This window comes from Ipomoea nil, unplaced genomic scaffold, assembly GCF_001879475.1.
Source record: "Ipomoea nil cultivar Tokyo-kokei standard unplaced genomic scaffold, Asagao_1.1 scaffold0317, whole genome shotgun sequence".
NCBI lineage: Eukaryota > Viridiplantae > Streptophyta > Magnoliopsida > Solanales > Convolvulaceae > Ipomoea > Ipomoea nil.
Genome location: NW_017616745.1, coordinates 4,638,838 through 4,709,093, shown reverse-complemented (window position 1 = coordinate 4,709,093; position 70,256 = coordinate 4,638,838). Strand labels below are relative to the sequence as shown.

Sequence of the window (70,256 nt, the reverse complement as noted above, 5' to 3'; positions counted from 1 at the left end):
CAACAACAACAATAATAATAATAATAATAATAATAATAATAATAATAATAATAATAATAATAATAATAATAATAATAATAATCCAAACAAAACTATATACAAAATAAAATTAAAATTAACAAAAAAAAAAAAGAATAAAACAAAGGGGAGCCACAGGCTCCCTTTGTAAATAATGTGGGTTCATTTTCATCCCAAATTGAAAATGTTTGAAAAGATGAGCTCTTGAGCTCCTCTATATAAGAAGTACAAACATAATTGTTTGCCCATCGATGAGACGAGTATTGAGAAGTCAAAAGGTTCTTATTTAAGAAATCTTAGTTTTGTCTTCTTATTTTAGTTTTATTTATTTATTATTTATTATTTATTAGTGGGGGTTAGGAAAGATTAATCCAAAATGTATGTGTTGTTTTAGTTTTTAGCAGTTTGGAGCAAATTACTTAGTTATTAAATAATATTTTTGGTGTTTTGATTAAAGATAAATTGTTAAAATGGCAAATTTGTCAATAATAATAATAATAATAATAATAATAATAATAATAATAATAATAATAATAATAATAATAATAATAATAATAATAATAATCCAAACAAAACGATATACAAAATAAAATTAAAATTTAAAAAAAAAATAAGAAGAGGACAAAAGGGAGTCATGGGCTCCCTTTGTAAATGATGTGGGATCATTTTGATCTCACATTGAAAATGTTTGGAAAGAGAAGCAATGCTCCTCTTACAAACATAATTGCTTGCCCATCAATGTAGGAGAGTAACCTGGAGGGTGTGGTTGAGTGTAAGGAACTCATCCATCGTTAACCAAAGGTCAATGGTTCATCCTTAGATTTGGGAATGGAGCAGCCTTAAATCTCTAAGTCAGCTGTCCCACCCAAAAGAGGTGCTTACAATTTAGCGAGGGGATTAGTCACTGTGTCCGACGGTAGAAACCCTGAGTTTACCAAAAAAAAAAAAAATCAATGTGGGCAAGTATTGAGAAGTCCAAAGTATCTTCTTCTAATCATTGCATTTTAATTAAAAATGGAATAGAAATTAAAAATTGGAGGAAAATATTCCAATAATAATATTCTACATTATCAATAGTAAATGCATATTTTAAACAATAGTAAAGGTAAATTAAAAATGGAACGAAAATATTTCAATAATAATATCTACATCATCAATTAAAAATGGAACGAAAGTTAGGTAAAAATATCACTACATTTGATATTCTAATTGACTAATTGACTGAAAATAAAAAAGAATAATTGGCTGAAAATGAATCTGATATTACGAATTGACTAAAAAGATAAAAGGATAACTAATTGAGTGAGATTTTACCATTATATATTTTCACCCAAGTAACCCGTCCTGATGGAGAAGATGTTAGCTCTAGACGAAGATGAACAAGATTGTGTTGTCACTACCAATGTCGTCTACAAAGAGGTTTCAATAATGTGTAAATATAATTGGTGATATTAATTTTTTTTAAATGAAAAAATTGCTATATATTTAGATAAAAAGATATATCTTCCATACAAATGAATAAGGATAGCAATTCATTTGCCTAATGCACTATATCTTCCACACAAATGAATAAGGATAGCAATTCATTTCTAGACATTAGCTATTAATTTGAGCAATTATTTGCACAAATTCAAGCAATGATAACATCAAAATATATAAACGATTCAAATTATATCTTTAATTGCACTATATAATAATTGATGTTCTAATTTAAATAATTATATATCGATTTATATTTTCTTAATATATTACAACAAATCCATTCCGTGCATCGCACGGGTGCAAATACTAGTAATAATAATAATAATAATAATAATAATAATAATAATAATCCAAACAAAACTATATACAAAATAAAATTACAATTTTTAAAAAAATAAGAAGAAGACAAATGTGGCTCCCCTTAGTAAATGATATGGAATCATTTTGATCCCACATTGAAAATGTTTGGAAATGGCAGCTCTTGATCTCCTCTATATAAGAGGAGCAATGCTCCTTTTACAACCATACAATTGTCTGCCCATCAATGTGGGCAAGTATTGAGAAGTCCAAAGGCTTTTTATAGTACTATTGACTCGACAAATTATGCAGTGAAACTGTGTCCACCTTGCAAGGTAGACATGGTTCAAAAATAGTTCATAATTATGAATATAATAATCAATATATAGTTCAAAAATTATGAACATATAGTTCTACAATTATGAACATAGTGTTGTGAACATACTTATGAACACATAGTTATCTAATTATGAATATAGTGATTCAATAATTGTGAATATGAAGTTGAACACATAGAACTGTGTCATAGTTATTGAATTATTATGAAGCTAAATCAACTGTGTTCAGTATTATAAAGCTTACATAATTGTGAATATGAACACATAGAACTGTGTCATAGTTATTGAATTATTATGAAGCTAAATCGAACTGTGTTCAGTATTATAAAGCTTATTATGTGTTGTATTACTGAGTTATTATATAATTTTTTGGAGTTTTGATTAAAGTTAAAACGATGAATTTATTAAAATTTTGACGAATTTATCAATAATTAAATAAAAATAAAAATAATAATAATATAACATAATAATAATAATAATAATAATAATAATAATAATAATAGTAATCCAAACAAAACGATATACAAAATAAAATTAAAACTAAAATAAATAAGAAGAAGACAAAAGGGTGCCACGGATTCCCCTTTGTAAATGATGTTGGATCATTTGATCCCACATTGAAAATGTTTAGAAAAGTAGCTCTTGAGCTCCTCTATATAAGAGGATCAATGCTCCTTTTACAAATATAATTGCTTGCCCATCAATGTGGGCAAGTATTGAGAAGTCCAAAGATTGCAATGCTCCTTTTACAAACATAATTGTTTGCCCATCAATATGGGCAAGTATTGAGAAGTCCAAAGATTTTTTTTTTTGTACTATTCACCCGATAAATTATGCTGTGGAATTTTGTCTACCTTGCAAGATAGACATGATTCCAAAATTGTTTATAATTATGAATATATAGTTCAACAATTATGAACATATAGTTTTATAATTATGAACATAGGTGTTGTGAGCATAATTATGAACATATAGTTATGTAATTATGAATATAGAGATTCAATAATTGGGAATATGTTCACATATAGTTCAGTAATTATGAATATATAGTTCAAAAATTTGTTAAAGTTTTGGTGAATTTATCAATAATAATAATAATAATAACAATAATAATAATAATAATAATAATAATAATAATAATAATAATAATAATAATAATAATAATAATAATAATCCAAATAAAACAATATACAAAATAAAATTAAAATTAAAAAAATAAGAAGAAGACAAAAGGGAGTCACGGGTTCCCCTTTGTAAATGATGTTGGTGATCCCACATTGCAAATGTTTGCAAAGATGAGTTCTTGAGCTCCTCTATATTAGAGGAGCAATGCTCCTTTTACAAATGAGAAGTTCAAAGGCTCTTAATTTTTTTTAGTACTATTGATTCGGCAAATTGTGTTGTGGAACCGTGTCCATCATGCAAGATAAACACGGTTCCAAAATTGTTCATAATTATGAATATATAGTTTCACTATTGTGAACATTGTGTTGTGAACATAATTTTGAACATATAGTTTAGTAATTATGAACATAGAGTTCTGTAATTGTAAATATAGAGTTAAATAATTATGAATATGAAGTTAAAGATTATGAATATATAACTTTATAATAATGAACATATAGTTCAGTAATTATAAACATAGAACTGTGTCCACCTTGCAAGGTGGACACGGTTCCATAGCATAACTATTCGATTGACCCTGTTACATGTATACTTTCTCAACCTATTGAAGACCAACGTGTCAAAATGCTTTTATTTAAGAAACCTTATCCTGATGGCTTCTTATTTTAGTTTTTTTTTTTTTAATTTTTTTAATTTATTAGGGGGTTTAAGAAAGATTAACCCTAAACGTATATGAGTTGTTTTAGTTTTTAGAAGTTTGGAGCAAATTGCTAAGTTATTCAATAATAGTTTTGATGTTTTGATTAAATATAAAATGTTAAATAGATAAATTTTCTTAAAATTTTGACGAATTTGTCAAATAATCAAATTAGAATAACAACAACAACAATAATAATAATAATAATAATATCAACAACAACAACAACAACAACAACAACAACAACAAGAATAATAATAATAATAATAATAATAATAATAATAATAATAATAATAATAATAATAATAATAATTCAAACAAAACTATATACAAAATAAAATTAAAATTAAAAAAAAAAAAAGAGTCACGAGCTCCCTTTGTAAATGATCTGGGATCATTTTGATCGCACATTATAAATGTTTGAAAAGAGAGAGTAATGATTCTCTTACAAACATAATTGTCTGCCCATCAATGTAGACAAATATTGAGAAGTCAAAATGTTCTTATTTAAGAAGTATTAACTTTGTCTTCTTATTTTAGTTTTTATTTATTTATTATTATTTATTATTAGTGGTGGGTTATGAAAGATTAACCCAAAATGTATGTGTTGTATTAGTTTTTAGCCGTTTGGAGAAAATTACTAAGTTATTATATTATTTTTTTGGTGTTTTGATTAAAGTTAAAATGTTAAAATGTTAAAATGACAAATTTGTTAAAAATTTGACGAATTTATCAATAATTAAATAATAATAATAATAATAATAATAATAATAATAATAATAATAATAATAATCCAAACAAAACGATATACAAAATAAAATTAAAATTTTGTAAAAAAAAAAAAACAAAAAAAAAATCAAAACAAAATGAAGTCATGGGCTCCCCTTTGTAAATGATGTTGAATCATTTTGATCCCACATTGAAAATGTTTAGAAAAGGAGCTCTTGAGTTCCTCTATATAAGAGGAGCAAATGTTCCTCTTACAAATATAATTGTTTGCTCATCAATGTGGGCAAGTATTGAGAAGTCCAAAGATTTTTTTTTTTTTTTGTTTTTTTTTTTTTTTTTGTTTTTTTTTTTTTTTTTTTTTTTTTTTTTTTTTTTTGAGTATTATTGACCTGTCAAATTATGCTGTGGAATTGTGTCCACCTAGCAAGGTGGACACGGTTTTAAAATTGTTCATAATTTTGAATATATAGTTTAGATATTATGAATATATAGTTCTATAATTATGAACAGTGTTGTGAACATAATTATAAACATATAGTTATGTAATTATGAATATAGAGATTCAGTAATTGTAAATATGAAGTTCAAAAATTATGAATATATTGTTTTATAACTATGAACATATAATTCAGTAATTATGAACATAGAGTTTTGCAATTGTAAAAAAAAATAGAGTTCAATAATTATGGATATGAAGTTCAAAGATTATGAATATTTAGCTTTATAATTATGATGATCATATAGTTTTGTAATTATGAACATAGAACTGTGTCCACCTTGCAAGGTGGACATGGCTTATTATGTGTTGTATTAGTTTTTAGCCATTTGCAGCAAATTACTGAGTTACTATATAATTTTTTCGGGGGTTTTGATTAAAGTTAAAATAATAATAATAATAATAATAATAATAATAATAATAATAATAATATAATAATAATAATAATAATAGTAATCCAAATAAAACGATATACAAAATAAAATTAAAACTAAAATAAATAAGAAGAAGACAAAAGGGTGCCACAGACTCCCCTTTGTAAATGATGTTGGATCAAATTTATTAATATTTAAATAAAAATAAAAATAAAAATAATATAATGTAATAATAATAATAGTAATCCAAACAAAATGATATACAAAATAAAATTAAAACTAAAATAAATAAGAAGAAGACAAAAGGGTGCCACAGACTCCCCTTTGTAAATGATGTTGGATCATTTGATCCCATATTGAAAATGTTTAGAAAAGTAGCTCTTGAGCTCCTCTATATAAGAGGAGCAATGCTCCTTTTACAAACATAATTGCTTGCCCATCAATGTGGGCAAGTATTGAGAAGTCAAAAGATTTTTTTTTTTTTTAGTACTATTCACCCGATAAAATATGCTGTAGAATTGTGTCTACCTTGCAAGGTAGACAGGATTCCAAAATTGTTCATAATTATGAATATATAGTTCAACAATTATGAACATAGGTGTTGTGAGCATAATTATGAACATATAATTATGTAATTATGAACATATAAATTCAATAATTGTGAATATGTTCACATATAGTTCAGTAATTATGAATATATATAGTTCAAAAATTTGTTAAAGTTTTGGTTAATTTATCAATAATCAAATTACAATAATAATAATAATAATAATCCAAACAAAACAATATACAAAATAAAATTAAAATTAAAAAAAATAAGAAGAAGACAAAAGGGAGTCACGCGTTCGCCTTTGTAAATGATGTGGTGATCCCGCATTGAAAATGTTTGGAAAGATGAGCTGTGGTGATCCCACATTGAAAATGTTTGGAAAGATGAGCTCCAGCTCCTCTATATAAGAGGAGCAATGCTCCTTTTACAAATGAGAAGCTCCTCTATATAAGAGGAGCAATGCTCCTTTTACAAATGAGAAGTTCAATGGCTCTTAATTTTTTTTTAGTACTATTGACCCGACAAATTGTGTTGTGGAACTGTGTCCATCTTGCAAGATAAACACGGTTCTAAAATTGTTCATAATTATGAATATATAGTTCCACTATTATGAACATAGTGTTGTGAACATAATTTTGAACATATAGTTTAGTAATTATGAACATAGAGTTCTGTAATTGTAAATATAGAGTTCAATAATTATGAATATGAAGTTCAAGATTATGAATATATAACTTTATAATAATGAACATATAGTTCAATAATTATAAACATAGAACTGTGTCCACCTTGCAAGGTGGACACGGTTCCATAGCATAACTATTCGATTGACCCTGTTACATGTATACTTTCTCAACCTATTGAAGACCAACGTGTCAAAATGCTTTTATTTAAGAAACCTTATCCTAATGGGTTCTTATTTTAGTTTTTTTTTTTTTTAATTTTTTTAATTTATTAGGGGGTTTAAGAAAGATTAACCCAAAACGTATATGAGTTGTTTTAGTTTTTAGAAGTTTGGAGCAAAATACTAAGTTATTCAATAATAGTTTTGGTGTTTTGATTAAATATAAACTTTTAAATAGACGAATTTTCTTAAAATTTTGATGAATTTGTCAAATAATCAAATTAGAATAACAACAACAACAACAATAATAATAATAATATCAACAACAACAATAATAATAACAACAACAACAATAATGACGATAATAATAATAATAATAATAATAATAATAATAATAATAATAATAATAATAATAATAATTCAAACAAAACTATATACAAAATAAAATTAAAATTAAAAAAAAAATAGTCACGAGCTCCCTTTGTAAATGATCTGGGATCATTTTGATCGCACATTATAAATGTTTGAAAAGAGAGAGTAATGATCCTCTAACAAACATAATTGATTGCCCATCAATGTGGACAAATATTGAGAAGTCAAAATGTTCTTATTTAAGAAGTATTAACTTTGTCTTTTTATTTTAGTTTTTATTTGTTTATTATTATTTATTTATTATTTATTATTAGTGGTGGGTTATGAAACATTAACTCAAAATGTATGTGTTGTATTAGTTTTTAGCAGTTTGGACAAAATTACTAAGTTATTATATAGAGTAATTTTTTTGATATTTTAATTAAAGTTAAAATGTTAAAATGACGAATTTTTTAAAATTTTGGTGAATTTATCAATAATCAAATAATAATAATAATAATAATAATAATAATAATAATCCAAACAAAACGATATACAAAATAAAATTAAATTAAAAAAAAAAACAAAACAAAACAAAATGGAGTCATGGGCTCCGCTTTGTAAATGATGTTGGATCATTTTGATCCCACATTGAAAATGTTTAGAAAAGGAGCTCTTGAGTTCCTTTATTTAAGAGGAGCAAATGTTTTTCTTACAAATATAATTGTTTGGCCATCAATGTGAGCAAGTATTGAGAAGTCCAAAGACTTTTTTTTTTTTTTTTTGTTTTTTGAGTATTATTGACCGGTCAAATTATGTTGTGGAATTGTGTCCACCTAGCAAGGTGGATACAGTTTTAAAATTGTTCATAATTTTGAATATATAGTTTAAATTATGAATATATAGTTCTATAATTATGAACAGTGTTGTGAACATAATTATGAACATATAGTTATGTAATTATGAATATAGAGATTCAATAATTGTGAATATGAAGTTCAAAAATTATGAATATATAGTTTTATAATTATGAACATATAATTCAGTAATTATGAACATAGAGTTTTGTAATTGTGAAAAAAAATAGAGTTCAATAATTATGGATATGAAGTTCAAAGATTATGAATATTTAGCTTTATAATTATGAGCATATAGTTCTGTAATTATGAACATAGAATTGTGTCCACCTTACAAGGTGGCCATGGTTCCACAACATAATTATTCGATTGACCATGTTACATGTAATATCTGTTCATATAAATTTTCTCAACTTATTGAAGCCCAACGAGTAAAAAGACTCTTATTTAAGAAACATTTTTTAGTGGTTTCTTATTTTAATTTTTTTTTAAAAATACTTTTTTAATTTATTAGGGGGTTTAGGAAAGAATAAAACCCAAAAGGTATATGTGTTGTTTTAGTTTTTAGCAATTCGTAGCAAATTGCTAAGTTATTAAAAAATATTTTTGGTGTTTTAATAAAATATAAAATGTTAAACATGCGAATTTCTTAAAAATGGAACGAAAATATTTCAATAATAATATCTACATCATCAATTAAAAATGAAATGAAAATTATGTAAAAATATCACTGCATTTGATATTCTAATTAACTAATTGACTGAAAATATAAAATGATAACTAATTGAAATTCTACCATTATATATTTTCAACCAAGTAAGAGCATCTACATCAGTAGATAATATGGGGAGATTGCAGCATTAATTCACCCACTTCAAGTTTATAGCTGATGTAGGGGAGAATTAATTTGGGGAGAATTCATCTGCAAAAACAAAAATAATGTCAGAAAGAGAGAAAATGAAGAAACAAGCTGATGTGCGCGTTTTGCGCACAGCAGCAGCCCACACGAGCGCGTTAAGCGCGCCGATCCTTCTTTTTTATTTTTATTTTTTATTTTTTTGATTTTTGTTTTTTAATTTTGGTTTTTTTTTTCCCTCCCCTTCCCACATTCTCTTTCCTAATCACTCTTACATTATCCCCCATTCTCGCCAACCATTGTGGATGCTCTAACACGTCCTGTTCGATTAAAGATGTTAGCTCTAAACGAAGATGAACAAGATTGTGTTGTCACTACCAATGTCGTCTAGAAAGAGGTTTCAATAATGTGTAAATATAACCGGTGATATTAAGTTTTTATTTTAAATGAAAAATTGTTATATATCTAGACAAATATATATATATATTCCATACAAATGAATAAGGGTAGCAATTCATTTCTATAACTGAGCTGTTAGAGAAATAACACATTTGCCTAATTTATGAAAATACTAAACAATGATAAATAAAATCTTTAAAGTTATAGCGCCGCATGTGTACATCTATTTATTAGTTATTAATTTGAGCAATTATTTGCATAAATTTAAGAAATGATATCATCAAAATATATAAACGATCTAAACCATATATTTAATTGCACTATATAATATTTGATGTTCCAATTTAAATAATTATATATAAATTCATATATTCTTAACAAAACCATTCCGTGCATCGCACGGGTGCAAATACTAGTAATCTTTTAATAAAAATATAAAATTGCCTCTCTTTTTTTCCTCAATCAAATTAACCAGTTTTTAGATTTGAAAGGTTTAGAGTTGGAAATTCAGGTGTTTTTGTTTCTTTTTTTGGATATTCCGGGATGGATTTGAGGGGGGAAAGATTGATACTTTGTGAAAGAATTGAAAAATGCCGTCATTGGAGGAGTTGTTCCCGTCGACGCTGGGGAAGTTCAAGGAGAGGCACACAATGAACTGGCTGGTCCATCGGTGCTGCGTGTCGACGAGTATGATGTTTCTCTGGGCGTTGTTCTTGATTACTTTGACGTCGTCGTATCTGAGTTTTCAGTCGTTCATGGATTCCGGGACCCGGTATTTCTCCTCTACATGGGGCGGGCTCCATTGGGAGAAATAGGTACGGGCCTCCGCTCAGATCCGGCGCCACAACGAGATGTCGGTGTTAGTAACCGGCGCTGTCGGATTCGTCGGGACCCACGTGTCCCTGCTTCCCTGGCCCTGAAAAAGCGCGGCGATGGGGTTGTGGGGCTAGACAACTTCAACGACTACTACGACCCGTCGCTGAAGAAATCGCGGCGTGAATTGCTCGGCATTCAGGGGATCTTCGTGGTGGAGGCCAGGGTGACGTCAACAACGGCCGTTTGTTGGCCAAGCTTTTTGGTATGGTGGCGTTCACGCACGTGATGCACTTGGCCGGCGCAAGCCAGGGTGAGATATGCGATGGAGAATCCCCACTCGTATGTTCATAGCAATATCGCCGCCCACGTGACGCTCCTCGAGGCCTGCAAGGCTCCATTTTCCTTGGGACGAGCGTTTTTCGGCGAAGCTTGGTCAAAGGATGAAGAAGATGGCGTGAAAAGATCAAATTGCTCATGGTTAATCGACTAAAAATAATTGATTTCAAAGACTAAATCAATGAATAAGCGATTGAGGGGCTACATTGACAGTTGGTTAATAATTGAGGGACCAAATCGTTAATTAACCCTAATTGAAATATTAAGTATATATTGTTCTAAATAATCAAAAAAAGATTAATTAAACGAAAAAAAATTTAACCTAAATTTGTTTTTTAAAGAAATGAAAGAAAATGATTTTCAAGATTCCCGATTGAGTTAATTCCAGCAATGGTCCTCCGACTATGTTGATTTTCCACAATTGGTCCCTGACTTTTAATTTAGACAATTTAGACACTTGACTTTTGAAATCTTTCCAATGTTGGTCCTTTCGTTAGATGAAAGTTAAGTAAATGTTAGTTTGAGGGGTAAAGCAGTCATTTCACCAACTTATATATAATCCATCGTCTTTCAATTCTCAGCTTGCGAACTTCAACCAAGATTTAAGGAACATGTTGGACCGCCAACTAAGCGAAGCCACTGATGGCTGTCCATTTCTCAAGTTTGCACTAAAATACAAGTGCACCAGATTTCAACACCATATATACACTAGTGCAGTGCACACCTAATTTGTCTGCTCAAGGCTGTAGCGATTGAATGTCTGCTGCTCATTGTGTTGACAAGGAAGGTAGTGGCCATAGTGTTAACTCGTAGCTGCGCTGCAATTTTGTAGTATTAACAAAAAGGCAGAAACTATCAGTGGTAAGATGATTGTTGATTTCCCTTCCCTGGTAAGATGGTGTCATTTTTTGTTTACATGTTTGAGTTTGATTGACACCCATGTGACTTTTTACGCTGGTGATCCACATGCATTTGCATCAACTGTCAGTGGATTATTGGGAAAGGAAACCTTTGAATTAAAGCTTTATGCTCATCTTTGTGTATTTAGTGTAACATGGCTCAATTACCCATGCTTCACTTTACCATGACTTGCCCCCTAAAGTACCTATGTTGCATATGCGCAGCTTCTCCTGGATCCTCCCAAATAAACAAAAGGCAGAAACAGAAGGCCAAGAGGATATGAAGAGGAAGATGATAATATACTGCATCTTTGATCTTTCTGTTCTGTTACATAATCTAGCTTTTCAAAAAAAAAAAAAAAAAAAAAGCTATGGAAGAAACAAGTTCTCTCTGCACGTCCTTCATATTCAACTAACTTCTCAGCATTTTCATCTGCTCGAAAAACCAATTCCACTGCACAATCGAATAAACCTGGCAGCATTCCGTTTCATATCCGGTCGAAACCATGGCGCCGGCCATCATCTTCATTCTCCTCACCACATCCTCTGGGTATTCCTCATCGTCTCATCGTCTTCTAAGAACGCTATCGCCAGATGCAAGACGGTGCTGGTTCGGTTCAGCGAGGGTGTGAGGTCTAGAAACTTCGCGAATCCATCCCTCAGCTTCGCCAACCTCTTAACTGCTTCCATCAAACGCGGAACATCATCTTCCATAGCCGTCCTGTTCCGACACTCTCCCGCGGAGGTGACCTTGGACTCAATTATGTCGGTCAACGACGTCGGGATTTCCGGCGGACTGAATTTGTTTGCAACGCCGGAAAGAATGGCAGCGAACCGATCAATGTCTTAAATAACAGATCAAAATTTTCATCACCAGCGATTGTATGCCTCGCTGCAGTTGTCATCGTCGTTGCCACTTTCTCCCATGGCATATAATTTTCTGGTAGAGAATGAATGAGGTATTATATCGCCTGCAACTACTACGCCTACTCGTAGTTTTCAACCCCACAAGGAGGACATTTGGGGATTTTAATTTGCTGATGTATGTGGCGAAGGGAGGAAGACGATACATGGATTATACTCTAAGCATGCTAAATGACTACTTTACCCCTCAAATTAACGTCTACTTAACTTTCATTTGACAGAAGGACCAACATTGGAAAGGTTTTAAAAGTTAAGTGTCTAAATTGTCCAAATTAAAAGTCAGAGACCAATTGTGGAAAGTTAACATAGTCGGAGGACCATTGTTGGAATTAACTCTATTTGACTACTATTAGTTTTTCGACTTAGTTTAACAATCAATATGAGCGTTTGATTAATTAACTTTTTGTAACAACTTATTGCTTCAAAATACTAAAATTCAAAAACCTACTCAAAGTACCTTTTTCGATCAGCTTTTTGAGAAAGTCATTTTCCATGTAATCAGCTCTCAGCTAACAACTAATTTACTGAAAACTTTTCTACAATCAACTAATGCTATCAATTCAACTACTCAAACTCACTAACCAAATCATCTAACAACTAATAATAACTATTTACCAAACACACCTTTTATGTAATTGCTAGTTGATTATTATTCATGATTTCTTTATAAAGTTTGTATTTGTTTTTGTTAATGAGAATGAGAGTCTTTTAATTAAGGGATACTTTGATGTGTTTTCATTCTGTTGTCTTGATTGTGACTTTGACCTCCACCCAAAATGTGCTTTGGATGAGAAAAATGCAGAGCCCACAGAAGAGGAAAGTCAGGATGAGGATGATGAGAAAATTAAACAATGGAGGATGGGGATGATGAGAAAATTTCGAAGCTCTCCCGTTTGAAATTTTTGTATGCCTCTATTAGTCCTCAGCTCTCTTCTTCAATTCCTCACTCAAGTCATGAATTCTTCTGCAAGGAACTGCTGCCAGCCATGGCATTTTCTCAAATGAAATTAAAGTAGCTGTGAAATGATATGATGCTTCCCCTTCATCTTTGTCAGATGAGATGAAAGAAAAGTAGCTTAGGTAAGAGAAATTAAGTCGTTTAACTAAGTATAAGTTTTTCATACTTAACCATAATTAACTTCGTTACAGGATCAACACAAATTACACACATACATGCATAAACAAACACAAGAAAATATATACTAAAATCTTTGAAACAAAAACAGTCGCAATCAACTAACCAAACATATGACACATCAAAATCTGAACAACAGATGCATCTACTTGACAAAAAAATATGATCATTCAGTGTATTATGTGAATGTAGATTATTCAAAACAAGAGGTAAAGTACCAACTAATTAATTGTATATTACCAACTAATGTAGCCTTATTGGGGTAGGAATCGGAATCGCCATTGACGCCACCACCGAGGATCTCACCTTCACCATCAGAAACTCCATCATCATCTTTGCTACGCCATCACCATCGCCGCTGCTCGCCGGAATAACATCATCATCAACCTCGCCGGTCAAGCGTATCCAACGATCTTCCAAAATTTGTCGTCTTCACTCCGGCCACCACGAGTAGACTCAGCCACCGTTGGTCTCCTTGTTGTTGCTGTTGTTCATCTCACGCCAACCACCTGCTGCTCATCACGCTGCCACTGGATCTCCTTGCTGCTGCCGTTGTTCACAGTCGCAACTATCACAGCTGCCACCGCCGGAGAAGACCTCCACTTCCGCTACTACCACCACCCCCACAGCCGCAACTGCCACAGCTTCCATCTTCGCCATGCTCCCACCTCCGTCACCTCCACTATCGATTCCCTGAAGCTGACGTCGCGGTGGACGGAATCCATCCATGTCGCTGACCCAATTTTTTTTTTTTTTTTTCGCCTTCATTTGGTCGTTGCACTGTATGGCCTTAGCCATGTCGTCAAAAGGAGGCAAATTATATTATGCACAGCGCGTCTTTTTTTTTTTAAATGAAAATTAACAGTGTTTATTTCCGGAGTTTCGCACCCTTTTGCAAAAAGTAACTCTGTTATTCAGTGTCATTTTGTATACACTGCAGTTTCAGTTGAACACAACTACAGTTTCATTTCGATATAACTATAGTTTCATTCGATATTTATAAACTCAAATATGTGAAAATGTTATTTAATTTTATTTTATATACACTATAGTTTTATTAAAACACAACTACATGATCATTTTGATATAATTGCAGCTTCATTGTACAATATACACTCAAATATGTGAAATGTTATTCAGTTTCAGTTTATATACACTGCAGTTTCATTTCACTATAACTACAGTATCATTTTGATATAACTGCAGTATCGATTTGGATATACTATAGTGTCAGTTGGTGTTTAATACACCAAACAAACGGACTCCGTTAACTCTAACGGCGGGCCGTTTCTTTACTTAAAGAAACGGCGCCGTATATGGGCCGCGGTGCATAATCGATTATGCACCGCGGTCTATAATATAACAACTGTCAAAAGGAGGTAGGATGAATTGACCCAATTGCCCCCTCTCAGACGAACATCTAACAAAAATATAAACGGAGGATCAAAATTATTCTCGTCAATAAATCTGTCCAAGATGTAGCAAATGTTTTTATAGAGGACTAAAATTGTTCAAGCAAAAATGAAATTCACTATATTTACTCCGTAATATATTTGTTTTTCATATACACATTTCGGAGACAAATAATCTAACAAATAAACGAAATAGTTATAAATATATTTATGTCTAATTGTACTATTTCTGTGCTGTATTTAGATTTATTTTGAGTAACAATATATTTCTTGCACACAAAAAGATAAAATCATTCGCCTCAAAAACTTTCACACTTAGTTCGATAAGATTGGAATGGTAACAATATATTTCTTCACAAGTCAATAATTTTAAGCCCTAATCATTTTACTGCACATAATTTAAGATTAGTCTATATACTTTTACTTACCTTGATAGTCTAAGTAAAATAAATTTCTAATAGTGTTTTCAATTTAGGGAAAAATTGAAAATTTTAAAAATATAATCAAGTCATTTTATTCTACCATATCTAGGGATCCTCAATTGAGATATTTCTCTTGCCAAGTCAACATCTCCAACTTAACTAGCTAAAAATTGCAAATTATATGTTGTTGTGTATGGACATTTGCATACATAAAAATAAAATACAATAAAAAAAAAAGTAAAAAATAAATGAAAGAGATAGATTTTTGTCCAACGGACATCGTGCGTTGCACGTGCAGTTTCAACCCTCCAAAATGTCCTCCTGAGAATTCACGTCTACCGGCCGACCAATTCAGGGTTCCCTGTAAGTTTTTATCTTGCTCATGAATAAAAATTCGATCTCGATTTTCATCTTCTTAGATTAAAATTTATACTTGATTGAATTGCATTGGCCTCGAGTAATCATTCTGTCGTGTTTAATCTTGCTTAACCGTTTGTTTGATTTGTAATTGGTTCCTTTTTGGTTTTTTTAATTTTCGTTTCCGGCGTTAGGGTTTATCTTGATTGTGGTAGATTCGCAGTTGTTCAGTGCAGCATTCCCTTGATGGCAATCAAACCCTTTGTTGGGGCCGCCATGGCTGCAACTTCAGAAGGTAAACCCCTCTCTTTGCTCACTGTTAGTAGAAATTTCACAATGTTCAGTTTTTCATTATTGATTTTATGTTTTCAAATTGGAGAAATGCAGAAGTAAATTTGCTTAAGAGTGGCTTAGATGCATAGGCAATGGGGTGAGGAAGGTGACACTTTTTATTTACTTACATAGAGAGGCTGCTCCATAGTTTTGTTTTCAATTGTGTTTTTATTCCGGTAAGTTGTAAAGCATGAAGATGGGCAAGTGGCTTTCTATATCTGAGAAGGAGGGGATAAAGAATAGTTGAATACCACTTTCTTGATCTATCAATGTCCAGGAAGTCCTGATATTCGCGGAGTTTTCTTATATATAATCCATTGCTTTTAGTCATCGTTATTGGTGTTGATAAATGACAGGATAACAAGGGATATATTCCTAATCTGTGTGTTCTGGCGTGTGGTTTATACCGTTTGTGCCAACTTGTCAAACATTAGAAAACCTCCCGAGTTGTCGAAAAGCCAAAGTGTCTGTGATGGGTGCTTAGAGCCAAATTGTATGGCAGGCATTCTTCTGTTAGCGTAGCGCCATAGCCTTGCTTTTGACCGAAAATACTATACACAAGAGGATATGTCTCTTTTGTGCCTTTCAACTTCACGAAATTTTGTTCTCTGGGAATAACTTTACACTCCACTTCTATCGTGGCATTGAATATAATCCTTCTTTGCACACGCCCCCCCTCCCTCCCGCACAGTTTCTTCCACATATAACGAGTAACATTTCTGAATTAAGTTTCATATAACTCATCATTTGCCACCACTTGGAAAAGGTGGTAGCAAAACTGAGGTCAAAGATGCAGCAACCTTCCATTTTCTCGAGGATGGAACTCCTATACTTCCATTAACAAGCTAGACAGTGTGGATTCGGACATAGATACAGAGAGGATTAGTATGGTCGGGATTCTAGCTTCCTCAGCGGATTGCATCCACACGATCAAATAGAAACCAATTGTATATATATTGTTTGTCGTATTTCTATGGTTTTGTTGTGTTTCATGTCGAATGTAGATTGTAGCTGTACAATGTATTCTAGTCTCTACTGTGATGTAGATATCTGCTGCTTCAACTTCTTTCATGTCTCTTAAACAAGAAATCTGTAAGGTTCCCCAGAACACATTTTTGTGGAAAATGACCATTGATGCTCATCTTTCAGCGGTTTAGCAACCGTTCTGATTCCCGATTTGACATGCAACCAATCATAATATGTCACGTTAAATAAGATTTTTTTTCGTTTACAGTTTTTTTTTTTGGGTTCTTGGAATATGCATATTTTAAGGGACCAATATGCAAAGAATACTCATTTGTCCAAACTTTAAAAAGAGTGACGCCATGGTTTCCACCAAGCGTTCAAGAAATTCCATCACACTATGGAAGGTTGGAAATGGCCAATGGGTTGGACAAATCGCATCATAATCTTTCCATTTTTAATTTCAAAAGTGATTTTTCTTTTCTGTCCACTTTGATAAGCTCAATGTGCAGTTAAAACTTCATGAAAAGCATACCATATTGGGTTAGACATCTTTAAGCCCGTACCATATTCAGACTAATTTTCGTTCATATTGGGTCAAGCCTAATTATGAGACAAAGTATTGATCAAATTGATTTTTCTATAAAAAGAGGTTTGAACTATCAACTTCTCTTAAGGATAAGAGTGCACGACCACTCACGTCAACCAAGCTGATTAAAAGCATAACATTAACATATTATATTCACTATTAACTTGCCACCGAAGACTCAATGCGTTTTGGGGAATGGCCTACTTGATGTTAACTACTAACTAGCCTTTAAAAATTACTAACTCAAACGATACACACAATTGACATTATCAATCCACTACCAACCTTTAGGGATTAACTCAAAAGATATTTGACATCTAGTCCTCTAGCCATATTTTGACTAGAGGGTTAATACAATTACATGATTAAGGGTCAAAGTTTATTAACGCAATTTGAGCTGAATTCGAATTAATCTACAGAGTGATATAAAAAAAATATTGATAAAAAAGTTAGCAGATTCTTTGTTAAGTCACTGTGATTTATATTATTTTAAATATTCTGTCTAGCCAGGGGTATAGAGAGCCCTTGGGATTAGGGTCAAAGTTTATCAGCACAACTCAAGCTGAATTCAAATTAATCTACAGAGTGATATTAAAAAACATTGATAAAAGTGATATTAAAAAAATATTGATAAAAAGGTTGACAGATTCTTTGTTGAGTCACCGTAATTATTCAAATATTCTGTCTAGCCAAGAGTATGGAAAACCCTTTAAGATTAGGGATTCAATCTTTAAAATACTGATATTATACTATTTGACAATAATCCTATACCAATTAATGATTTTATATATCATATTAAAATGTATGAGATTTCTTAAGATTTGATGCAAAAAACAGGAAGATAAATGTTATTTATGACCATAGGGATTTGATGACATAAAGGAAGGGGTGGCGTCTACGTGTCCAACTACCCATCAAAAGACACCAAACATCCCCCCGCCACGGAGTCGCTCCGACCTTCCACCGCTCTTTTTCTTGATTTAGTCTCTCCTTTTCGTTCACATTATTATTTTTGGGAACTCTTTTTCTCTCGTCAAAAAAACCCGCTCACCAAAAATCTCCGGTGAACTTTACTCGCCGTTGTCGAACTTCAACCGTCGCCGACTGCAATGGCGGCTCCGGAGGAGGACTGCTCCAACTGGCTCCTCGATCTGGGATTTGAAGACATTTCTGTGCCCGGCGCCCACTTCCCTTCTCTTCAACCGGGATTTCAATGGCCTCCTAATGCTTTCTCCGTTCCCGCCGCTCCTAGGTCTCTCCATCCTTATTTTTCCTCACCAATTTTAGTAATTCTTCTAAAATCTCACTGGAATTCGCTTCCAGGATTTTAGGTTTACGTAATCAGATGGTGTTGTTGTGAGGGATGGGAACCACACGTCTCACTATTTCTTTACGATAAGTGGAGTTTTTTTCTGGTTTGAAATGTCAATTTTTTTCCAAAGTTTGCATCTTTTTCTCTGGGAGATGATGGGTCAGGTGGGGGCTTCTTCTGAATTGGGTGTTTAATGTGGCCATAGCTATACAATACAACAAAATTTCAGATTTTTCTGTCATTTTTTGAGCGTTTTTCTGGAATAGGCTTCAGTGTTTGTACTTCTTAATTACTCTGTTTCCATTAATGTTAATGTTTATACTGTAAGAGACTATTTCTGCTGTATAGAAAGGGTAGTTATGTGAGGAGAAGTATTATAGGTGAATTTTTGACTCAGTTGGGTTATGGTGTTGTTGTTGATAAAGCTTTTGAGGTTTAAGGTTCATTGGTTTACTTTGTTCACACTGTTTCTGTTGCTATCTAAAGAGTTTTATATTGAGTTGTTGAATGTGTTTCTTTTGGTCTTTCTGGTCCTGATATCTGAATGAATGGCAATGGTTCTATGAAAACTTGGCTATTTAAAGTGCATCCACTACAGTGCTGTAAAGCCTGGATAATGAGTGATATATTTGTGCCTGTTTTCCCATTATGGGAATGAAAACGTATTGCATAGATGATGAATGTCATCACATAGATAAGACTTAGAGTCTCTGTCAATTGAAAGTTTATTTTGTATTAGACTTGAAGAAGTTATCCATCTTGCTTTGTTCATCCATATCTGAAGACGCTTTCTTTTGATGTTCCCACTTGACTCTTTATCTGGAAAAACACTAGAATGCATCCACTTTTCCCCTTTGCCCTTTTTTACCGAACTTTTCCTTTCATTTTCTTCGTCAGGGAATGTTAGAATTTTATAAAGAAAGTTAACCTTGCATTATAATGATGATATTATGATATTGATTTGCCATGTTACAGTACTGGGCTTGATGTATCAGATGGCAATTCTGACCTTTTGAAGGAATGCAACTCCAAAAAGAGGTGATTATATGTTTTCTGGAATTTGTTTACCATTAGTATCTACTCTACTGTATCCAACTATCCAAAATGGTACTATGTAATATTGAAATCTAGATATTATCTTCTTCCCTTTCCTTTTATGTTTGTATATCTGTTTTTCATACTTTTATATATTTCAGGGCGAGATCAGAAGCTTGCAATGCACCTGATTCCAAAGCACACAGGGAGAAGATGCGCAGGGATAGGCTGAATGACCGGTATTCCTCTCTCCCTTTGTCTCTCAGAGTGTGCATTCTCGCTCATATATTACTGTACTTATTAAATAAGCACATCACTGTGGGTCATTTTTCATGTTTATAAATGGATATGTTATGGATGATCTATTATATGTTAAGATTCCAAGAATTGAGTTCTGTCCTGGATCCTGGCAAGCCACCAAAAATGGACAAATCAGCCATATTGAGCGATGCTGTTCGAATGGTAGTTCAGCTGAGGGATGAAGCTCAGAAGCTGAAAAAGTCGTTTGACGATTTACAGGAGAAGGTTAATGAACTAAAGGTGCTGCTTTTTCTTCATTTCTTACCCTGAAAAAATCTCCCGTTTTAGGATTCTAAGTTCTCTCTCCATGCTGCACATTTCGGTTCTTTGGTTTTGTAACGGATAGTCTTTGCTTTCTGCAGGCTGAGAAAAACGAACTTAGGGATGAGAAACAAAAGTTAAAAACTGAGAAGGACAAACTCGAGCAGCAACTAAAATCCTTAAACTCTCAACCCAGTTTCCTACCTCACCCTCCTGCAATTCCCGCTCCATTTGCAGCTCCTCACCAAGTCGTTGGCAGCAAGCTGGTGCCATTCGTCGGCTATCCCGGAATTCCCATGTGGCAATTCGCACCTGCTGCCGCTGTTGATACATCAGAAGACCACGCCCTCCGCCCCCCAGTTGCTTAATTTTGTGGCGGCCTAGAACTCCTAAACCGAGGAAATGAAATGACTGAATTTTTACTGAACAATCTTGCTGATGCTTCCTATAAACTATGGCGGGTAGATGAAGTAAATGACAGGTGATAACCATCACAAGGAAGGCAACATCTTCCATTTTTTATAAACAAGAAACTTGTAGAGAGTGGTCAAGGAGTAAGCTCAATGATTCTGTTGTTTCAATATATGAGCACATCAAATAAGTACTCTGTATCTATATAAACCTTACTCTTGGTTGTTAGACTTTTATAACCCCTCTATCTTTTGTTTATGTTTGGATTATCACCATGGTTAGTGGTTAATGGTTAATTTGCTATAGTTGTATGATTAGTGATCGTATTAACAATTAATACCATTTATTTCAAGCTCTAATGTACTGTACATGCCCATTGATGCCAAGAACAGTATGCAATTTTGTTGCGTGACAAGGAAAACTTGCAACCACTACTTGAAGATGTGTATTGGTTACATTTTGCGTTGTAATTCTAGTAAGGTAAACCAACTTAAGTTGTTCATAACTGATCAGTTTATTAAACCAAAAAGACCAAATCACTCCCATTAAGAGTCGAATTTAGAATTGTGGTTATTAAGCAACAACTTGATTATTTCGAACCATGTCTTGGCTAGTTGTAAAAATGATGTCTTGCCAATTAAACCCCATTTTGTAGGTTGAAATGATAAGTTGAAAACTTGTAACTCAAAAAGTTAAAAATAAACATCCATGAAAACACATTAATAAATATGATTTCATCATTCTTTGCACCAACCATGTGGCTGTAGTTTAGTGGTGAGAATTCCACGTTGTGGCCGTGGAGACCTGGGCTCGAATACCAGCAGCCACAAATTGGGATTATTTTTGCATTGTAGGCTTTTCCTATAAGCTATGAATTTTTAATCAACTATGCCGGGTAGATGAAGTAATTGACAGGTGATAACCATCACAAGGCAATATCTTCCATTTTTTTTTTATAAACAAGATATTAAACTTGTAAAGTTGTCAAGGAAGAACGCCCAATGATCATGTTTCAATAGATGAGCACATTAAATAAGCATTTGTATAGTATATGTATTATGTATAAACCTTGCTCTTGATTGTTAGACTTCTATAACCAGTCTGTCTTTTGTTTATGCTTGGATTATCACTATTGTTATTGGTTTACTAGAGTTGTATGATTACAAATTGGGATTATTTTTGCATTGTAGGCTTTTCCTATAAGCTATGAATTTTTAATCAACTATGCCGGGTAGATGAAGTAATTGACAGGTGATAACCATCACAAGGCAATATCTTCCATTTTTTTTTTATAAACAAGATATTAAACTTGTAAAGTTGTCAAGGAAGAACGCCCAATGATCATGTTTCAATAGATGAGCACATTAAATAAGCATTTGTATAGTATATGTATTATGTATAAACCTTGCTCTTGATTGTTAGACTTCTATAACCAGTCTGTCTTTTGTTTATGCTTGGATTATCACTATTGTTATTGGTTTACTAGAGTTGTATGATTAGTCATTGTATTAACAATTAATATCATTTGATTTAAGTTCCCGTGTTTACTGTTGTTGGTCTCGGGCAAGCAGAAACTCTAGAATAGAAAGGAGGTGGAAGTTGAATAGACTTTCTAACATTTTTTTACAAACTTTTCAAAATAGCTCAAGCAAGCTTGGCTTTTGAAATCAAAATTTTTGAACAAAGCTTGGAAACAAGTTTCCTCGTAGCGGAATTATTTAGATTACTGTGAAAATAATATAAGTAGCTAAGTTTTAAATGGATGGCGTTGTTAAGTGTGTGCCAAGTATAAGGTTAGTTCGCAGGTTAATTATAAGTAAGAAATGCGTAAAGTAAACGACACAAGTATTTTTATAGTGGTTCGGAAACTTTCATACTCCAATTTTCTCCTTAACTCAAGAAGGTTCCACTAAGTATTGTTTCGAATACAAAGTGATAAGAAGTCTCAACTTCTACCAGTGATAGTCCTTCAAATAGGGGTCAGCCACAAAGTTTCCCTACTATTCATTATCCAATCAAAGCTAGCCAAGGGTCGTCCACTTAGTTGCCTTGCTAAGTTGATCTCACAACTCCTTCCGGTGGAAAGACGGTTGTTGGTTTGTTGAGTGCTGTGGACTTGGAAATCCTTCAGATTTCACTTCAGCTTAAGAGAGCTTGATTCAGCTTGATCGCTTTGAACACTTGCACTTAGAGTTTTTACCACACCAACATCTTCTCTCTTAGTTTGAGGTCCTCGTTTTATAGATGAGGAAGGATGAGCACCAACTTTAATTTTGAATGTTCCCGTTGTCACTCAGCAAGTGGTAGCCGTCCAAAAGCTGCCAACTAGAAAGATTTCTCAAGACTTCTTTTGGTCTTGGACTCCTAGCGAACCCCTTAGCTTCCTTCTAGCCTGATTTCTTCCGCTTGCTTCCTTCCTTCCGAATCATTTCCTTTCAGTTTAGTCTAATTGCGAAGCTTATCTGATTTAACAACAAAGAATGAGGAGTATAAAGTGCTTATACATTACTCTTTATATCATCAAAATTTATTACAAATATTCCTAACAACTGTACATGCCCATTGATGCCAAAAACAATATTTAAATTTTTAACCAAGTCTTGGCTAGTTGCAAAAAATGATGTCTTGCCATTTAAACCCTATTTTGTAACACTTTCAAATGATAAGTTGAAAACTTGAAACCCAATAAAATGATAAGAGTTAATTCTGGATTTAGTCTTCTAACTATCACACATTAACAAGGGTAAAATTACCCTCAATGTTAAAGCACTAATTTCTTTATTCTATCAGTTCTAATTTTACCCTCAATGTTAATAGGAAAAAGTTTGTCGTGAATTACAATTAAAAATGATTCAATACTCCAATACTAAATTTAATAGCTTTAAAAGTCAAGGAATAAAATTAAAAGTGAGTGATAGTCAGAGGATTAAATTCAGCATTAACTCAAACAATAATTATCATGGAGACAGATTTATATAATTAGAATTGTTTCCGTCAATTTCTCAACCTTGTGGCTGTAGTTTAGTGGTAAGAATTCCACGTTGTGGCCGTGGAGACCTGGGCTCGAATCCCAGCAGCCACACTCTAACGTATTCAACATTTTTTAGGGTCCGACGGATCAATCAATCTGATGCATAAACCTCATCTTGGATCAAGCTCTGGACTGCCTCATTCACCATTTTCTCTGGTCTTCCACTACACAAAAATGCAGGTTGAAGAGCATTAAGTTAATTAAAAGGGATAACAACATTAATGATTTTGCAGAGGTTAGAAGGTTCTATCATGGATTTTATTCTTCCCAAACTATAATTCTATCATGGATTTTATACTCATTCCCCTGGGTGTTTCGGGATTCGGTTTAGTTTTGAAATTTCAGTATTAAAAAAAATGATACCATTTGGTTTAAAATTATAGTTCCGTTAAGTTTCAATTCGATTTGAAAAAGTTCATTTTCGGTTCAATTTAAGAATCCAAATTTTCAACATTTTCTAATTTTTCAAACAATATATATTTTTATAGTTCAAATCCAAAGTCTAAACATTATATAACAAAATAGCAATTCAAAGTTCAAACACACTACTAAGTACTAATTACCAAACACCAGTTGACTTTTTTTGCCCAACCGACTCTTCAAGTGGTTCACTTGGAATGTTTTATTGACAAGATGAGAAATCTTCCATTTGTATAGTTAATATTTGGAGAATAATTGTCAAATATTGATAGTTAATTTATGGACACAATCTGTCATTGTTTGGCAAAATATATTCTAGTGCATTGGAATATTATTTTCCAATATATTTTCAGTTCTTGGAAGCACTGGAAAAATATTTCTAATTAAACACGGGAAATCAAAATTAGAATGATGTTGAAACACATTAATTTCATAAAACAATGAAACTAAGGAAAATATTAAATAACTCAAGTTAGAGATAATTATGAGGCAAAGAACAATTAGGGTAAACAACAAAAGCTAAAAGTAGAGAACAAGTCATCAAGAAATCAAATAAAATATTTAACATACCAATGAAAATATGAGCTGAACGGTAGAGCATGCAACAAGGGACTTGGATTTACTTCTTCTTCTTCTTCTTCTTCTTCTTCTTCTTCTTCTTCTTCTTCTTCTTCTTCTTCTTCTTCTTCATAATAATAATAATAATAATAATAATAATAACAATAATAACAATAATATTGTTATTATTATTATTATTATTATTATTATTATTATTATTATTATTATTATAAAACAAACAGTATTTGGTTCAATTCAATTTTTTACAAAATCGTTCGGTTTGATTTGATCTTTTATTGAACCATTCAATATACAAAATCCATTACTGCTCGATTATTCGGTATATTACCGAACCGAATTAGTTTAGTTCGGTATAGTTCAATTCAAGAAAACCAAACTAATTGCCAACATCTACATTTGTCCATTGGGAATGTTTTCGAAATGGAGCATACTTTTTGTTTCCCAGATTTTATATTCAGGAAAAATTGTAATTTATACATCACTATAATATGTCAATTATGGAATAAGGGTGAAATAAGCCACTGAAGTGCATACAAAATTACAATTGGGCCAATGTAGGATTTTTTTTTCCATATTTAATATATATATATATATATATATATATATATATATATATATATATATATATATATATATATATATAGTTTATAAAACACTGGGATACTTACGAAAAGAGAGATAGTTTGTGATCTTTCTCCATCTCCATCCAACTTCATCGCAACTCTGAACGCTACGGAAGGACCGAGGTTCATCGCAAAAATTTCAGATAGTCAAACCACCGGTACTATACGACACTAGGGAAGGACGTGGGTGATTCTTCAACAATGTCTTCGTCAAATTTCAGATTTTCTCCATCTTCACCCAACTTCACGAGGCGTAATGTCAACTTGCATTATGAGCCTGCTTTGTATTGCAAATGTGGGTTGAAATCTCCTTATGCATAGCTCGTGATAGTGGCCGAAAATTCTTTGGTATTGTCAACAATGGAAGGTTAGATTACAATTATTGATATAGTTGTTAGCTTCATCACCTCACCATTTATATACTTTAGTTTGGGTTGTTGTACAAAATTCCCACCATGGTGCAGTGGACCACTAATTCAACACTTGTCCACATATCTGCAATAATTTAGTATACTATTAAAAGCTATTTTAAACAAAGTAAGGGTACATTACACTCAAAAGAAAAAATGTAAACTAAAACACACTGCAAATGGACCCCATTTGCACAGACACAATGCAATTGGACCCCAACAGACAAAACACACTGCAAATGGACCTCATTTGCACACAAAAAAAAAACCAATTAATCTAGAAGCATTCAACCACATGCGTAATAAAATACTCAACTACTTCCACTATGTACGACAAATAAGGACCACATTTTTGAGTAAATCAAAAACTTGCTGGCATTTTTGAATACATATTCAATGAATACAACTAATCAAGTACAGACAAGAAAGTAACGCAATACCCATAAACCATAAATCCTACAACACCCAATCTTGAACAAAAAACAAGAACCCACGACTATAAACCCTAGAACCATCTTATTTGCATTTCTTACAAAAATATAGTATTATAAGACTAAAGTATACGATATAGATTACTTACTTGGATTTGCAGTAGCTTGGGGTCGCCAATGGTAGAATTCAGACAAGGTCACCGGATTTCGCGCTTGGAGGGGTCGTCAATGATAGTTGCTCTCAGTCTCAGAAATTTTAGGGATAGAGAGAAATAGAGAGTTGATTTGTTTTAACATAAAATGGGATATTAAATTAATGCCACATGTGTTTGTATTTATTTTTGTTAAAAAAATAAAATTAAAATCCTACATGGAATCCTAGTTGGCAAATTACTGGTAACAAACCTTTAAAACTGGGAAATTGGCAAAATTGCATGCTGTTGGTTGATTCAGGGACTTAATTGCAGACTTTTTGAGTTCAGTGGCCCAATTGTAGTTTTGTGTGCACTTCAGTGGTCTATTTGACCCTTATTTTATCAATTATTAATGTCAATCTTGAATTATTAGTGGTGTAGATGTTGCCCCTCGATTTTGGTACATATATTGCCCCTCCTGTACCATACAAGAGGGGCAATATATGTACCGTTTTTAAAATTGATCGTGTAATATTTACATTACGAGAGGATACTGTATATACCATTTTGAAAATTAAGGAGTAACATTTATACCACTAATAATTCAAGAGTAATATGAATAATTGACATATTATAGAGTGATATAAATTACAATTTTCCTTTGTATTTATTATGCAAAAAACGAGAGTTTTTTACACTTTTGGTCCCACGACTATAGTGACACTATCAGAATTGATCCACAACTTTCAGACCTTGCAATTTTAGTCCACGACTATTATTTTTTTGGCAAAAATGGTCATTCCGGCCACTTTTCCGTTAAAATTCTACCGGAGTAAAATTTCTTCATTTTTAAGAGGGCTAAATTTGACATTTCCCTTAACAATTCTTCCTAGATAAAAAATAATTCTTTATTGCAAAATATGGCAGCAAACAATCAGTAATACACTGCTGGAAATCAGCAGATTTCCGACCACCTGAAAGTGGTCGGAAATGGCCTTAATTAGGTCGGAAACACTTGTTCCGACCTCTTTTCCGACCAATTTGGGTATCCGGAAAAATCCCCCTAGCTATTTCCAACCACCGGAGAAGTAGTCGCAAATAGCGACCACTTTTCTAACACCGTCGGTAAAAATGACTAGGAGAATACTTGGGCGGGTCCAATTTTCCGACCACCTGTGGTCGGAAATTTCGACCACTTTGGTGGTCGGAAAACTGGATGTAGTCAATAAAAAAATTCATTTCACTACAGAAGATTCCTCTGTAGTGAAATGAATATATAAACAAATAACTAAAACTCTTCCACATACAGCAGTTGAGTATATTATAATAACTATCAACTACTGCTCTTCCTAATCTTTCATAATCACTAATGTTCCCATGATTGCATCATAGATTTTTCACATCACTTTGAAAACATTAGGATTCTATAATTGCTTAGTTGAAAATAGCAACACTCAGTACATGTAAATGCAAGCAAATAGATCCAGACTGATATACAACTTCGATATCTCCAGAAATCTCACTTGGAGCTTGAGTTGGGCAGATCTGTAGTCGTTGATTTCAGCACTTAAAGGGAAGGTAAGTCATATGATGGAACCAAAACTCCAGATAAGAAATACATAATCAATTAGCCCTTAAATCATCACATACTAATATATACTAATAGTTATGCAAAAACTTAGGCATTTAATCCAACAAGAACAGGTAATTAACAAACAGAAGTTGTAAAAGAGACAAAAGCTAATTTAAGTTTGAAATTTTGCTTAACAATCGATGAACTCCATTAAAACTAACGACACATATGAATCAAATGAAAAGAGTTCGAATAATCTTCAATAATGTCTCATGTTTGCATATCTATTTAGAAATGTCAAAGCAAAAGAGTAGGAAAAAAATGTAGTTGAAATAAGATTTATAAGCCTTAAACCCTAAATAGAGACTAAAATGGTGGTACCTTTTGGTTGAGGATGAGGATGACGATGTGTGACTCCGTAGCATTAGCTTGAGGTGCTACTCGGTTGTGGATGAAGCTGAGAGAACATTGGAGTCCGTAGCTTTAGCTTGAAGAATGAAGATGGTCCGTTGGGGATGAGTATTCAAGAGAAAGGAGGGGGGGAGTCTAAGTGTAGTCAAGAGAAATGAGGGGGGGGGGGGGGGGGGGGGGTCCAGTGTCGTCAATAAATAATACGGAGTATTAAAATTTATTATTTATTTATTATTTACACATTTACACTAATTTACTTATTTATCCTCAAAATGTTCCCTTCTTCATGCTCAAACTGCTCATTCTTCTTTTTCAAAACCGTCAAAGCCGACTAATTAAAAAATAATGGTCATAATATTTCCGACCACCATTTAAGAGTGGCTGGAAATACTGTCCACATTCCGACCATCCAATAGGGTGGTCAATAATTTAGCAAATGTTATAAATATTTCAATTAGTGGCCATTAATCTTGAGACTCTTCATTTGCCTTCTATTTAATATCTTGTTTATGATAAGTATGTGAAAGGTTGTAATGGTCCCTATAAATTGAGGGTGAAGGCTTAATGAAAAGATAGTCTTATGAAATTGTGTTCTATACATTGTGTTCTTCATCTCCCTTTTACTTATCTATTCTATATACTCATATACATACAATCAAGAAGCAGTACCGTGCAAACATCACGCGAGAACTGAGCTAGTTATAGGCCGAAATTATAACACGTTATCAGCACGAGTCTCTATCGTAATCTCCGGTGAACGGTACTATTGGTTCATTTTTCCTATGAATTTTTGTTTTTGAATCATATGCCATTGTTTATATATAAATATTATGTGTATATATGGCTATGAGTTTGGTTTGGAACCTTCAATTATTGTTTCTATGAAATGAGTGATAATTCTTCATATTTGTTAACAACTTTTGAGTTATGAACTCATCATCAAGACATGGTTAAGAATTTTGGTAAATACTTGAATTTGTAAATACATATTATTTTTATTTATTCTCTCAATTCATGTATATGAGTTAGGTTCTACATATGCCATGATGCTTTGAAATGGTAAATACATGTGGTTATATGTTAAATTGTATGTATGTACGTGCAAATGTAAATGTGTTCATCTGTATATATATATATGGGTTAAATATACACGTGTTTGATATTTACCAGTGAAACAATGATTCTTGCACTATTTCCCATTATTGGAATTTACTATATTCACTTAAAATGACTTCATGCCTTAGGAAAAGATAATATTTACTATATTGATCATGTAGATTGATTATGTACTATTCCCCATTTTTGACATTTATGCTTCTTTTGAAAAATATATATAAAATGACTACATGGAGAAGTATGAATGTATATGAGAACATATGATATATGTTTTGTAGATTACATATTCAATTGTCAAATGTGAATTTATTGAACTCACTTATGAATGAAGCAATTGTTGGGTTCTAGATATTGAAATTTATTTGGCATCCAAAGAATTGAGCCAAGCTTTTGTTGCTAAGAGCATCACCATCAATGCATATTATGGGGAGAATAGTACAACCTTTGATGACATGGAAGTGAGAGAGTGTAGGAAAGAGAAAGTTGAGACCCTCCTGCAAGAGTGGGGAGAATGGCAGAAAGTGGGTCCCATTCATTTAATAATTCCACTCCCTCACGCTGTGCGTGAGGGCCAAAATAGCAGCCCAGCGGGCGCGTGCAGTGCACGCGCCCGCTAGGCGCGTCAGGCGCGCCTGACAACCACTAAAATATTATTGTTTTTATTTTAAATTTCAGTTTTCCTTTTTTTTTTTTTCTTTTTTTCTCTCCCCTCCCATTTTCTCTTTCCTAATCACTCTTACATTCTCCCCACATTATCTCCAATTGATGTGGATGCTCTAAGTCACAGAGCACCGATGCCCAATAGGCACAAGCTCTCATTTTCATATGTCACCACTTGAACCACGATCTTAAAAATGAGTATCTGATTGAAAAAGAACCCCTTGAATTAATGGAAGTCCCTGAAGGACTATTCCGACCAAAAGTCATCAAATGTTCTTCCCCAAGACACATTTTGACTAGTTTAATCTCATGTTTAATTTTGAGATTATAATGTAAGTCAGTGATTAACTATAATTCAGTTATGCACAAAATAGTCTCGCAACTGAAACTCTAAACAAGAAGTTTCAGATAAATATTTAATTGGAAAGACATTGCCAACTTTTCATGCGAGTAATTTGTACTCCAGCAGTAGTACAACACAAAATTATGAGCAGTATCCTAAGCTGATTTTAGCACTCCTTGTGGCTAAGAAACATAAATAGTTGTTGATGAAGAATCAAAATGCATGCCTGGTTGGGTTTGCACAGGTGCCTGAAACACATAATATTACCTAGTTGAGTAACGTTATAAGGGGGAGTGGTCGAGATTATAACCAGTGTGGTATGAGTTTCGAGCTCAAAATAAGAAACAAAGTGATCAAGATATTCAAGGACGACCAAACTTATCGAGGCAAAATCTTAGCCAGAAGCAGGTTTGCTAACAATGTGGGTCTGAAGGGCATTGATCCCTACGTGCCGCACACAGCATTTGGTCATCAGAGAATAAACCTCATCTTGATGATTCTAGCTAATTTGCCTGAAGCAAATATTGCAAATTAAATGATGATAATGAAAGGATGAGGTATTGATGAAGAAATGATTGGTGTCATGATAATAGCTAATTTCCCTGAAGCAAATATTGCGATAAATGATGATAATGAAATGATGAGGTATTGATCAAGAAATGATTGGTGTCATGATAATGTTTTGAACAATGCATGAAAATATATTCATGGCCAAAAAAGTTAGTTCATGCCTGAAGCATGAAGTATCCGAGTAGTTAGCTCATGCTTGAAGCATCCGAGAAGTTAGCTTATGCTTGAAGCATCCGAGAAGTTAGTTTATGCCTGAAGCATCCGAAAAGTTAATTCATGACCGCAATATTTGAAAAGTTAAGTTATTTTTGGACACAAATTATTATGAGGGCAAAGTGATTTACTTTCCTGATTTTACTACTCGGGTTAACTATTCGAAATTTACTATTCAGGAAGTTTACTTCTCATAGTTTCTTCTCTTAATTTGCATGCTTATTTACTCAATTTTATTCTTATGCATGCAATCATGACTCTCGTATGCAATTGACTGGTTGCTAATTCAAAGTTGAATTGTTATTTGATCTACATATCCTATACCAATTCCGGAAGGATTGCTATTATCAAGAAATTATGATAATCATCTTTTGACTAAATTTAAGATGTCAAAATGTCGAATTCCTCTCCAAGTATGGCTTAGTGCAATTCTGTGTTATTTAAGGGGTGATGTACTATACCCTTTTATAAGAATGATCCTTGACTTATGTCATACATGATATGACTGATTTAGATATTATTAGTTTGAAAGATAAAAACAAATGATATCATATCAGTTTGCCCGAAGCAAACGAGGGAATGAATTATATCATATCAGTTTGCCCGAAGCAAATGAGGGAGCGAATTATATCATGTGAATTTGCACGAAGCAAACCAGTGAATGAAACTAATGGAAAGTTGAGGATAAAGATTTTTGAGAGATCTTGAAGATCTATTTTATTTGACAAGCTTCACAGCTTCCCTACGATTGTCGTGTACCCTTGTAATATCAATTGATATGTATGCTTTCATATCTGATTATATATTTTTTTTCTTATTGGGGACATCAGTTTTATATGCTATTGTGGTTATCACAATCTGACCTACTGCATATCATAATTATTTCCCCTAGAACCTAGTACGTGGTATAAAACAAAACATTTCCCATCTGCGTTTTATTCACAGTGTGCAGTCTTTTTCCTATATCACCACCATAGCGTACCTTTGTGAGCATGTATATGTTGATTATAAACCTCCGTCTGTTATTTAAATTCTTAGAGCCCATGATAAGGGATCAATATATAATTAGGTACGCTGACTGCACACTTTATGAAGATCATTTCACGGCATTAGGGGGAGATAAGATCTCAAATTTTATAGAATGCCGAGAAATTCTATGAATGATTGATCTTCAATATTTAAATCCACGTACTAGGTAGACTGGACTAGAAGTTCAGAAGAAGTAAACTGAACTAGAAGTTCAGTAGATAATTAATCTGCCAATATATATACTCATGAGTGACTAGGTCCTATATATTTTCCCCAACTTGGACCATATATATCTACCAATGCTCCTTGACGCCAGAAGCGTGGAGACATGTTGGTATAATCCGCGGAAAGCTAAATCTAGTAGAAAATGGTGTCATTCTTGAAATCGCTTAAAGAAGTATGTCCTGAAGACATTCGTCCAGAAGGCGAAAATCCCAGTAAAATTTTAGGTGCACCGAAAATCATAATACTGGGGATGCGGAACGACCAGATAAAAATATCTTTGAGAAATGTCTAGAGTCTGGTTGAATTAGAAATTGCCATTATTTTATATATATGGGAGAAATTTATGAAAAATGTTATAGTTGTCGACAACAGAATTGCCTTTACAAATTGTTCTCGTTATATGAGAATCTGGATCCAGAGCTAGGCACCAGTTGTGCCTTGGTATTTTTTATGTATAACAGAGCAATTAAGGCATGTACAGCTCAGCTCGCTAAAACTGTATTCTCTTTATAACACGTACACCATTTAATGTTAACCCTGTAGGTTACAAATGGGTGTTTGTACGAAAGAGAAATACAAACAATATGGTGGTATGACATAAAGCGAGACTGGTAGCTTAAGGGTTTTCGCAGAGACCCTGAATTAATTTTGATCAAATATTCTCTCCCACAACATATGGCATTACGTTCCGCAAATTAACATTATTGGCAGTGAATTATAAATTTAAATATGCAGTTGATGAACGTCATGACCGCAAACTTATGGGTCATTAGACGCTAATATTTATTTGTAAATCCCTGATGGATTGAACACTTCTGAAATAAGGAAAGTGAAAATCGCAACGTGTACCATTAAACTATCAAGTCTTTGTATGACTTGAATATTATTGACTGAGTGTTTTCCTCCCGAAGAAGGAATATGCAAATAATATGTACCATTATGTGTTCGTTAACGAATTGCTAATGGAGTTATTTATTTATCACCTCAGATCAGTCGATATTGATGTTTTAAATATCAATGAAACACATAGAGAGCTTGGTGATATCAACTCATGCCGAAAGATGGAGTTTTGAAATAAAAGACTTGGGAAACCCAAGTATTGTCTCGACGTGAAGATCGAGCTTTTCTTTGAAGATGTTTTATACACCAGTCAGCCTACTTGAAAAATGTCTTGAAGATGTTTTATATGGATAAGTATTATTTACTTATCACACTAACGGTTGTCCAATAATCTCTTGAAGTAGATAAAGGACAATTTAGACTCGAAGATGATAATGAGGATATTTTGGGACTGGAAGTCCATTACTTGATATTTTTATTGGAGCACTATTATAGAACTAGAAGTTCTATAGTCGCATCAGGCCTGATATTGAATTTGCGATGAAATTGCTAGCAACGTTTAGTGCTCCCTCTACAATGAAATATTGAAATTGTGTTTAACATATCCTCCAGCATTTTCGAGGTATAAAGATTTTGACGTTTATGTGAGAAACCAACATGTGGTTTTGATGGCTACTTGGGTACTGGCTCTTTTATTTGATCCCTATGATGCCAAGTCCCAATCTGGTTATGGTATATTTTTACCCCCAATGTCCCATATGAGGACAAATAAGATTGTGTTGCACAAGTAAGTAATAATTTTGTTAAGGAGAACCTTACAAAACATGTTGCACCTAAATCCTTCTACACACATGAACTCTAGAAGAGTTGTAAAATTCTTGTTGAGAATGTTTTCCCTACTGAACAATCTTGCAGATATGTTCACTAAGTCTCTGCCTACATCCACTTTTGAGTACTATGTTCATAAAATTGGGATGCGTGGGCTTAGAAGATTGTTATCTTCAGGGGGAGCGACAACCCCTAATTGCACTGGAATTGACAATCTAGAAGGCTTTTGAAATCCTGAAGATTATGCTCTGAAAGCATATGGTTGTACTCTTTTTCCCCTAGCTAAGTTTTTCCCGCAGGGTTTTCTTAGGCTAAGGTTTTTAATGAGGCAATCGATGTTGGTGCACTTGAGTGGATAGTCCTGAAGGCCCTTGAAATCTTGAAGATTATGCCCGGAAGTCTTATGGTTGTACTCTTTTCCTTAGCTAAGTTTTTTTCCCACTGAGTTTTCTTAGGCTAAGGTTTTTAATGAGGCAACCGGTACAACACAATGGTTTAATATACTTCGTGTACTCTTTTTCTCGTCTAGTTTTTCCCACTGGGTTTTCTAGCGAGGTTTTTAACGAGGCATGAGTATAGTTATTTAATGGCCAAGGGGGAGTGTTATAAATATTTCAATTAGTGGCCATTAATCTTGAGACTCTTCATTTGCCTTCTACTTAATATCTTGTTTATGATAAGTATGTGAAATGTTGTAATGGTCCCTATAAATTGAGGGTGAATGCTTAATGAAAAGATAGTCTTATGAAATTGTGTTCTATACATTGTGTTCTTCATCTCCCTTTTACTTATCTATTCTATATACTCATATACATACAATCAAGAAGCAGTACCGTGCAAACATCACGCGAGAACTGAGCTAGTTGATAGACCAAATTATAACAGAAAAAAACTTAATTTATCATCCACTTTTTTGGATGGTCGAAAAAGTGGACGGAAAATGCCATTTTTCCAGCAGTGAATACAAGCCTCTTAAACATGTCAACTTTAGCCTTCTTAAAAATGAAGAAATTTTATTCCGGTGGAATTTTGACGGAAAAGTGGTAGGAAGGACATTTTTGCCAAAAAAATAATAGTCGTGAACTAAAATTGCAAGGTATAAAAGTCGTGAATCAATTCTGATAGTGCCACTATAGTCGTGGGACCAAAAGTGCAAAAAACTCCAACAAACGATAAGCATACGAAGTAAAGTTGTCTGTTCTCTGTTGTGGAGAGCCATCCCCAATTCCCCATGCCATGCATTGATGACGACAGGAGTGGAACGTCTGACAATTCAACAGTGTTAAATGAATTAAATTTAGGAAAATAATTGATGTACTCTAATTTTAAACTCCCAATTTGTATTCCTTTTCACATATTTTTGATGTAGATATTTTTTTGTGATCTCACATGATGAAAATAATCGATCCTAGTTTGCTACCTCATGAAGTATAAATAAGGGAGTAGAATTTTGAGAGCCTATGTAGTAGAACTCTCTTAAATTTATGTAACAATTTCATTCAAATATAAAATAAAATAATTATTTTTTTAGTAATGCAAAAGATAATGTTTAAAAATATTAATATTCTAAATTTTCATAAATTATCATGTTACAGTGATTAATACAAATTAGAAAAATTAAAATCTTATCCCAAAAAGCTGAATCCCCCAACCCTAAGGGCCCCTCACACTTCGACTCGACCGAGTATGTGGGAGGATGTAAATCACGGTGGACTAAGTCGACTGTTCGGCTACTCGATTGGCTGAAATTAGTGAGAAAATATCATTTTAGTCCCTTGACTATAATACATGTATCAGTTTTAGTCCTTAACTATTAAAATTTTTAATTTTGGTGCATGACTATTCAATTTGTATCACATTTGGTCCTTGACTATTAACATTTTCAAATTAGGTGCATCACTATTCAACTTGTATCACATTTGGTCCTGCCGTTAAATTTTCTGCTCAAAATTCCGGCCAAGTCACCGGTGACGGGCTAATTTATTTAATTTTTATTTTAAAATTATTTTAATAAATTTTAAATTAAAAATTTTAAAAATAAAAAAAATTAAAAAACAATAGCCACCTCACCCCCTACTCATTTGTCTCTGTCGGAGACAAAGGAAGAAAGGGATGGGGGTGGCCGACGTTCTCTTTCTCTCCATTCTTCCTTTGTCTCCGCCGGAGATGAAGAAGGAAGGGGGAAAAGAGAACGCCAGCCACCCCCCTCCTCCTTCGTCTCAGCTGGAGACGAATGAGGAGGGTGGGGGGTATTTTTTCATTTTATTTTATTTTATTTTTATTTATAAATTTTTTAATTTAAAAATTTTTAAAATAAAAATTAAATAAATTAGCCCGTCACCGGTGACTTAGTCGGAATTTTGACCGAAAAATTTAACGGCAGGACCAATGAGAACACTTGCTTAGGTGACGGCAGGACCTCCAAGTGCAAACAAAATGGGGCAGCCATAGATGCAATCTAAATCAACAGCCCAAATTAAATTTTAATTAAAAAAACGTGCGATGACATATTTGTAATTTTGAGTAAATAAGTCAGCTTGTGTTTTGTTTCTGAGTGCACATTTGTCCTTCTTCGAGTGCTCATTTTCCATTCTTCAAGTGCATACTTTTTCTTCTTCGAGTGTATAACTTTTATTTCAGTACTTAGTTTCTATTTTGAGTGCACATATTTAATTTGTGCCTTTGAGTGCAAATCTTTTGGTCTTCAAATGCATGTTTTCCTTTCTAAGATTGCATAATTAATTTCGTTCAAATTTTCCCTTTTAGTGTCCTCTCTCTCTCTCTCTCTCTCTCTCTCTCTCTCTCCCTCTCTCCCTCTCTTGTCTTCTAGTGATCCTCTTTATGCTTTCAAGCGCTCAATTTAATGTCAGTGTATGTGTGTCTTACTATTGTGTAATTTTTTTCTTAAAACTTAACATTCAAGTGAACCCTTTTGCCTTCAAGTGCATGTTTCTTTGACTTCAAGTGCACAACTTCTGGCAATATTTGTTATATATTGTGCATTCTTTTCAATAACCTATAACTAAATTTCTAATGAAATTTATGAGATTTACAAACGATTTGTATGGGTAATTGGTTTAATAACTCTTAAGTTGAATAACCTCCTTTTTTGGTACCATAAATTGCATCAATTGCACATCTATTTGCCTTCAAATGTAATTTTTTTTGCCTTCAAATGCACATTTTTTACCTTCAAGTGCATGATTTTGAGTCTTCGATCAAGTGCACCAACTGCATTTTCGCACGGGAAGTAGCATGTGCACCTGATCCTAAACCAATATGGGGGGGGGGGGGGGGGGTGGGGTACAACTACTCCCACTGTGGATTCGCCTCTGAAAAAAACATCTAGAAAAGTGAAAACACAACTCATCCGCTTCCCCTCACTGATGGGCATCCGGTCCCTCATGTTTCATACAAAGAGGACTTTAATTTGACAAGTTGATTGATTGGCATGAACCTAAACATTATACTAAAGTAATGATTTTATGTACCTAGATAAATTTGATTCAACAGGAAATTTTATTCTGCAATATAATGCTTCCTCATTGCTATCCTCCCAAAATACCCAAAATATTTCATGTTTGATGATCAGTAATTATCCCTGATTCTGATTAGCTTGGCCTGCATTTTCATAATGATTTGATATCAAGATATAAATAAAATCAAGTAAATTATATGTAAAAATATGTGAAAATTAAAATATACAAATAAAATTATTACCACTTAAGAAAATTGGATTTAATACCAAGGTTCTGAGGTAAGGATCGTTTGGTAAGTCAAAATCTCTGTATCTAGGATCATACGGACCATTCATAACGGGCCTACACAAGATAATTTTACAATTGTGAAATATATACACACGCACTTTAAAAGAGGTAAAACACATTAAAGGCACCACATGATAATTAAGAAACTTGAATTAAAGAACTTGTAGTCATTGAACCGATCATAATGTGATATCAAAGAATGTGAAAAATAATAATACTAATAACAAAATCAATCTTAAAAATCTCACATTACTTTTTAGCATCTCACATTTTACAAACCAAACAAGACTAATATGAGACGATTTTGAACACATAACTTAAACCAAATGTTCCTTAATCTATTATCCCAATTAACTTAGAATAGGTCATGTCATATCAATTAACATGCATTCATGTTGTGTTGAGACATATGTATCACAATATATCTCTTTGACATGAACATAACATGATTAATAATATAATAAACATGTTACAATCCATAAACTTATACAAGAACAATTTATTAAATAATGTTATGTTATAACATGCATAGATCAATTTAACCTAAAAGGTTAAAAAGTCTATATAACATGATAATATATATATATATATATATATATATATATATATATATATATATATATATTTATTTATTTATTTATTTATTGTACAGGTACCATTACCCTGTAAAAATCGGTCTAGGTGGTCGCCTAGGCACTAGGCGTCTCTAGGCTGAGACGATTTCAATCCTAGCCGACTTTTAGTTGGCTGGCCGACAAAATGGCCGACTAGGCGTCCTAGGCGCCGAGTTCGGCGTCTAATTAATTCCGCCTAGTTAGCTCCCAACTAGGTTGAGTAGGCGCCAAACTCGGCCAAGTGGTATTTTAAGTCTACTTAGTTGCTCTCCTTCTATATTCCTCTAGCCATGTACTCAACTAACCATCTAACATATGTAACTGACTAGCTTGTGAGATTATAATAGTCTAACAACTCACAGCCCTGAGTGAAAAAAGTGGAGAAGATATACTCGAATTACTCAACTGCCTAGGAGGCGCCTAGGCGCTCCCCAGAAGCCCGACTAACGCCTAACGCCTTCTGCAACATTCCCATTACCCTCTGTGTTGGGGTGTTAGCCCAAGAAAATGCCATTTCTGAAATTAACTTAATAAAGGCAAATTAAGCAACAAAAAAAAGCTATACTCCCTAAGAAAATGAAGATAATAAATAGAATATATAAATAGATGTTGAACGTACAATGATTGACCCGGACGCTATGCAGGTGAAGCTATGTTTGAAGCGTTGGGAGCTTCAATCTAGGACGACTGCATATTTCCTACTGGCCTCTCCTCATTAGCATTAGTTTCAGCCTTTTTTTTTTAATATAATAAAATATTATAAGCTACTCGTATGGAGGGAGTATGGACAATGCATGTTTAGTGCAAAAATAGTTTAAAAAAACAGTTACTTAATTATTGTCTTGTGTATTTGCTTAAATTTATTCATGCATTTTGAAGCCATTCAGTTAAGGGGTTTACAAATAGGCAATATGCACACAACTAGAGTTATAATATAATATTTCTCAATTAATTAAAAAATTCAAAGTAAATGAGGGGTCCGACTGATACTACATAATATGATAGTAGTAATAGAGTTAATAATACTAAAAAAAAAAATGATAATAATAACATGCGTTTACTAAATTGCGCTGTAATAATACAATTTGCTAGAATTTTTTTTCATCAACATCATCTACAAATATGATGAAGTGAGCTTAGCTATCAAGAAGGATGATGAGGTGTTCCAAGCTAATGAAGCAGGAAGCAGAAAGCAGAAAGGGTTATGTAGCCTTAGAAGGACATTGAAGGGTCTTCTTGTCTTTTCCCTTTATTGGCGGTTATAACTGTATTAGCCTAAGCTTTCCCTCCCTTTCTTTGTTGTAACAAAACAGATGATTACACAATAATGCTCAGTATCTCTCTTCTTTTCTCGTCCATTCTCCATTTCATCATGACTTAAGAGTGGTTCTATCATGGTACCAGAGCGGCATAGAAGCTACGCAGCGGCTGTTACGATGAACAATCAAGCAGGTGAAGGAACCTCGATCGGACATGCTTCAGCTCATCAGAATGCGAATCCGAACGATCAAAATCCAGTCCCAGTTCAACGGACAGATGAATTCGACGATCCATTATACTTGCACATCACAGAGAATCCAAATCTGATTCTCGATTCTCCTCCTTTGTCCGAGATCAAGTATGCTTCCTGGAGTAGATCAATGCAGATGACCTTGGAAGTTAAAAATAAGTTCGGTTTTGCGAGTGGAGCAATTCCAGATCCAGGAGTAGATCATCCGAAACACGTAGTGTGGAAGAGATGCAACAATATAGTTTGTTCGTGGATTTTGAGATCTCTCACTTCTACAATTGCAGAAAGTGTGTTGTATTATGGAAAGGCAGCAGATATCTGGAATACTCTTAAGAAGAGGTATTCGCAGGCAGATCCGCATAGGATTGCAGAGGTTCAGAATCAGATCTTCAAATGCATGCAAGGAAGCATGACAATTAATGAATATTTACAAAGTGTAACGGTCTATGGGAGCAGCTGAATGCTATGAGGCCCTTACCAGCTTGTGAATGTGTGCCTAGGTGCTCATGTACCCTGCTAAGTAAGATACAAAAGGACAGAGAAGATGATCAAGTCATCAGATTCTTGGAAGGACTAAATGATGATTTTGAGACAATAAAATCTGGTGTTTTGGTAATGGATCCCATTCCAAATGTTGAGAAAGTGCTGAATATGGCCTTAGAGTTAGAAAGAAAGATCAATGGCTCTCTTAGTCATAAGAATGCTGAGTTGAATCAGGCTAATGCTGTGCAAAACAGCCAAGACAAAACTACAGATGAGCAGAATGTTGTGGCATTTTCAGCCTCAATAACAGAAAGAAGTTTGGCAATAATGGCAAAAATGTGCCAAAGTGCACTTATTGTGGTATGGTTGGCCATACAGTTGAAAAATGTTATAAGAAACATGGTTTCCCCCCAGGTTGGGTAGTAGGATATAAATCTAAGAACAAGCAAGACAATCAACAGAACCTGAATGCCTATTCGATCAAATGCTTCATCTGTGAGCCATGGTGATGACATAGGCCTATCTGTTGATCAGTTTCAAAGGTTGATGTCTTTATTGCAGAATCAGAATCACGGTAATCAGCCATCAAGCAATGCAGCTATTACAGTCAATAACCATGGGATGAAGCCAAACTTTAAGAACTCAACAGAATCTAATGAAGGCAGGTGCAACTCTAAACTATATGTTAATGCTATACTGAATTCTCCCACTACATGGATTTTAGATTCAGGGGCCACAGATCATATTACCTGTTCTTTGGAATTTTTTGAGAAGTATTATAGAATTCATGATGTCTTTGTCAAGCTGCTCAATGGGGAAACAGTAGCAGTAACACATATGGGGGAAATCGAGCTTCATTCTAATGTCCTGTTAAAGAGTGTGTTGTTTATTCCCTCTTTTACATTCGACATTATATCTGCCAGTAGACTGACAAAACAAATGTGGTGCAAACTTGTTATAAATGCTGATTGTTGCAATATAAAGGGCCTACATGCATGGGATAGTGGATGGTTTGGCTAAAGAGAAGGATGGACTGTACTTGCTTAGTCATCCCCCTGTTAGAAGGAAAATCACTTGTATTGTTGAGAATTCTGATATTCAGTGTAATGCTGTGTCCTTAGAAATATGGCATAATAGGCTAGGACATTATCCAATGGACAAAATACACTTACTACATGGAATAAAACATGAAAAATTTCACAAGTCTTCTGATTTTGCATGTGATACTTGTTATTTTGCTAAGCACAAGAGATCTATTTTTCCCATTAGCAGTTCTAGAGCTCAAAACTATTTTGATTTGATCCATATGGATGTATGGGGTCCCTTTGTTGTTGCCTCCCTAAAAGGGGAACACTAATTTCTAACTATTGTTGATGATCACAGTAGATTTACATGGTTGCATCTCATGAAGAATAAATAAGAGGTTAAGGGTCTATTCAAAAGCTTTTATCAGTATGTGTGTACTCAGTTTTCAGCTAGAATCAAGATGGTGAGAACAGATAATGGAACTGAATTTTTCATGGATGATTTCTTTAGTGAAAAGGGAATCATTCACCAGAGATCTTGTGTAAATACTCCTCAGCAGAATGGTATTGCAGAAATAAAACATCAGCATATTCTAAATGTAGCCAGGTCCCTCAGATTCCAGTCTGGATTGCCCATGGAGTTCTGGGGGCATTGTGTTCTACATGCTTCCTATCTCATCAATAAGTTGCCTACTACATTGGTTAATGGAAGTACACCCTTTGAGGTTCTGTTTGGTAAGAAGATGGACTATGAACAGCTCAAAGCCTATGGTTGTTTGTGCTTTGGTGCCACTGCATCCCAATGAAGGAACAAAATGCAACCAAGAGCTAGGAAGTGTATCTTCCTAGGGTTTCCAACAAATGTGAAGGGTTACATATTGTATGACATGGCAGATGGTTGTATCTTTGTATCTAGAGATGTACATTTCTATGAACACATCTACCCTTTCAAGAACAAGGCCGCATCAGAAACCAGTTCTGAATCATATGGCAGTGGATCATTCAATCCTTGCTTACCTTCCATTCCTATATCCACTGAAATAGATGCCACCTTACTTGAAGCTACAGAAAGGCATGATGATCCTATCTTTATTCCAGGCATTCATGAAAATGAGCAAACTGACACTATTGCTGAAAATGAAGATGGAAATGAGTCATCAACTGAATCAAGCAATAATATTGTGATTGAGGAAGAATTACCAATTGAGGAGGAGAGATTACCAATTGAAGAGGCACCACAGTTAGAGCCTAGAAGATCTGGGAGGACAAGACAAATTCCCACCAAGTTACATGATAATTATTGCCAGTCTGTTGATGGAGTACTGCCACACAAAAGGACTTCTCCCCACTCATTGAATAAAGCCATATCTTATGACTGCTTGTCTTCCAACCATAAAACATGTGCCTCAACCATTTCATCTATACATGAACCACAGTCTTACAATGAAGCAGTAAAGGAAGAACCATGGAGGAGAGCCATGCAGGCTGAGATAGAAGCCCTGGTTGAAAACAATACCTAGGAACTGACTGATTTACCAAATGGAAAGATACCTATTGGTTGTAGGTGGGTGTACAAGGTGAAGCATAGGACTGATGGATCCATAGAAAGGTATAAAGCCCGGCTAGTAGCCAAGGGCTATACTCAGCAACTTAGAGTGGACTACATTGAGACCTTCTCACCTGTAGCTAGAATGACAACCATAAGAACATTTCTGGTTGTGGCTGTTGCAATGGGGTGGGAAGTTCAACAATTGGACATCAACAATGCCTTTCTACATGGAGATCTAGAAGAGGAAGTTTACATGCTTTGCCCCCTGGGTTCCACAGTGACAAACCTAAGCAAGTATGCAAACTACTGAGGTCCTTGTATGGCTTGAAGCAGGCTAGTAGACAATGGAATGCAAAATTGACAGGAGCCTTGCAACATTATGGCTTTCAACAATCCATGGCAGATCCATCTCTATTCACCAAAGTGTCAGCAAACTCTTATATGGCCTTACTTGTCTATGTTGATGATATTTTAGTGGCAGGAACAGATCCAATCCAGATTAAGGAGCTAAAACAAATGCTGGACAAATCTTTCAAAATAAAAGATCTTGGCAGTCTAAATTACTTTCTAGGCATGTAGGCTTTCAGAACACATGATGGTCTTAACCTTTGTCAGAGGAAATATACTTTGGAGATTCTAGAAGAAAATGGTTTTTTGGAAGCCAAACCTGCAAGCACACCAGCCACTGCAGGACAGAAACTCACCAGTATGGAAGGGGCATTACTTGATAGCCCTGAGATATATAGAAGGTTGGTGGGAAAGCTCTTATATTTAACAAATACCAGGCCAGATATCTCCTATGCAGTACAACAGTTAAGTCAATTTGCTGATAAGCCTAGAAGTACACATCTGATTGCTGCTCACAGAGTGTTAAGGTATCTCAAAGGATCTCCTGGAAAAGGCTTGTTTTATCACAAGGATTCTCAGCTGAAGTTGCAAAGCTATTCAGATTCTGATTGGGCTACTTGCTCAGAAACTAGGAAGTCCATAACTTGTTTTTGCATCTACCTTGGCAGCTCTTTGATTTCATGGAAAACAAAGAAGTAAGCAACTGTCTCAAAGTCATCTTCTGAGGCAGAATATAGGGCTTTAGCCTCAACAATCTGTGAGATTCAGTGGCTCAATTACATGCTGGCAGATTTGAAGGTACATCTTGACAGTCCAACTACATTGTTTTGTGATAATCAATCTGCCATTACTATTGGCGAGAATCATGTTTTCCATGAACGTACTAAACACATAGAAATAGATTGCCACATTGTCAAATAGAAGGTGTGGTTAAACTTCTGTCTGTTTCATCCCTCAAACAAGTTGCTGATGGATTCACTAAGGCCTTACCAAAGTCAGCTTTTAATATTTTTCATTGTAAGCTGGGCCTTCAGGACATTCATGCTCCAGCTTACGGGGGGGGGGGGGGGGGGGGGTGATGAAGTGAGCTTAGCTATCAAGAAGGATGATGAGGTGTTCCAAGCTAATGAAGCAGAAAGCAGAAAGGGTTATGTAGCCTTAGAAGGACATTGAAGGGTCTTCTTGTCTTTTCCCTTTATTGGCGGTTATAACTGTATTAGCTTAAGCTTTCCCTCCCTTTCTTTGTTGTAACAAAACAGATGATTACACAATAATGCTCAGTATCTCTCTTCTTTTCTCCTCCATTCTCCATTTCATCATGACTTAAGAGTGGTTCTATCAAAATAAATAAATAAATTTTTAATACTTTTTATACAAAATACTAAGCTTTAATTTTCACATGAAATTACTTTTAAGCATCTAATGGCATGTAAGAAAATTCCAAACCTTACCAAATAGAGGATCTTCTCCCACGATTCCCACGACTGCAGCCCTACAATTTTTTTTTTTTGACTCATAATTCTTTCTAAGATTGTATCTCTATGACAACTCATTTGGAATGGTAACAGATGTGTCATCACAATATATAGTAGTTGGTAATTATATACATACTTTATTTACAAACAATAGAGTAGATCAGAACACAATTACACAAGCTATTCCATATATATAGTAGTGATACACAACTTAATATATAAGAATATGAGTATGTATAAATTTATTGTTATTTAGTAAAAAAAAAAAATCTTACAAATGAAAAAGGAGAAAACATTTTAGTCATATCAATCTATAGGTATAGAAAAAAAAAAAAGGAAAAAGTAACAAATGAAAAAAAATTCTTTTTTTTGTTTTGTTTTGTTTTTTTTTTTTTTGTTTTGTTTTGATTTTTTTTGTTTTTTGTTTTTTGTTTTGTTTTGTTTTGTTTTGTTTTTTGTTTTGTTTTGTTGTTTTTGTTTTTGTTTTTTTTTTTTTTGGTTTGGTAAAAAAATACCAATGTAAACAAAAACATTATAAAACTCTAGAAATTTTTATATATATATATATATATATATATATATATATATATATATATATATATATATATATATATATATATATATATATATATATATATATATATATATATATATATATATATATATATATATATAGAACAATCATATAGGAACTCATCTTTAGGTAGGAACTTAGGAACCCATCATAACCTTTAATTATATGAAATATACGGCTGAGATTTTAATGAAATTAAATACAAAGATGTCGCTGATTTGAAGAGTAATAGGTGTAAAATTGGAATCTAGGGGCATTAAGGGAAACATGTGCAACTTTGCATCATTGAAATCCCGGATTTCTCTCCTCACTTGTTCTATATCAGTGCATCGTCGAAAGAAACCCTTCTAAAATCTGAATTTTCTTCACTAGTTCGAAGCTTTTGAAGTGTTGGTTATGGCGGACGCAGTCGTGAAGAATTCGAAGCGGCGAGGTCCAACAAATAGAGCTCGAACTATAGGTATGCTAAATAATCACTAATAGTGTGAATATGTGTCAGACGCGACGACAATGGTGGGGGCAGGTGGTAACTTGTTCGGTGCGCCGTCTTCGCGAATCCCATTACTACAAGTCTACAACAAAGTTTTTTTTTTTTCTTGTTATCTTTTTTTTTTTTTTTTATGTACAGCATTAAACTTTTTCACAATTAGCTTAAATATTTTAATGGTAATGCTGGTGTGATAGGATAGAATTTTCTTATAGTTGACAAAATTTAATGTTTAATGTGGTTTCTTAAATTAATTCGCATTTTATGTGTTGTTCTTATTACAAGGGCATACAATTAAGAACAAATGTGCACACATGTACAAATAAGTCCCCACATACGCTATGCCTACACATACACTTACTAACTAATGTGCACATTGCACTTATTGGAAGTGCACACAGTTAACAACAACTGTGTATATGCATACGAACTAGTCCCTACCTACGCAATGCCCTCGCATGCACAACATGCAATGCATATATGCACAAACCCTATATATGTTCAAACTGTACTTATCGCAAGTGCAAACACCTAATGTACATAGTATAATTATCGCAATTGCAAAGAGTTAAGCATTATGGCACACACTCGTTGAACTAAGTGCACACACATTTCTATTTAAGTGCACACACAACACTATTCAAGTGCACACCGAAATGTTTAACATCTTTTCCTACACAAACTAATTCGGCAAATTATGGCACACACAGTGTAACGTAAGTGCACACAGTCAACCCAAATGCATACCCTAATCTATCAATCCAAGTGCACACTAACTTGTTTTACATCTTTTCATCCACACACTTGTTATGGCACACACAGTTTAACCCAAGTGCTCTTTAACATCAATATGATTTTGGTGTATGCACACATTCGTTAATCTAAGTGCACACATTATTTCATACATCAGTTATCTTGAGCATCATGGCACAAACTCGTTGACCCAAGTGCTCACACATTTCTATCTAAGTGCACACACAGCACACTCCAAGTGTACACCAAAATGTTTAACATCTTTTCCTACACAAATTAATTCTGTTAATTATGGCACACACAATGTAACCTAAGTGCACATAATGAACCCAAAGCAGCTACGTTATAATAAATTTGAAGGAATCCACAGGGAGAAAACCAAACTGCAAGAACAATAACGTGAACGGTGCCACTACCAACCTCTTGTAATGCATGTTTCCATTGGCACCAACAAAAGAGACCGTTTCTCATAAGTAGCTCACGTCGTGCAACTCTGCAAATTATATGTTCAAGACTCTAGAGTCACAACTCCAAAAGAATCCTTTCTTATTTTATCTTCACAAAATCATGAAAAAAAAATTTAAATATAATATTTCCATTTAATTGGTTGAGGGTCGAAATTACACTAATATCCTTTAGAATTAATTATGATTTAGATGTACATTAAATTGATAGATTATCTTGACCATTGATTATTGAAAATTTAATGAATTGGATTAGTTCTTAGGTTCTCACCTAAGGAGGAGTTCTTACTTGAAACCCACCCTCTATATATATATATATATATATATATATATATATATATATATATATATATATATATATATATATATATATATATATATATATATATATATTGATGAGTAAAGTTACCCTTATAGGCTTAAAGGTGCCTCCTACATTTAGGGGGATACCTCATGGTCTAACAAAAAAAAAAGTTACCCTTATAATACGGTTTGCTCTTCTTCCTCCTCGAGATGCACGCCCTAATCCTCGAGATGTACGCAGATCATTAACTAGTCCGAAATCAAGCTCCTTCATAAAATTAAACCATAAAGAAACATGATTTAAACATTAGACTAAAATATATATCATCCAGAATTTATGATTTCAGATGTTGTTATTCATAAAAAAAAATAGCAAGTGTCAAATGAGTGTTATTTAACAGAATATACAATAGGAGACAAGTCTGCTGGAAAAATATACCCTTAGTGGAGGTCTTGCGTTTGTAGTAATATACTGTGATGGAGTTATTGGGTTTGGATTAATAACATACTCTGAATCTTCATTCAAACAGAACAACGAAGCCCTAGAATTCAAAACAAAATTCAATGTTTTCTGTTACCAAAAATTTTATTAATAAAAGTTTGAGTTAACACCATGTGGGGTCCTCTGAGTATAGTGGCTTCTTTTGTCGCGTTTAGTCCAAAACTTTTAAATTGATCATCCATGATCTTTCGACTTTCAAATTGTTACTATTCGTGGTCCAAGTTAACTATCAATGGTCCTTCAACTATCAAATTGTAACCAGCTATGGTCCTTTTAAGAGCACTAGGGCTAGTTAAATTTTGAAAGTTGAAGAACCATAAGTGGTTACTTGGACCACGCATGCGGATCAATTTTAAAGTTTAGGACTAAACGTGGCAAAACCATTACAACAACAACAACAACAACAACAATAATAATAATAATAAATAAATAAATAAATAAATAAACACATAATTAAAAGATAGAATACCAAATAATGATGATGATAATAATAATAATAATAATAATAATAATAATAATAATAATAATAATAATAATAATAATAATAATAATAATAATAATAATAATAATAATAAAAATAATAATAATAATAATAATAATAATAATAATAATAATATAATAATAATAATAATAATAATAATAATAATAATAATAATAATAATAATAATAATAATAATAATAATAATAATAATATTTGTTAGTGTTTTTATGTTCAAAAACCCCATATTATAATTGGCAATATTATTATGGCATACTAAGATAGGTTTAGAGTCTGTCCGGTTGGGTCTACAGTTTACTGATCAAGCAGAAGCAACGACAGAAGAACTGACACTGAAGATCTGATTTAGGAAAGCTGTTTCCTTAAGAGTCTTACGCGGTATTATCAGCCCAGTATGGAAAGACGATCAACGTATCTTCAAAGAAGGTAATGGACCTAATCTGCTGAGATTACATTCCTCTTATATAGTCCTACCTTCTACAATCAAAGATATTTTTATGGAGAGTGTTTATTGAAGGATCTATAAGTACCAGTTCTTTAAGGGAACTAGGGTTACGCCAAATAAGAAGAAGAAACACTCCATATCAGCTTGATGAGTCTAGATCTTTGATGGTCATGCACCTTCTCAATACAACATGTTCACGGTGATTAAGATGATGAACTTGAGAAGAGTTACTGCTGCTTAAACGAAAGGACACTAAGATCACACTGTTGTGGGAACAACCTTATAGAGCGTCACTGAAGTGGACTGCATCAGAGCTGGCTCTCCAAGTGAAGGGATTTCATTAGACTTCTGTATGCATGGCTCTCCATCTTCAACAATCCACTAAACCTGTGTAGACTGGGTATGTACCTTGTGTGGGGCACTTGGGTAAGATTATTGTATATCTACCTTTGTACATTGGATTATGACTTAGTGGATTGGACGCCTATGTGATCGTCCCCCAGACGTAGATACACACCGTATCGAACTGGGTAAACATTGTGAGTGTTCGTTCTGTGTGTTTGTTTATTTTTCTCTGATGTTCTCTTCATGATCTATCATTACTAAGTAGGTGCTTAACTGAATCAATCAGTATTCTAAGTCAGCAAACTATTTCTGATATTTTACGTAAAATGAGGAAATGCAAAATTACATGTGGTATCAGAGCTTTTAAGTCTACATAGTGACTTGATTTGAAGGACTATCTTAGTTTTGCATTCTCTCTGTTTTTGTGGAAGTCTGTCTGTGTGTTCGTTGGCTGGTTGTTGGTTTCAGGATGGACGCAAGTATGAAACCACCAGAACTAGATGGTCATAACTACTCTTTCTGGAAGGCTCGTATGGAGATATATCTTCAAGCACAAGGAACCAGGGTTTATCGCACCATCCTAACTGGGTGGAGTCGACCTACTACTCCGAATGCACAAGGAGTTGCTGAAGAAAAACCCATGGAGACTTGGACAGACGATGAAATGAATGCCTCTGATCTGAACAACAAAGCACTGAACTCAATTGTTGGATCACTACATGAATCTGTTTTTACACTTGTTACAGGGGTAAAAGAGGCTAAACGGGTATGGGAGATTCTTGAAACCAGATTTGAAGGAACCAGTGATGTCAAACAGTCAAAGTTGCAAATAGTTCTGTCAGAGTTCGAAGCTCTCAGAATGACTGAAGACGAAACCATTTCTACCTTCCATAGTAGGGTTCAGAACTTGATGAACCGAGCCTCAATTCTTGGGGAACCATTCACTGATGAGAGAGTGGTCAAAAAGATTCTCAGATCCCTACCTAAACATTTTCAAATGAAAGTAACGGCTATTCAGGAACACACATGTTGGGAAAAGAAGACTGTCGGAGAACTCATGGGAAGCTTGCACACATATGAACTGGAAGTTCTTGCTGATGATGATGTTGGAAGCAACAAGAAAGGAAAGTCTGTAGCCTTTGTGGCTGAAGCTAATCGAGAATCTGACACAGACGACATAGATGATGAAACCCTAGCTCTCCTAACCAAAAACTTCAAGAAAATCTTAAAAGGGTTCAACAGAAAGGGTCAAGGTCAGTCTACAAGAACACAATACAAAGGCAACAACCCTTCATATCAAAAGGTTGAAACAGCACCCTTCTCACAGAACAATCAATCTCAGACTGGGCGATCGAGACAAAATAGAAATAGTGCCACAGACACAGGAAAACCCCTCAATCGGTCAGTGCAGTGTAAGGAATGTGAAGATACGGTCACATACAGGCTGAATGTGCAACATATCTTAAAAGGAAAAAGGCTATGTTTGTAGCTACTCTTAGTGATGATGAGGAGGAAAATTCAAATGATCAATCAGATGATAATGTAGGAAACTTTGTAGCGTTCTTCACTGCCACAAACATTCAATCAGACGGAGATCAATCAGATGGAGAATCATACATATCAATAGATGATTTTGAAGAGAGACATATTCAACTTGAGGCAGAATTTGCAAAACTTGTCGCTAGCTGGGAACAACTTGTGAAAGTAAATAAGAATCTGAATGACGATCTAAAGCAAAAAGATGATCTTATAAAGAAACTGAATGCTGAACTGGTCATAAAAGAAGATCTCATCACTCAGATACGGTCCAGAGAAGGTAAATTAATCAAGGAGTTGGAAAGCTTGAAGAAAAATATACAGATGATGGACACCGCATCTACCTTAGATAAAATTCTACACTCTGGCAGAAACCCTAATGATAAAAAGGGTCTGGGATTTGAGCAAGGAGAATCTTCGAACAACGCACCAAAGTTCATCAAAGAGGGAATGTCTAAGACCACAGCATATCACAGGTATGAACAAGGACAGTCATCTCAGTCAGTACAAATCAAGGAAAGGAGATACGGTACTAACACTGACCAGGACAAATCAACTTATCAATCTCATTATTCGAGATTCAAAAATAAGATTGTCAAAGTTAAATATTATACTCCCATTTGTCACTACTGTCACACAAAAGGTCATACTCGTCCCGAATGCTATTTTTTCTACAGAGATCAAAGGAAGGAAAAATATCAGAATAAGACTATTACATCATTCACTAGACAGGTTTGGGTCAGAAAGTCAGAAGTTATCTGTTATCCCACCATTGTTTTAACTGCATCTACAACTGATGCTAAATGGTATTTTGACAGTGGTTGTTCCAGACATATGACAGGAAACATTAAATGTCTGATGGCTGTTCAACCTAGCAGTGGAGCTGTAACATTTGGAGATGGACAAAAGGGTAAAATCGTTGGGAAAGGTGTCCTAAATGTTCCAGGTTTACCTCAATTAGAAGAAGTCTTGCTAGTCAGTGGATTAAAAGCAAATCTTATTAGCATCAGTCAGTTATGTGATCAAAATTGGAATGTATGCTTCGATCGTAACTGCTGCAGAGTGAGTGACAAAGCAAATCAACTTGTCATGGAAGGAACTCGGTCTTCAGACAACTGTTATGTTTTGACAAATGAAACTGCTTGTCACCTATCCAAATCTGATGAATCAAAACTCTGGCATAGAAGACTGGGTCACATAAATTTCAGAGATATGGATAAGTTGATAAAACTGGAAGCAGTAAAAGGTGTACTGAAGATCAGAATTGATCCAGAGAAAATTTGTGGCGCATGTGCTATTGGGAAACAAATCAAAACTCCACACAAAGCAGTAAGAGGTATCACCACTGAGAAATGTCTAGATCTTGTCCATATAGATCTCATGGGGCCAACACAGACTGAAAGCATTGGAGGAAAGAAATATATATTTGTGTGTGTAGACGATTTCTCTCGATACATCTGGGTTTACTTTCTGAGAGAAAAGACAGAAGCCTTCAAGGCCTTCAAGACTCTGTGCATAAGAGTTCAGAAGGAAAAAGATGAGTCTATTATAAAAGTTCAGAGATTGAGGAGTGATCATGGAAAGGAATTTGAGAACTCACTATATTCAGACTTCTGCTCCGAGCATGGTATCTCACATGAGTTCTCAGCTCCTAGAACTGCTCAACAGAATGGAGTGGTGGAAAGAAAGAACCGAACGCTACAGGAAATGGCTAGAGTTATGCTACATGCCTCACATATGCCACAACGTTTCTGGGCTGAAGCAGTACACACAGCGTGTCATACTATAAATAGGGTCTACCTTAGACCAGGAACGACGAAAACTCCATATGAGATCTGGAAGGGAAAGAAGCCAAATCTGAAATACTTTCATGTGTTTGGGACAAAGTGCTATGTGCTGGCTGACAGAGAACAAAGAGGGAAGTTCGAACCCAAAAGTGACGAGAGCATCTTTCTTGGATACTCTCCGAACAGTCGTGCCTACAGAGTCTACAACAAGATGACTCAATCTGTGATGGAGTCAGTAAACGTGGTTGTCGATGACAATCCAGAAGAACCAGTGGACTCAACAGTGATAGAGTCACCTCTACGTGATTCAGATGCAAGTAATAACAACAGTCAGCTCAAACCACAAGATTCGTCAGATGAAGATCAAGAAAGTTCGGAACAAGAGATAGATCTCATGATGATGTTGGTAAAGACAAACCCACCAGAACTCAGAAAAACCATCCATCAGATAACATTATTGGAGATCTTTCAGATGGAATGAAAACCAGAAGGAGAATAAGAAATAATCTGACAGAAATATCTGGGTCTTACTGCTATACCTCAAAGATAGAACCCAAAAATGTCAAAGAAGCTCTACAGGATGATCTGTGGATCAATGCAATGCAGGAGGAGCTACATCAGTTTGAGCAGAATCATGTCTGGAATCTTGTACCAAGACCTCATGGTGTCAATGTAATAGGAACGAAGTGGATCTTTAAAAATAAAACTGATGAAGCAGGGAATATAGCCAGAAACAAAGCTCGGTTGGTGGCTCAAGGTTATACACAGATTGAAGGGGTTGACTATGACGAGACATTTGCTCCTGTAGCTAGACTTGAGTCAATCAGAATCTTGCTGGCTGTCGCTTGCATTTTGGGATTTACATTATATCAGATGGATGTCAAGACAGCGTTTCTGAATGGGTATCTCCATGAAGATATCTATGTGGCTCAACCTAAAGGTTTTGAAGATCCAGAACGTCCTTCTTATGTCTATAAGCTTCGAAAAGCTCTCTATGGCCTTAAACAAGCCCCACGGGCCTGGTATGAACGTCTGACACAGTATTTGCTCCAACACGGATATAAACGCAGAAGTGTTGACAAAACTCTGTTTGTCAAAACGACTGGAAGTCATGTAACCATAGCTCAACTCTATGTTGATGACATTGTGTTTGGATCAACCTTGCAGAAATACACTGATGAGTTGGTAAAAGTCATGGAGGAAGAGTTTGAAATGTCAATGGTTGGTCAACTGACATATTTCCTAGGCCTACAAGTCAAGCAAAGTTCTGAAGGATACTTTATTTCACAAGAAAAGTATGCTAAGAATCTTGTCAAAAAGTTTGATCTGGAATCATGTAAACCATCCAGAACACCGATCTCCACTTCTACAAAAGTATCGAAAGATGAAACTGGTATATCAGTGGATAACACAGTCTATCGTAGCTTGATAGGCAGTCTGTTGTATCTAACAGCCAGTCGACCAGACATAATGTTCAGTGTTGGAATCTGTGCAAGGTATCAATCTGACCCAAAGGAATCACATCTGATAGCGGCAAAACGCATTCTGAAATACGTGAAAGGAACGATACAATATAGACTCTGGTATTCCAAGGATAGTGAACTGAATCTGGTTGCATATTGTGATGCTGATTGGGCAGGGAATATTGATGATCGGAAAAGTACTTCTAGAGGATGCTTCTTTGCTGGGAAGAACTTAGTATCATGGTTAAGTAAGAAACAGAACTCTATCTCACTAAGCACTGCAGAGGCAGAATACATAGCCGCAGGTGGTTGCTGTACTCAGTTGGTTTGGATGAAACAGATGTTTCTGGATTTTGGTCTTACACAAGGAACAATGACACTCTTTTGTGACAATGTCAGTGCTATCAACATCTCCAAGAATCCTGTTCAACATTCCAGAACGAAGCATATTGACATCAGGCATCACTACATCAGAGACCTGGTTGAATCCAAGGAAATTGAGTTGGAATACATTCAGACTGACAAACAACTGGCGGACATTCTGACTAAGCCACTGGATGCAAATCGTTTTGAAATTCTCAGATCTGCTCTGGGAATTTGCAAAATTGACTGACTAAAGCAGTTGGTCCGTCAGAGAGGAGTTGGTTTATTACGGGTCAGTGTTATGACTTTGAATTTCCTTAAAGACTCCTCTCTTTTTATGTTAAGAAGATCATCTAAGCTTATTCTTCTCAGAAGATATCTTAAAAGATCTCAATGTTTTTTGAATTTCAAATATCCTTGGGTTCCGTTTCCTTCCTAAAAAGGAGATGTACCGTTGTGTCCATCAATCACTTCTGCATGATATTTTGACTTGCCGCATTAATTAGGGTTCATCACCCTTAAGCCTATATGATACCGGGTCTAGAAGAAAGAACTCACCTCAGCTCTCATCTCTCCATTTCCCGTGCTTATCTGCTCTCGGTGTTTTATTCTTCTCCTCGCACTTAATCTTAAATGGCGGACCCCGTAAGAAACATCATCATTAAGCTTGGAAGCAAGGTACACCCTCCGACGGCAGCCCTCAAACACATTCAGACGCTTCTACAGTTGGCTATGAAGAAGAAGCTCAAGCTTGATCCTCTGCTTCGCGACGAGATTCTAGTGACTGTTATGACCAACTATCCGGAGTTTTATGCTGAATGGTCGGCAGATGATGTAATTGAACTTCTTGTGTTGGTCGCCGAAGCCAGTGATGACGTCTCTCCAGTGTTTACTCCAGAACCCTCGGATGGAAATCGGGTCGGGGCATTCCTTCAATTTTTTGCTCAACGTGCCCTAGAATCTGTTGAAGAAGCTCGACGACGAGAGGAGTCCCAAGCTCTGTATCTTGAAGCTGCTCAGAGAGAAGCAACACACAGACAGGAGATTCTTCGATAACGGGTGGAGTCCCTGTTTACACTGCAACATCTTTAGGAGAAAGCCTGGAACATGTGCGACATTTTGCTGGGTTACCATCTGCTTCGATCCCTCAACCTTATCGAGTGATACACCCTTCAGAATCCTCCAGTGAAGATGATAAGATACTTGCTGAGGTGTATGGATCCCAAGCACCTTCTTCTGCTGCCCCTACTGTTGAGGCAACTGCTCATCCTGATTCTACGAATTTCAGAATTCGAGAGATATCAAATATTGTTGGGAGCTCATCTGCAAATGTTTCTGATTCTAGCCACTCTGTGACTCCAGTCCAGTCCCCATCCAGAGAAACCAGACGGACAAAAAGGAAGAATGTTCCAACGAAGGTTGTTGTTGAAACCAGTGCTGATAATGTTGATGTGGATCAGCCTGTGAAGAAGAGAAAGTCGAGTGAGACTGCTAAGCCTGAAGGAGACCTACCTATCCACCAAGTTTTCAAGACTCTACGTTCCTCTGTTAAGCAACAAGGAACTACTGCTGCTCAAGCTACTTCTGCACCAGCCCCCTCTGCCAGAAAAGGGAAACCTACCACAAGGTCAAGAGGTCGAAGTGTAACTCCGGAGGTTCCACCTATTGAAAGAATTGATACTACTGTTTACAAACCTCAGTTTGTATCCCCTGCTGCACAAACAAAATGGGCCACTATGGTTAGAAGGGAGCTGATTGTTCAAAGAACTGTGGATGAGAATCAACTGAACTCCGTTTGCGACATCCTGCCCTTGCTGAATGAAGTTAGTCTTTTGAAAACTGTTACAGATGTTTGCCCTTACTCCAAGCTGCTCACATATGAGTTCTATAGCAATCTCAGTGATGAGATTGACAGTCTCACAGGGCCACGACCGATGCAAATCTTCATCAGAGGGAAGTGGTATGATTTTGGGCCAGATGTGATAAATAAATACTATGGCTTGCCTACAGTGCAAGAAGAAGCTGTTACTGAATGGGACGGGTGGCCAAAACTCTTACCGGTGGACATACTACATCTTGGCCTACAGGAGATAAGGACTATTTGCTGAGCTCGCATCTCACGTCTAGATATGTCATCCTACATCGCCTGGCTCTGCACAACTGGCTTCCATCAGCTCATTTCAACACAGTTAGCAAGCTTCTGGCAGGGTTCTTATTTAGAATTGGAACTAAGATGAAGTGTGATCTGGGCAAATGGATTTTTTATCATGTTCTAACTCTGATTCATCCCCGGGAACAGAAGGTAAGATTACCGTTTCCAAATCTGATTTTTGGCATCCTTACCTCTCAGGGTCTTAAGCCTATGCCCAGCGAAGTGATCAGTCCGATGCTGCTATATACTGTTGATAAACGTCTTCTTTCTGGAGATTATATTAAGGATGTCGTTCCTGTGACTGCCCCATCCAATTCGGAACCTGATGCTGTGAATGATGAGTCTCCTCATGCTAAAGATGTGAAGCTTTCCGAACAATTGAAGACGCAAGTTACTGATCTTGAGACGGTGCACGGTATCATTGCCAAGCAACTGACGGGTGCGCGCATTGAACTAGCTACTGTTCTTCTCCGCATGAGCCTGTCTGATACTGCTGCTGCTGCTGAGGATCCCGTGAAGTCTGACTATGACTCTCCCTCAAATGCTTGATCTTTGGCTACCATTGGAAAAAAGGGGGAGTAGTAACTCAGGGGGAGTTTTTGTGATCGAGTACTTTCTGGCCCTGGCTGGGCGTTATGTTTTGATGTCGTTTTTTTTTTTAGACTGATTTGGATCTTATGTTCTTTTTATCCTATGTAATCAGTTTGGACACTTGGGTTGCTTCTTTTAATAACCTATCTTAGTTCTTTTTATATAGTTGAGTTGTTTTGCCAAATAATAGCCAAAGGAGGAGTTTGCTAGTGTTTTTATGTTCAAAAATCCCATATTATAATTGGCAATATTATTATGGCATACTAAGATAGGTTTAGAGTCTGTCCGATTGGGTCTACAGTTTACTAATCAAGCAGAAGCAACGACAGAAGAACTGACACTGAAGATCTGATTTAGGAAAGCTGTTTCCTTAAGAGTCTTACACGGTATTATCAGCCCAGTATGGAAAGACGATCAGCGTATCTTCAAAGAAGGTAATGGACCTAATCTGCTGAGATTACATTCCTCTTATATAATCCTACCTTCTACAATCAAAGATATTTTTATGGAGAGTGTTTATTGAAGGATCTATAAGTACCAGTTCTTTAAGGGAACTAGGGTTACGCCAAATAAGAAGAAGAAACACTCCATATCAGCTTGATGAGTATAGATCTTTGATGGTCATGCACCTTCTCAATACAACATGTTCACGGTGATTAAGATGATGAACTTGAGAAGAGTTACTGCTGCTTAAACAAAAGGACACTAAGATCACACTGTTGTGGGAACAACCTTATAGAGCGTCACTGAAGTGGACTGCATCAGAGCTGGCTCTCCAAGTGAAGGGATTTCATTGGACTTCTGTATGCATGGCTCTCCATCTTCAACAATCCACTAAACCTATGTAGACTGGGTATGTACCTTGTGTGGGGCACTTGGGTAAGATTATTGTATATCTACCTTTGTACATTGGATTATGACTTAGTGGATTGGACGCCTATGTGATCGTCCCCCAGACGTAGATACACACCGTATCGAACTGGGTAACCATTGTGAGTGTTCGTTCTGTGTGTTTGTTTATTTTTCTCTGATGTTCTCTTCATGATCTATCATTACTAAGTAGGTGCTTAACTGAATCAATCAGTATTCTAAGTCAGCAAACTATTTCTGATATTTTACGTAAAATGAGGAAATGCAAAATTACAATAATAATAATAATAATAATAATAATAATAATAATAATAATAATAATAATAATAATAATAATAAGAATAAGAATAAGTACCTTTGAGGGGGAACAGATCCAGTCATTGTAGAGTAAGGACCAAGGTACTGGAACATAAATGGTTGCATTAGGGATGTGTTAATTTGCTGCCCCTACATATATTTCAGATGTGGAGTTAAAATAATTAAAAACAAAAAAATAAATTAGTACATAAAATATATATCATCCAAAATAAATGACTTCATATGTTCTTATCGACAAAAATATAATTGGAAAATCTATTTCATATATGTTACATAAATATTTATTGGAAGTGTCAAATGAGTTTTATTTAACAGTTATACATACAATAGGAGACAAGCCTGGTGGAGTATCCCTTGGTGGCATTGTTGAATGCTTAAAATTTCAAAAATAAAAATAAAAACGGTTAAAAATAATTTTATAAAACTAAGAGCAAATAATAATATGAAGCAGGAAAAAATATACCGTCAGTGAAGCCGTTGTGTTTATAGTAACGTTACTTGATTCTTCACTCAAAGAGCTCAACGAAGTCCTAGAATTCAAAATAAAATCCAATATATTCTGTTACCTACAATTTTACTAAAAATTTGTAAATAATAATAATAATAATAATAATAATAATAATAATAATAATAATAATAATAATAATAATAATAATAATAATACGATAGATTACCTTGGAGGGGGAACAGATCCAGTCATTATAGAGTAACGATCAAGGTACTGGAACATAAATGGTCGCATTGGGGTTGTGTTAATTTGCTGCCCCTACTTGGGGAGCAACTGGGGAGAATGCATTACTTTTAAAAATATTTAATACTTACATGGATGAGAGATAGAGTGGAAAGAGAAATTTGGGAAGCTTCTGCAAATATGGGGAGAATGGCAGCATGGAGGAACCAAACGTGATAGACAACCGTGGTTGTCATGCGTGCACTGAGCGGGCGCGTGCTGTGCACTCGCTTGCTGGTGCGTGACTATCATTATTATTATTATTATTATTATTATTATTATTATTATTATTATTATTATTATTATTATTATTATTATTATATATATATATATATATATATATATATATATATATATATATATATATATTATTTTAAAATCAGTTTTGTTTTTTTTTTTCTCTCCCCTCCCACATTCTTTTTCCTAGTCACTCTTACATTCTCACCACATTCTCCTCAACTGATAATTTTGCACTAAGGGCTAACCAAATAACATTTATTAATAACCCAACAAGGTAATTCAAATGGCAAATGTGCTCTCTTTGTGATGGAGAATTTTTGGATAATGTGGGTTTGATTCCCACAAGTGACGATTCCCTTTGGGCTAGCTTTTGTGGTTCTTGGAGCAAACCAGGTGGACCTGGACCGTTAAACGGACAGAGAAAGACTCGGACCATATTGTGGTTTACAAAAAAAAAATAACATTTGTTAATTTTTTTTTTTTTTTACATTACACAAAAATTTAGGATGAATAATATTACACAACATGTTATTATTATATTTCAAAAATACAGAGTAATTCTCAATTTAATAAATTTCGTCGTGATGTCGCTTATAATTATTATGTGTTCATAAATTAGCTTTCTCCATCAAATTGTAATAAATGACTAAAGTATTACATTAAATAGTGACATATCATAAGACAAAATTAAGAGGAATTTTTTTAGACAGATGAGTAGTATTATTATTTCCATCAAACGTGATGAGTAGCCATTTTAAAATCCAGGCAAACATCGATTGTGTCGCCAATAGTTAGAAAAAAAACATCATCGTCCAAGTTTATCTACAACTTTAGCTCTCTTTAATTTTTCAATCACATTTCACCTAGGCCCGGCGATAGCTACTGCAATAATAAAAATTATTAATTAGTTGCATTAATATGTAATAATATTTTATCTCACCTAGGCCCGGCAATAGCTACTGCAGTTTTTTATTTTTCCTTTTCTTTTTTTTTTTTTTCCCTTTTCACTCATTTATCTTTCCTAATCACACCTCCAAAAACTCCTCAAAAACTACACCAAGATCTTCACTATTTATGATGCCTTAAAAGTCATGCTAAATTACCAATCAATGTCAAGTTGACCCCACAATTCTATACCATCAATTCAAGTAACTCAAGAATTATGTAAGAGCATCCACACAAAGGAAGAAACTACGGAGAATGCATTACTTTTAAAAATATTTAATGCATACATGGATGAGATATAGAATGGAGAGAGAAATTTGGGAAGCTTCTGCAAATATGGGGAGAATGGCAGCATGGTGGGTCCTAGCAAAAAAGGAACAAACGTGACAGCCAATTGTCGCTGTCATGAGTGCACCAAGCGGGCGCGTGCAGTGCACTACCCCTACATATATTTCAGATGTAGAGTTTAAATAATTAAAAAGAAAAAAGATAAATGAGTACATAAAATATATATCATCCAAAATTGATGAATTCATATGTTCTTATCGACATAAATATAATTGGAAAATCTATTTCATATATGTTACATAATTATTTATTGGAAGTGTCAAATGAGTTTTATTTAACAGTTATATATACAATAGGAGACAAGCCTGGTGGACAATCCCTTGGTGGCATTGTTGAATGCTTAAAATTTCAAAAATAAAAATAAAAACGGTTAAAAATAATTTTATAAAACTAAGAGCAAATAATAATATGAAGCAGGAAAAAATATACCATCAGTAAAGCCGTTGTGTTTATAGTAACGTTACTTGATTCTTCACTCAAAGAGCTCAACGAAGTACTAGAATTCAAAATAAAATCCAATATTTTCTGTTACCGACAATTTTACTAAAAATTTGTAAATAATAATAATAATAATAATAATAATAATAATAATAATAATAATAATAATAATAATAATTATAATAATAATAATAATAATAATAATAATAATAATAATAATACGATAGATTACCTGGGAGGGGGAACAGATCCAGTCATTATAGAGTAACGATCAAGGTACTGGAACATAAATGGTCGCATTGGGGTTGTGTTAAGTTGCTGCCCCTACTTGGGGATAAAAATATTTAATGCTTTCATGGATGAGAGATAGAGTGGAGAGAGAAATTTGGGAAGCTTCTGCAAAGATGTGGAGAATGGCAGCATGGTGGGACCTAGCAAAAAAGGAACCAAACGTGATAGACAACCGTGGTTGTCATGCGTGCACCGAGCGGGCGCGTGCAGTGCACTCGCTTGCTGGCGCGTGACTATCATTATTATTATTATTATTATTATTATTATTATTATTATTATTATTATTATTATTATTATTATTATTATATATGTATATATATATATGTATGTATATATATATATGTATGTATGTATATATATTATTTTAAAATCAGTTTTGTTTTTTTTTTTCTCCCCTCCCACATTCTTTTTCCTAATCACTCTTACATTCTCACCACATTCTCCTCAACTGATAATTTTGCTCTAAGGGCTAACCAAATAACATTTATTAATAACCCAACAAGGTAGCTCAAGTGGCAAATAAGCTCTCTTTGTGGTGGAGAATTTTAGGATAACGTGGTTTTGATTCCCACAAGTGACGATTCCCTTTGGGCTATCTTGGAGCGAACCAGGTGGACCTGGACCGTTAAATGGACAGAGAAAGACTCGGACCATATTGTGGTTTACAAAAAAAAAATAACATTTATTAATTTTTTTTTCAATACACTAAAATTTAGGGTGAATAATACTACACGAAATGTTATCATCATATTTCAAAAATACGGAGTAATTCTCTCTCTTCAATAAATTTCATCATGATGTCGCTTATAATTATTATGTGTTCATAAATTAGCTTACTCCATCAATTTATAATAAATGACTAAAGTATTACCTTAAATAGTCACATATCAGAAGAGAAAATTAAGAGGAATTTTTTTAGACAGATGAGTAGTATTATTCTTTCCATCAAACGTGATGAGTAGCCATTTTAAAATCCAGGCAAGCATCGTCAGCGTCGCCAATGTTTTGAAAAAAAAACATCATCGTCCAAGTTTATCTACAATTTTAGCTCTCTTTAATTTTTCAATCACCTTTCACCTAGGCCCGGTAATAGCTACTGCAATAATAAAAATTATTAATTAGTTGCATTAATATGTAAAAATATTTTATCTCACCTAGGCCCGGCAATAGCTACTGCAGTTTTTTATTTTTCCTTTTTCTTTTTTTCCCTTTTCACTCATTTCTCTTTCCTAATCACACCTCCAAAAACTCATCAAAAACTACACCAATATCTTCGCTATTGATAATGCCTTAAAAGTCATGCTAAATTGCCAATCAATGTCAAGTTGACCCCACAATTCTATACCATCAATTTAAGAAACTCAAGAATTATGTAAGAGTATCCACACCAGGGAAGCAACTACGGAGAATGCATTACTTTTAAAAATATTTAATGTATACATGGATGAGATATAGAGTGGAGAGTGAAATTTGGAAAGCTTCTGCAAATATGGGGAGAATGGCAGCATGGTGGGTCCTAGCAAAAAAGGAACCAAACGTGACAGCCAATTGTGGCTGTCATGAGTGCACCAAGCGGGCGCGTACAGTGCACTGCCCCTATATATATTTCAGATGTAGATTTTAAATAATTCAAAACAAAAAAAATAAATCAGTACATAGAATATATATCATCCAAAATTAATGAATTCATATGTTCTAATCGACAAAAATATAATTGGAATATCTATTTCATATATGTTACATAAATATTTATTGGAAGTGTCAAATGAGTTTTATTTAACAGTTATACATACAATAGGAGACAAGCCTTGTGGACAATCCCTTGGTGGCATTGTTGAATGCTTAAAATTTCAAATACAAAAATAAAAACGGTTAAAAATAATTTTATAAACTAAGAGCAAATAAAAATATGAAGCAGGAAAAAATATACCGTCAGTGAAGCCGTTGTGTTTATTGTAACGTTACTTGATTCTTCACTCAAAGAGCTCAACGAAGTCCAAGAATTCAAAATAAAATCCAATATTTTCTGTTACCTACAACTTTACTAAAAATTTGTAAATAATAATAATAATAATAATAATAATAATAATAATAATAATAATAATAATAATAATACGATAGAGTACCTTGGAGGGGGAACAGATCCAGTCATTATAGAGTAACGATCAAGGTACGGGAACATAAATGGTCGCATTGGGGTTGTGTTAATTTGCTGCCCCTACTTGGCGATAAAAATATTTAATGCTTACATGGATGAGAGATAGAGTGGAAAGAGAAATTTGGGAAGCTTCTGCAAAGATGGGGAGAATGGCAGCATGGTGGGACCTTTCAAAAAAGGAACCAAACGTGATAGACAACCGTGGTTGTCATGCGTGCACCGAGCGGGCGCGTGCAGTGTACTCGCTTGCTGGCGCGTGACTATCAATATTATATATATATATATATATATATATATATATATATATATATATATATATATATATATATATATATATATATGTATGTATATATATTATTTTAAAATCAGTTTTGTTTTTTTTTTTTTCTCTCCCCTCCCACATTCTTTTTCCTAATCACTCTTACATTCTCACCACATTCTCCTCAACTGATAATTTTGCTCTAAGGGCTAACCAAAAAACATTTATTAATAACCCAACAAGGTAGCTCAAGTGGCTAATGAGCTCTCTTTGTGGTGGAGAATTTTGGGATAACGTGGGTTTGATTCCCAGAAGTGACGATTCCCTTTAGGCTATCTTTTGTGCTTCTTGGAGCGAACCAGGTGGACCTGGACCGTTAAACGGACAGAGAAAAGACTCGGACCATATTGTGGTTTACATAAAAAAAATAACATTTGTTAATTTTTTTTTTTTTTTTTTTACAATACACAAAAATTCAGGATGAATAATACTACACAAAATGTTGTCATCATATTTCAAAAATACGGAGTAATTCTCTCTCTTCAATAAATTTCATCATGATGTCGCTTATAATTATTATGTGTTCATAAATTTGCTTACTCCATCAATTTATAATAAATGACTAAAGTATTACATTAAATAGTCACATATCAGAAGAGAAAATTAAGAGGAATTTTTTTAGACAGAAAAAAACATCATCGTCCAAGTTTATCTACAACTTTAGCTCTCTTTAATTTTTCAATCACCTTTCACCTAGGCCCGGCAATAGCTACTGCAATAATAAAAATTATTAATTAGTTGCATTAATATGTAAAAATATTTTATATCACTTAGGCCCGGCAATAACTACTGCAGTTTTTTTATTTTTCCTTTTCTTTTTTTTCCCTTTTCACTCATTTCTCTTTCCTAATCACACCTCCAAAAACTCATCAAAAACTACACCAATATCTTCACTATTGATGATGCCTTAAAAGTCATGCTAAATTGCCAATCAATGTCAAGTTGACCCCATAATTCTATACCATCAATTTAAGTAACTCAAGAATTATGTAAGAGTATCCACACCAGGGAAGCAACTACGGAGAATGCATTACTTTTAAAAATATTTAATGTATACATGGATGAGATATAGAATGGAGAGTAAAATTTGGGAAGCTTCTGCAAATATGGGGAGAATGGCAGCATGGTGGGTCCTAGCAAAAAAGGAACCAAATGTGACAGCCAATTGTGGCTGTCATGAGTGCACCAAGCGGGCGCGTACAGTGCACTGCCCCTATATATATTTCAGATGTAGATTTTAAATAATTCAAAACAAAAAAAATAAATCAGTACATTGAATATATATCATCCAAAATTGATGAATTCATATGTTCTAATCGACAAAAATATAATTGGAATATCTATTTCATATATGTTACATAAATATTTATTGGAAGTGTCAAATGAGTTTTATTTAACAGTTATACATACAATAGGAGACAAGCCTTGTGGACAATCCCTTGGTGGCATTGTTGAATGCTTAAAATTTCAAATATAAAAATAAAAACGGTTAAAAATAATTTTATAAACTAAGAGCAAATAAAAATATGAAGCAGGAAAAAATATACCGTCAGTGAAGCCGTTGTGTTTATTGTAACGTTACTTGATTCTTCACTCAAAGAGCTCAACGAATTCCAAGAATTCAAAATAAAATCCAATATTTTCTGTTACCTACAACTTTACTAAAAATTTGTAAATAATAATAATAATAATAATAATAATAATAATAATAATAATAATAATAATAATACGATAGAGTTCCTTGGAGGGGGAACAGATCCAGTCATTCTAGAGTAACGATCAAGGTACGGGAACATAAATGGTCGCATTGGGGTTGTGTTAATTTGCTGCCCCTACTTGGCGATAAAAATATTTAATGCTTACATGGATGAGAGATAGAGTGGAAAGAGAAATTTGGGAAGCTTCTGCAAAGATGGGGAGAATGGCAGCATGGTGGGACCTTGCAAAAAAGGAACCAAACGTGATAGACAACCGTGGTTGTCATGCGTGCACCGAGCGGGCGCGTGCAGTGTACTCGCTTGCTGGCGCGTGACTATCAATATTATTATTATATATATATATATATATATATATATATATATATATATATATATATATATATATATGTATGTATGTATATATATTATTTTAAAATCAGTTTTGTTTTTTTTTTTTCTCTCCCCTCCCACATTCTTTTTCCTAATCACTCTTACATTCTCACCACATTCTCCTCAACTGATAATTTTGCTCTAAGGGCTAACCAAATAACATTTATTAATAACCCAACAAGGTAGCTCAAGTGGCTAATGAGCTCTCTTTGTGGTGGAGAATTTTGGGATAACGTGGGTTTGATTCCCACAATTGACGATTCCCTTTAGGCTATCTTTTGTGCTTCTTGGAGCGAACCAGGTGGACCTGGACCGTTAAACGGACAGAGAAAGACTCGGACCATATTGTGGTTTACATAAAAAAAATAACATTTGTTAATTTTTTTTTTTTTTTACAATACACAAAAATTTAAGATGAATAATACTACACAAAATGTTATCATCGTATTTCAAAAATATGGAGTAATTCTATCTCTTCAATAAATTTCATCATGATGTCGCTTATAATTATTATGTGTTCATAAATTTGCTTACTCCATCAATTTATAATAAATGACTAAAGTATTACATTAAATAGTCACATATCAGAAGAGAAAATTAAGAGGAATTTTTTTAGACAGAAAAAAACATCATCGTCCAAGTTTATCTACAATTTTAGCTCTCTTTAATTTTTCAATCACCTTTCACCTAGGCCCGGCAATAGCTACTGCAATAATAAAAATTATTAATTAGTTGCATTAATATGTAAAAATATTTTATCTCACCTAGGCCCGGCAATAGCTACTGCAGTTTTTTTATTTTTCCTTTTCTTTTTTTCCCTTATCACTCATTTCTCTTTCCTAATCACACCTCCAAAAACTCCTCAAAAACTACACCAAGATCTTCACTATTGATGATGCCTTAAAAGTCATGCTAAATTACCAATCAATGTCAAGTTGACCCCACAATTCTATACCATCAATTCAAGTAACTCAAGAATTATGTAAGAGCATTCACACCAGGGAAGCAACTACGGAGAATGCATTACTTTTAAAAATATTTAATGTATACATGGCTGAGATATAAAGTGGAGAGAGAAATTTGGGAAGCTTCTGCAAATATGGGAAGAATGGCAGCATGGTGGGTCCTAGTAAAAAAGGAACCAAACGTGACAGCCAATTGTGGCTGTGACGAGTGCACCAAGCGGGCGCGTACAGTGCACTGCCCCTACATATATTTCAGATGTAGAGTTTAAATAATTCAAAACAAAAAAAATAAATCAGTACATAAAATATATGTCATCCAAAATTGATGAATTCATATGTTCTAATCGACAAAAATATAATTGGAAAATCTATTTCATATATGTTACATAAATATTTATTGGAAGTGTCAAATGAGTTTTATTTAACAGTTATACATACAATAGGAGACAAGCCTGGTGGACAATCCCTTGGTGGCATTGTTGAATGCTTAAACTTTCAAAAATAAAAAGAAAAACCGTTAAAAATAATTTTATAAACTAAGAGCAAATAATAATATGAAGTAGGAAAAAATATACCGTCAGTGAAGCCGTTGTGTTTATAGTAACGTTACTTGATTCTTCACTCAAAGAGCTCAACGAAGTCCAAGAATTCAAAATAAAATCCAATATTTTCTGTTACCTACAACTTTACTAAAAATTTGTAAATAATAATAATAATAATAACAATAATAATAATAATAATAATAATAATAATAATAATACGATAGAGTACCTTGGAGGGGGAATAGATCCAGTCATTATAGAGTAACGATCAAGGTACTGGAACATAAATGGTCGCATTGGGGTTGTGTTAATTTGCTGCCCCTACTTGGGGATTAAAATATTTAATGCTTACATGGATGAGAGATAGAGTGGAGAGAGAAATTTGGGAAGCTTCTGCAAAGATGTGGAGAATGGCAGCATGGTGGGACCTAGCAAAAAAGGAACCAAACGTGATAGACAACCGTGGTTGTCATGCGTGCACCGAGCGGGCGCGTGCAGTGCACTCGCTTGCTGGCGCGTGACTATTATTATTATTATTATTAATATATATATATATATATATATATATATATATATATATATATATATATATATATGTATGTATGTATGTATATATATTATTTTAAAATCAGTTTTGTTTTTTTTTTTTTTTCTCTCCCCTCCCAAATTATTTTTCCTAATCACTCTTACATTCTCACCACATTCTCCTCAACTGATAATTTTGCTCTAAGGGATAACCAAATAACATTTATTAATAACCCAACAAGGTAGCTCAAGTGACAAATAAGCTCTATTTGTGGTGGAGAATTTTGGGATAACGTGGGTTTGATTCCCACAAGTGACGATTCCCTTTGGGCTATCTTTTGTGCTTCTTGGAGCGAACTAGGTGGACCTGGACCGTTAAACAGACAGAGAAAGACTCGGACCATATTGTGGTTTACATAAAAAAAATAACATTTATTAATTTTTTTTTTTACAATACACTAAAATTTAGGGTGAATAATACTACACAAAATGTTATCATCATATTTCAAAAATACGGAGTAATTCTCTCTCTTCAATAAATTTCATCATGATGTCGCTTATAATTATTATGTGTTCATAAATTTGCTTACTCCATCAATTTATAATAAATGACTAAAGTATTACATTAAATAGTCACATATCAGAAGAGAAAATTAAGAGGAATTTTTTTTAGACAGATGAGTAGTATTATTCTTTCCATCAAACGTGATGAGTAGCCATTTTAAAATCCAGGCAAGCATCGTCGGCGTCGCCAATGTTTTGAAAAAAACATCATCGTCCAAGTTTATCTACAATTTTAGCTCTCTTTAATTTTTCAATCACCTTTCACCTAGGCCCGGTAATAGCTACTGCAATAATAAAAATTATTAATTAGTTGCATTAATATGTAAAAATATTTTATCTCACCTAGGCCTGGCAATAGCTACTGCAGTTTTTTATTTTTCCTTTTTTTATTTTTCCCTTTTCACTCATTTCTCTTTCCTAATCATACCTCCAAAAACTCCTCAAAAACTACACCAAGATCTTCACTATTGATGATGCCTTAAAAGTCTTGCTAAATTACCAATCAATGTCAAGTTGACCCCACAATTCTATACCATCAATTCAAGTAACTCAAGAATTATGTAAGAGCATCCACACCAGGGAAGCAACTACGGAGAATGCTTTACTTTTAAAAATATTTAATGTATACATGGATGAGATATAGAGTGGAGAGAGAAATTTGGGATGCTGGCGAGCTGTCGTAGGCACCCAAATTAAAACCTTACACACGTAGTAGCAGGAGTAAGGATCGATCCCACGAGGTGTAACTAGTTTAAAATATGTGCTCAAATTAAAGGAAGGGGGGTTTGGAATATATCGAGAATAAAGATAAATTAAAAGAGAATTTAAATAAACAAGTAATTTAACTGAACGAATAAAGCAATGAAAATAATATATCGAAAACACTTATAATAAGAAACCTTGGTTTGTAAAGATCCACCACCGGAATTCAACACTGATCATTGACTAATAAAGTAATTAATATGCAATTGAATATTTGTCGTGAAATTATTTCATTTCTGTTTTCCCTTAGTTGTAGGTAACTAAAGCACACACGGTTTAATTACCCCTAACTACTAAATAACCTAAGACAAGCGCTATAGATTTAATTTAATAGTAGCAATAGGACCTAGGAAAACCGATAAACTAAATAACACAAGCACAAGCGGTTGCATTTAATTTAGGAAAATATTCTTCCCGAGTCCAATTATCACTAAGCCGTCAATAATTAACCCAGTTGCTACTGAATATTAGAATAATTTGTAACACAACATTATCTAATATAGCAAATAATTATATCAAGTAAATAACTAGTAGGCCTCCCTAGCAATTAAATGATACAACTATTCAAATAACTTAGAAGAATATTTAATACCCAAATGCATAAAAATTATATAATAAAAATAAATAAATAATCTTACAGAATAATCAATTCTGGGGCTTCAATTCACTAAACCAAACTAAAGAAATTAGCAACGAATGGACATTGATAATAACTTTACAAAATAATCGAGAGGGGAAGAATGAACTAAAGAATGAACGATTTTC

The 70,256-nt window shown here is 34.1% G+C and overlaps 2 protein-coding genes, 3 long non-coding RNA genes and 2 other non-coding genes across 9 annotated transcripts; 5 read left to right on the top strand and 2 right to left on the bottom strand.

The window, feature by feature from the left end:
• The first annotated feature begins 15,562 nt into the window (after nt 1-15,562).
• LOC109170328 lies at nt 15,563-17,203 on the top strand. Of its 3 annotated transcripts, none has more exons than XR_002052392.1 (3): nt 15,563-15,720; nt 15,930-16,009; nt 16,102-17,203. It is a non-coding gene; the product is annotated as an uncharacterized LOC109170328 (long non-coding RNA). The 3 variants fall into 3 exon arrangements; XR_002052390.1 differs by having other exon boundaries at nt 15,583-15,720; nt 15,909-16,009; nt 16,094-17,203; XR_002052389.1 differs by having other exon boundaries at nt 15,592-15,720; nt 15,909-16,009.
• LOC109170337 lies at nt 15,853-16,913 on the bottom strand. The gene is made up of 2 exons (XR_002052394.1): nt 16,848-16,913; nt 15,853-16,019 (listed from the first exon to the last, which is right to left on the bottom strand). It is a non-coding gene; the product is annotated as an uncharacterized LOC109170337 (long non-coding RNA).
• A 1,357-nt stretch (nt 17,204-18,560) lies between the features above and the next one.
• LOC109170323 (transcription factor ILR3-like) lies at nt 18,561-21,288 on the top strand. Its single transcript, XM_019319388.1, has 5 exons — nt 18,561-18,851; nt 19,887-19,949; nt 20,108-20,185; nt 20,324-20,486; nt 20,609-21,288. The coding sequence occupies exons 1-5, from the start codon at nt 18,709-18,711 to the stop codon at nt 20,873-20,875; spliced, it is 714 nt and encodes a 237-aa protein (XP_019174933.1). The 5' UTR covers nt 18,561-18,708; the 3' UTR covers nt 20,876-21,288.
• LOC109170343 lies at nt 19,005-19,931 on the bottom strand. The gene is made up of 2 exons (XR_002052395.1): nt 19,840-19,931; nt 19,005-19,789 (listed from the first exon to the last, which is right to left on the bottom strand). It is a non-coding gene; the product is annotated as an uncharacterized LOC109170343 (long non-coding RNA).
• A 387-nt stretch (nt 21,289-21,675) lies between the features above and the next one.
• TRNAH-GUG lies at nt 21,676-21,747 on the top strand. The gene has a single exon. It is a non-coding gene; the product is annotated as a tRNA-His (tRNA).
• Nucleotides 21,748-23,928: 2,181 nt separating this feature from the next.
• Nucleotides 23,929-24,000, top strand: TRNAH-GUG. Its single transcript has one exon. It is a non-coding gene; the product is annotated as a tRNA-His (tRNA).
• A 31,279-nt stretch (nt 24,001-55,279) lies between these two features.
• On the top strand, nt 55,280-57,347 carry LOC109166282. Its single transcript, XM_019315223.1, has 5 exons — nt 55,280-55,647; nt 55,833-55,998; nt 56,107-56,687; nt 56,774-56,948; nt 56,997-57,347. The coding sequence occupies exons 1-5, from the start codon at nt 55,280-55,282 to the stop codon at nt 57,345-57,347; spliced, it is 1,641 nt and encodes a 546-aa protein (XP_019170768.1).
• Nucleotides 57,348-70,256: the final 12,909 nt, after the last annotated feature.

Excerpts from the sequence above, each read along its gene's own strand:
- LOC109170323 (XM_019319388.1), top strand. The coding sequence starts at position 18,709 with ATGGCGGCTCCGGAGGAGGACTGCTCCAACTGGCTCCTCGATCTGGGA. Across the intron at positions 18,852-19,886 it reads TCCGTTCCCGCCGCTCCTAG|TACTGGGCTTGATGTATCAG; the intron begins GTCTCTCCATCC and ends GCCATGTTACAG. Across the intron at positions 20,487-20,608 it reads AGAAGGTTAATGAACTAAAG|GCTGAGAAAAACGAACTTAG; the intron begins GTGCTGCTTTTT and ends TGCTTTCTGCAG.
- LOC109166282 (XM_019315223.1), top strand. The coding sequence starts at position 55,280 with ATGGCGGACCCCGTAAGAAACATCATCATTAAGCTTGGAAGCAAGGTA. Across the intron at positions 55,999-56,106 it reads TTTCTGATTCTAGCCACTCT|CCTGTGAAGAAGAGAAAGTC; the intron begins GTGACTCCAGTC and ends GATGTGGATCAG. Across the intron at positions 56,688-56,773 it reads GCTGTTACTGAATGGGACGG|ATATGTCATCCTACATCGCC; the intron begins GTGGCCAAAACT and ends TCTCACGTCTAG.